Source organism: Leptopilina heterotoma, unplaced genomic scaffold (genome assembly GCF_015476425.1).
Source record: "Leptopilina heterotoma isolate Lh14 unplaced genomic scaffold, ASM1547642v1 Lhet_168, whole genome shotgun sequence".
NCBI lineage: Eukaryota > Metazoa > Arthropoda > Insecta > Hymenoptera > Figitidae > Leptopilina > Leptopilina heterotoma.
The window spans coordinates 4,622-76,710 of NW_025110884.1; the positions used below are offsets into that span (position 1 = coordinate 4,622).

Here is a 72,089-nt window from a genome sequence, read left to right on the forward strand (position 1 = left end):
GCTGCCCATCGCTGGGTGTACATTAAACAGTTGGGTCCACCTGGGCGTACTATTTTATTGTTTTCTTAAATTAATCTTATTTTGCCGAACACTATCTACTAAATATTCTAAATACGCTGCCCATCGCTGGGTGTACATTAAACAGCTGGGTCCACCTAAGCGTACTATTCTATTGTCTGCTGAATTACTCTTATTTTCCTGAACTCTATCTACGAATTACGCTAAATACGCAGCCCATAGCTCGGTGTACATTAAACAGCTGGGTCCACCTGAGTTTACTATTCTATTGTCTTCTGAATTAATCTTATTTTCAAGAACTTTATCTACGAATTACGCTAAATACGCTTCTTATCGCTGGGTGTACATCAACCGGGCCCACCTAAATATATTTTATTCTCGCCTAAATAAATTTTAACTTTGCGATATCTATTTAAGGATTACTTGCAGTACGCTTACCATCTCTGCGTGTGCATCAGCTGGTTCCAGCTGAGTTGACAGCTACCCTCACCAAATGCAACCGCGCACGCCTGACGCCTCGATAGCTATTGGCTATTTTTTCGAGGTTTATTCCTCTAGATCCGTAGTTTTCGGCAATAACAGGGGCACCTCGTGTAGGATTAAACATACTACGGTCTTAGTTGATAAGAAGCTATATTTTACGCAATTATCAACTCTGGGTCGCCTCTTGATTAATAATTGAGCGTGTCAGTGCAAGAACCAGTCGTAAGCGTAAACTTAAGTGCCAATAACAGTCAAGTGGCAATGAGCGTCTCTGGGCCTCTCACTGCTACCCGACTGGTATTTCAGCTTATGTTCACGCGCAAGACCGGTTCTTGCATTGACTCGCTCAATTATATTTAATTCAAAAAGACCCTTACCCCCATAAAAAAATAAAAAAAAATTGTTCTACACATGTTATAAACTCAATAAACCAAATTAAAGTAAAAGAATGGAAAGCAAAAACAATAAAAATTAAAGCAAAATCAAATCAAAATTTTAATTGAACAAAAATTAAGTCCAGTCAATTCGTATTAAAAAACATTTTCACAAATCAAAATTTTTATTTTAGCATTTTAAATTAAGACGCGAATTTCCGCCAAAAGCTATCAAGGCGTCAGGCGTGCGCAGTTGCGTTTAGTGAGAATACCCGGCAGCTCTGGGTTCAAACTAAATTAGTTTTATTCTTCCCTATATAAATTAAATATTTGCGAAATCTGTTTACAAATTACTTGAAGTACGTTTCTCATAGCTGGGTGTCAATCAGCTAAATCCACCTAAATTAAATTTATTTTCGCCAACAAAATACTTAATTTCGCGAAACCTGTTTAATAATTACTTGAAGTTCGTTTCTCATAGCTGGGTGTCAATCAGCTAAATCCACCTAAATTAAATTTATTCTCGCCTAAAATATATTTAATTTCGCGAAATCTGTTTAATAATTACTTGAAGTACGTTTCTCATAGCTGGGTGTCAATCAGCTAAATCCACCTAAATTAAATTTATTCTCGCCTAAAATATATTTAATTTCGCGAAATCTGTTTAATAATTACTTGAAGTACGTTTCTCATAGCTGGGTGTCAATCAGCTAAATCCACCTAAATTAAATTTATTCTCGCCTAGAATATATTTAATTTCGCGAAATCTGTTTAATAATTACTTGAAGTACGTTTCTCATAGCTGGGTGTCAATCAGCTAAATCCACCTAAATTAAATTTATTCTCGCCTAAAATATATTTAATTTCGCGAAATCTGTTTAATAATTACTTGAAGTACGTTTCTCATAGCTGGGTGTCAATCAGCTAAATCCACCTAAATTAAATTTATTCTCGCCTAAAATATATTTAATTTCGCGAAATCTGTTTAATAATTACTTGAAGTACGTTTCTCATAGCTGGGTGTCAATCAGCTAAATCCACCTAAATTAAATTTATTTTCGCCTACAAAATACTTAATTTCGCGAAACCTGTTTAATAATTACTTGAAGTACGTTTCTCATAGCTGGGTGTCAATCAGCTAAATCCACCTAAATTAAATTTATTTTCGCCTAAAATATATTTAATTTCGCGAAATCTGTTTAATAATTACTTGATGTACGTTTCTCATAGCTGGGTGTCAATCAGCTAAATCCACCTAAATTAAATTTATTCTCGCCTAAAATATATTTAATTTCGCGAAATCTGTTTAATAATTACTTGAAGTACGTTTCTCATAGCTGGGTGTCAATCAGCTAAATCCACCTAAATTAAATTTATTCTCGCCTAAAATATATTTAATTTCGCGAAATCTGTTTAATAATTACTTGAAGTTCGTTTCTCATAGCTGGGTGTCAATCAGCTAAATCCACCTAAATTAAATTTATTCTCGCCTAAAATATATTTAATTTCGCGAAATCTGTTTAATAATTACTTGAAGTACGTTTCTCATAGCTGGGTGTCAATCAGCTAAATCCACCTAAATTAAATTTATTTTCGCCTACAAAATACTTAATTTCGCGAAACCTGTTTAATAATTACTTGAAGTTCGTTTCTCATAGCTGGGTGTCAATCAGCTAAATCCACCTAAATTAAATTTATTTTCGCCTACAAAATACTTAATTTCGCGAAACCTGTTTAATAATTACTTGAAGTACGTTTCTCATAGCTGGGTGTCAATCAGCTAAATCCACCTAAATTAAATTTATTTTCGCCTACAAAATACTTAATTTCGCGAAACCTGTTTAATAATTACTTGAAGTTCGTTTCTCATAGCTGGGTGTCAATCAGCTAAATCCACCTAAATTAAATTTATTCTCTCCTAAAATATATTTAATTTCGCGAAATCTGTTTAATAATTACTTGATGTACGTTTCTCATAGCTGGGTGTCAATCAGCTAAATCCACCTAAATTAAATTTATTCTCACCTAAAATATATTTACTTTCGCGAAATTTTTGATTCTCAATTGATAATTAAAAAATAAATTATTTAATTTTATTTATCTGGCTAGTATTAAAAAATATTTACTGGAAACAAATAAATTTTATTCAATTTAATTGATTAGTATAAATAATTAAAGCAACTAACTTTTAATAAAATCAAATAAATTGCACTAGCAAATAATTAAAGCAACTAACTTTTTAATAAAATCAAATAAATTGCACTAGCAAATAGCATTTGATTTATTCTAATATAACAAATTTTTGACAACTAAATATTTTTTTATGGCACTCAAGTTATTTAAATAAAAATATTAATTTATAATATTTATTTGAATTGGAAAATTTAATTTCATGTAATGTTTTTGAAAAAATGTTGAAATAGAGAAAAAAATTATCGTTTAAATGAAGAGTAAAATTTTAGAGACATTATATTATACATAATAAATCCAATAAAGTGGATTCATATACAAATATATAGAAATAAATTTCTATGACACAATTATATCAGTTTGATATAATGACAAATAAAATGAACATCTACATAAAAAATATTCAACAGGGTGTCTAACGAGCATTGAGAAAAAAATTCTCTGAATTTTATTGACTTTTTACTTTATAAAAAAGATTTATTAATTTACAAGCAAATAATTTTTTATTAAAAACTTTATAAAAATATATGATAGTAACATATGTTAATAAAAACCATTCAAGTCTTGTTAGATTAGAATACTTTTGAATTCACAAAAAATTAAATTTTTTTGATAAATTTATATAAATTTATATAAATTCCCTGAGTTTAATGAAATCCCCTGACTTTCCTTGACTTTTCTAATCGTTAGACACCCTGTTTATTTACCGTGGATGTCCCAGTATCCATCCAACAATTTTTAAGATTTCTTTTAGAATAGTGTAAATTAATTTTTTAAAATTGTTTAATATTTTTGTCTTGAAATAAAATTATCAGTTTACAAGCAAATAATTTTTTTTATAATTTTTATTGTTAAAATAAAACTGGACGAAGACTGTGGCTTAAGTGGACTGTAACTAGAACATCCACAGCAAATAGTGAATAGATGAAAACTTAAATAGTTTTATTTAAATTCCCAACTATCTTGCGTACCCTTTACAGAATTCTTCTATACAATAATTAATTTATATAAATAAGAAAAATCGTAAGAGTTAAAAGTTTTAACAGTTGAGACTAAAGGCAAAAGAAAAACGTTACTTCAATTAAAAAAATTACAAAAACTACGAATAAAAGAAATAATTATGTAAATATATAAAAAAAATAATTCATCTAAATATTTAAAAAAAATATTGCTAACAACACTTGTCAAGAAATCTGTAAAGAGTACACGACAGTAAAAATTAAATCTTATTTTAAAAAAGGGCAGAGATTAATTGTTTTTTGTTATATATTTTACTTTTCTCTCTAAATAATTAAATATAAATTAGTAAAAATGTTTAATGAATTGAATTAGTGAATGACTTTTTGCTTTTGAGAATAAATAAATTTTACTAATTCGAAAGCAAAAAATTAGTTACTAATTCAAATTAGTAAAAATTTTTACTGATTCGAATTTGGAGAGATGCAATAATAATTATTTTGTTACAATTTGTTATAATTTTGTTATAATTATCATAATAAATTTTTGCGAAACAAAATTTCGCAAAAATGCGATTTAAGCAATTAATTAAAAAAATAAAATGTTTACAATTTAAAAAAATAAGATGTTTAATTTTAAAAAAATAAGATGTTTAATTTAAAAAAATAAGTTGTTTAATTAAAAAAAAATAATATGTTTAATTTTCAACATTTTCAATGTCAAAAATGAGTTAAAGTATAATATACAATGTCTCTAAAATAAATTATTTAATTTTATTTATCTGACTAGTATTAAAAAATATTTACTGGAAACAAATCATTTTTATTCAATTTAATTGACTAGTATAAATAATTAAAGCAACTATCTTTTTAGAAAATCAAATAAATTGCACTAGCAAATAGCATTTGATTGATTCTAATATAACAAATTTTTGATACGATTAAATATTTTTTTAAGACACTCAAGTTAATTAAATAAAAATATCAATTTATTAAATTTATTTGAATTGGAAAATTTAATTTCATGTAATTTTTTTAAAAAAAGGTTCAATTAGAGAAAAAAATTATCGTTTAAATGAAGAGTAAAATTTCAGAGACATTATATTATACATAATAAATCCAATAACATGGATTCATATACATACATAAATATATAGAAATAAATTTCTATAACACAATAAATTATATCAGTTTGATATAATGACAAATAAAATCAACATGTACATAAAAAATATTCAACAGGGTGTCTAACGAGGATTGAGAAAAAAATTCTGCGAATTTTATTGACTTTTTACTTTATAAAAAAGAATTATTAGTTTACAAGCAAATAATTTTTTAATAAAAACTTTATAAAAACTTCCTTGAATTTTATTTCTGCTTTCTTTGGACAAAAATATAGTTACTGAGATATTTAACAATTAATATTTAATGATGATAACAAATGTTATTAAAAACCATTCAAGTCTTGTTAGATTAGAAAACTTTTGAATTCACAAAAAATTAAATTTTTTTGATAAATTTATATAAATTCCCTGAGTTTAAATGAAATTCTCTGACTTTTCTTGACTTTTCTAATCGTTAGACACCCTGTTTATTTACCGTGGATGTCCCAGTATCCATCCAACAATTTTTAAGATTTCTTTTAGAATAGTGTAAATTAATTTTTTAAAATTGTTTAATATTTTTGTCTTGAAATAAAATTATCAGTTTACAAGCAAATAATTTTTTTTATAATTTTTATTGTTAAAATAAAACAGGACGAAGACTGTGGCTTAAGTGGACTGTAACTAGAACATCCACAGCAAATAGTGAATTGATGAAAACTTAAATAGTTTTATTTAAATTCCCAACTATCTTGCGTACCCTTTACAGAATTCTTCTATACAATAATTAATTTATATAAATAAGAAAAATCGTAAGAGTTAAAAGTTTTAACAGTTGAGACTAAAGGCAAAAGAAAAACGTTACTTCAATTAAAAAAATTACAAAAACTACGAATAAAAGAAATAATTATGTAAATATATAAAAAAAATAATTCATCTAAATATTTAAAAAAAATATTGCTAACAACACTTGTCAAGAAATCTGTAAAGAGTACACGACAGTAAAAATTAAATCTTATTTTATAAAAGGGCAGAGATTAATTGAGTCTTGAAAATGAAATTTAGTTTTAATTTTAAATTACCTGAACTTGTGTAAAAATAATGTTAATATAAATAATTATAAAATAAATAAGTATAAATTTTACAAAGAACGTGAAATTTAGATTTAGTTAGATATTAATTTAACAGGTACTGTCTTAAATTCAGCAGAAGGCTAATGAGTTTTGTAAATAATTGTCTTAAATTCATCACATTTAAGAGAGCTAAAAATCAACATAAAAAATTTTTATTCTAAAAATCAATAAAGACTGTCTTTAAAATATTGCAAAAAATTTAAACTGTTTAAAATGTTGCAAGACTCTTTTCTACCCTTAAAATAAGATTTCCTTTTTACAAACAACAAATATATACAATATAACATGATACACAAAATAGTCATAAAGAAACAAAACATTGTAAACAACATGGTGACTAAAATAAATTTCATGCAAAGTACTCACAATTTTACTGATAAATACAGTAAAATGTGACTCAAATTATGAGTCGAAAGGGTCCATCGATGCTGGTAAATTCCAGTAATTGCGGCTCAAATTATGAGCCGAAAGGATCAATCGGTACTGGTTACGGCCAGTAACTGTGACTCAAATTATGAGCCGAAAGGATCCATTGGTACTGGCAAATTCCAGTAATTGTGACCCAAATCATTAAGAGTCGCTGATATTCCCGATTTTCCCTGCAGAACTAGTTCTACCTACCCGATTTCTACCTTCCCGATTATTTTTCGTTTGTCTAAGCGTCTATTTATTGAAAACCTATTTCTAATTCACGAACCGCACCTGTAAAAAAAAGAACAAGCCTGCCTACCCGATTTCTACCTGCCCGATTCTTTTTTCGTTTATTTCATCGCCTATTTAATTCAAACCTATTTTTAATTAACCTAATGACGTTAAATACGAGCAAACGTCATAACAAATGGAGCCCAGGTGCAAAAGACCTAAACTAGGGATAGGCGAAACCACACAACTTTAGCATGTGGAATCACCGTAACGTCCCGGGACGCATCCGTCACCTGAGCTCATTCCAAACACTAGCAATATAAATATAAACATGCACAAATATAATACAAATGACATGAATACTACACTGGAACCTCTATCGAGTACACTTTTTTCAAAACTATAGTCTACTCGATCAAAAATAAAACAATCAGTATCGTATGTAAACTTTAGTGACCATTAAAGTTTAAATATTAATATTTTTTGTTATCTGAGTTTTTATTTTCAATAAGTGATCAAATTAAAGTTAATAAAAATTAAAAAATACTAAAATTGTAAAATAATTATACTCGTATTAAAAGGGCCGCCCCTTTGCAGAAAAAGAAAAATGAAAAAAAAGATAGAAAAAAGAAGCGATACTCGATCGAGGTACCAATGTCAAAAGATAATCATAGAAATATAAAAATAACACTGACAAAAATATTAATTTACGTAGAGTGAATTTAGTAATTTAGCAAAAGAAAATACTTCAAAAAATTACAAAAATATTAATTTATGTAGAGTAAATTTAGTAATTTGGCAAAAGAAAATACTTCAAAAAATTACAAAAATATTAATTTACGTTTAGAGTAAATTTAGTAATTAGGCGATAAAAAATACTCTCTAAATTTTAATTAGTTAAAATGTTTATTAATTTGAATTAGTGACTGAATTTTTGCTTTTGAATTAGTAAATTTTACTAATAAATAGTAATTTCTACTAATTTTTTTAGTAAAATTTACTAATTCCAAAGCAAAAACTCAGTCACTAATTCAAATTAGTAAACATTTTTACTAATTCAAATTTAGAAAGTACTACAAAATTAATATATTTTGTCAGTGGCGTCACCATGTTGTTAAAATACCTTCCCTGTTTGAAGAAAATACCAAAATTTAATTCAACTGAATTTAATTTATTTTAATTTACTTTAATTTAAGTTTTAAATCCAACAATATAAAATTTAAATTCACTTAAAAAAAATAAAAAATATTCACAAATTTTTATAACTTCAAAGCAATAATTAAAAAATTTATTTTTAATTCTCAAAATTAATTTAATCTACTAATTTTAATTGAAGAAAATAAAATGAAAAAGCTCGTCAAACAGAGAAGGTTAAATAATAAAAATTTTGCAATATTGAGCCGATTGTTTAATCGACTCACTTTTACAGTGGGATCACAGTTTGTGATTGACCACTTTTGTGATTCCCCCGGTGGATGATGAGCCCACGTTGTGGCAATGGGAAGATCCAGCGACATCGCCCGTTCTGGGCCACCCCTGAAGATCCCTGGCTCTTGATCGCACTTCTGCGCCAGGTCAGGGGCCACACGGAACCGTGAAATAAAAATTAAGAAAAAAAAGAAAAAAAATAGACTAAATTAACTAATAAAAAAATTAAAAAATAGACTAAGTAAACTACAAAAGAAAATAAAAAAAACACGGCAGTGTGCTGGGACCTCTTTTCTTCTCCACATCTTCGACAATTTTTGCATTGTCATACCCTGAAAAAGAAAATTGATTAGAAACATAAAGAACTTTAACCCTCCACCTCCTTAGTTGACCATTATCGAAAAAAAAAATTGGGAATTATATTCAAAAATATTAGAATGGGAATTAGTCAGCGTAGGCAGAGGGTTAAATTTGAACTAAAAAGATGAATTGAAATTAGAAAAAGTTCCTCATTAGCTTCTAAAAAGCTGCATTTTACTCACTCCGGGTGTCTGTTACTATAAATTCACAAGAAATAAAATGTTACAAAGTTTTTGATTAAAACTTATCAGTAATTTCAGAATTAATTTTCAAAATCTAATATTACCAAAAATAAAAAAAAAATTTCAAAATCTAATTTTACCAAAAATAAAAAAATAATTTCAAAATCTGATTTTACCAAAAATAAAAAAATATACTCACTATTAAGAAGTATGAGCGTCATAGTGGAAGAATTTTTCTTTTTCAGTAGAGAAAACTTCCTCCTTGTAGGCCATCTAAAACAAAATAAGAAAAATATTTTAATTGTCAAGAAATTTATCAATCCTCCAAGTCAAATATTTGTTTAATATTTGACTTGGAGGATTGATAAATTTCTTGACAATTAATATTATCTTTTACCGAGTGATAAATTCTACTACTTAAGAAAAATATTTGTTTGTTAATATTTCATTTTTTCGTTCCAACTATTATTAGACACTGTTGATCAAAATTTTCATAAATTTTTACCTCTACCGTACAAATACCAAACCTTTGCGAGTTTACCGCATTGTAATAAAAATACAATACCGCTTTCAAGATGATAGTATTCGTAATTAAAGAATTCACCAAAAATGACCAGTCCTTCTTCTTATGGGCCAATGATGACCAATGATGACATTCTCTTCCTTGGAAAAAAATTATCCATTGAACTGCACTCAACTATGTTCGATCTTCTCCAAAAGAGCAGCTCCGCAAGAAACTTTCATCCCTCAAGAAATTGACTCCTTTACATAGAAAAAATACAATTTATAATAATTGAATTTTTCTTGTCATGAATACTATTATTTATGAAAATAATTGAATTTTTCAATGAATTTTATTAAAATTCCTAAAAATAATTGAATTTTGTCGAGGAATTTTTCTATTCATTTATGAAAATTATTGAAATGTTAACGACAAATTTTTTAGATTTTTTAAAAATAATTGAATTTATGAGAAGAATTTCGGCTAAAAATTTTGCTATTTATAAAGATAATTAATATGTTGATAAGAATTTTTTAAAAAATATTTTGAAAATATTTAAATTTTTGGAAAGAATTTTAAATATTTATAAAGATACCTATAGTTGAATTCTTTCGACAAATTGTGTTAGAATTTTTTAAATTGAAACTAATTTCAACAGAATTGAAATTAAAAATTTTCAAAAAAAATACTTCATTAAATTTAGTATTTTTTATATAAAAATTTCACTTTGTTGCACTTTTTCCCCAGTTTGTAAAATACTTTTACAAAATTTAATAAAGATTCTCTCTCCGAAAAATTTAATTTTTTCCAGTACTTTTAATAAAAATCAAGAAATCTATTAATTATTAATTAATTTATTTATTGATTATTTTAATATAATCATACTTTCCTGACCAATTCTACTTTTCCTGACTTTTCCCTGAATATCTTGATTTCCCTGACCTGTGGCAACCCTGAATTTGGAAATTGACATTATAATTCGGAAATACAAAATAAATTACCTAAATAAATAAAATTAAAAATATATTAGAAAAATAATAAAGTAAATAAACGATTATGTAACAAAACTTGCGGTAGAAAATAGAAAATAAAAGGAACAGAAGAAATATATAGAGGTAGAAATAGAAAAAAATATTTGCATAATTAATAACTTACTATTTACAATAAAATGCCAATTGCCGTATAAATTATCTCTTGTCGTCGTGGATAGCAAAGCATGAATTTAGGGGAAATCCACCAAACCAAAAGCGAGAAAGCTGAAAAATACATTATTTCTGATTCAATTTGTCTACTTGCCACCTCACTTTCTTGTTCAATTACATACCATACACTAATAAAAATCATTGTTTAAATTTTAACCATTTTAAGGTTATGTCAATTACCTGACAATAACAATATGTAAAATTGAACAAAAATTTCAAAAATCGAACTAAAAACTCATACTCTTGAGAAGATTATCTTATGTTTCCAATATACAGCACAAAAGCTCTCTCAAATTGTGGCAAATTTCAGGAAAAAAATTATTGCTTTCATGTTTGTCAAATCCATCAACGACAAAAAAATGTAAACCACAATACACAATCAGCGAATCAAAAATACGAATTATAAAAAATAATGCTGAATTTGTCAATAATTTACATAGGTGATTTGCCGTGATTATAAAATATCTAAATAAGGCAAATAACATATGACAGCTGATGCAAAACAGCAGAGGTCATTGACCGTCGATATTTTTGTTATCGATTACCAATGAGTAAAATAATATTGATTGTCAAAAAATACTAACCTAAACTTCGAGTACTGTTCGAAAGTAAAAAATATTAATAAATAATGACAAATTTAATAATAATTTGACATAATTATTACATTTTACAACCAGAAAATGAAGATTGGCAAACAATAGAGGGCGCTGGGAATGAATCGACCTTTTGTCATAAATTAAACAATTTTTTGCAAAAGTTTCGAAAATCTATTTCTGCTAGCTCAGGCAAAAATTATATTGCAAAAAATAGTTTAGACAAAATAAAGAAAAATAACGATTTGGTTTCGAAAATAGTGTCAAAGTCGCACGGCAAGCGCATACTTCCGCTTCCTTCTGCTCGCCGTGGCGTACTGAATAAAAAATAAAGAACAAAGGGGGAAAAAAATTGTTTGCTACATGCTACCTTTAATAATAATATACCGAAATTATTACATTTTTATGAAAAACAAAGGCGGTTGCATAGCAATAGAGGGCGTTGGCAACGGTCGACATTTTGTCGAACAATTTTTGACAATATTGTTCGAAAATATTATTTCTCTTAGCTCAGTAAATAATAATATTACTGAAAATTGTTTAAAAATAAAGAAAAATTACCGATTTGGCTTAAAAATTGGCGATAATGTTGAACGACAAGCGCATACTTCTGCTCCGTGCTGCTTCCCATGGCATTCTGATCCGGGGTCCACACGACTGACAACAAGGAACAAGGGCGTTGGCCGACGCCATCTTGTTGTCGTGTGTACATGAGAATGACAAAGATTTTTGCATGAAAAATCACTACCCACAATGCAATCATCATTCAAATGTACGAAATATTAATGATAAATGGTACATTTAATAATAATTTGCAACAATTAGTGCATATATACGGAAAAAAAATGGCGATTGCAAAGCAGCAGAGGGCGTTGGCAATGAATCGACATTTTGTCATTTATTGAATTTTTTTATCAAAATTTTTCGAAAATATTATTTCCCTCATCTTAAATAACAATAATATTCCAAAAATATTTAATAAAGGAAGGAAGATTACCTATTTAGACAAAAGATCGGAGAGGATTTCACTTGGCTGGCGCTGGCATCGCATCCGCGTCCCTATGGCGTTCTGATCCGGGGTCCACAGGACTGAAAACAAGGGAAACGTGAACTGCGTTCTGATTGGCTGATAGTTTCTGCCTGTATACTGGTCAATTTTGAAACTTAGATATAATTGTAATACTAATTAATTAACAATTAGATTATTATTACTGAATTATTATTGTAATATAGAATTATATTTTATTTGTTAGTAAGCAAAGCATCTTAGTTTGCAATTTTACTTTTTAGATTTTAATAGAAATGTGATTATTCATGCTTTTGCAACTGCTTTTTTTCGAATGTCGTAGCAGTAGCTACTTCCGGTTGCGCACAAAAATAATAGTTGCGTTCTGTGGCTAAGTTCAGCTTTCTGAAAAATAACAATTTCGACAAACGACAATTTTTTGTTTTTATTCTTTGTGTGAATTATTAATAACTTTTGCAGTTCTTGTGTCATGTCTAGTGTTTTTCTCCTAATTTTTAATAAGTGAATAAATTCGGACGTAACAATATTTTTAATTCTCGTTTACGAATGATTAAAAAATCAACAGATCAACATAACCTGAAATTCTATTTACTTCAAGGAATCGTTATTCGTTCTTAATTTATTTACACTATTTTGATTTATAGGATTTATTTAATTAAATATTTATGTAAGATTAAATTTAATTATCTAATTTTTTTTCTTTACAGCTGGATTAAAAATCCAAAAAGGAATAAACGAAATCGAGGAAAAATGTGCCGCAAGTCCAGGAGGTGGTTCATTATCAAGTGGGTGTTCAATAGTGACAATTGCTTCCGTATCAAACTCTGAACCAGATCCTGATTATCCAAATGGTCCAGAGAAACATACAGAAAAAAAGCACAGTAGCCTAAATGAAAAATGGTACGAAACGACACTTCAAGTCTCGGTTCCTTTCTTTATTGCCGGCATAGGAACTATTGGCGCTGGACTTGTTCTCGCCGAAGTTCAAGTAAGTTAAAGAAAACTTTAATTAAAAAAATATTTATAAACAGAATTTTTATTTAAGGCATAATTTTATGTTTATTGTTGAATAAATTAATGAATAATTTTCAGAATTGGCCGGTGTTTAAAACAATATCACAATTATTTATCCTGGTTCCTGCCCTTTTGGGCCTGAAGGGAAATTTAGACATGTGCCTCGCGTCACGTCTTTGTACACAAGCAAATTTAGGAAATATGAATTCCTACAGAGAAATAACGAAAATGGTCATTGGAAATTTAGCTTTAGTTCAAATTCAATCAATCGTTGCTTCGACATTGGTCGCCCTTTTTGCCATTACTGTATCAGCTGCGATGGATGGTAAATATTCATGGGACCATTCTCTTCTAATGATCGCCTCTAGTGTTTGCACAGCCACAAGTTCCTGCTTCATTTTAGGTAATTTTACTAAATCCCATTATCATCGACAGCTGCCTGCTTATAACAAACGTAACAAAAATTTAAATCAATTCTAATTTTAAGGTTAAAAAAAGTCTACTTGCAGAGTTTAATAACAACTGATTACAGAAATTTCAATTATTTTCATAAATAATAAAATTTTCCTCCAGAATTTAATTGTAATTTGAAAAATTATAATAAAATTGATCATAGAATATAATTATTTTCGTAAAATATATAACACTCTTCCTATAAGTACAATTATTGTCAAAAATGTTTGTAAAAATCTTTGAAACAATTCAATTATTTTCGTAAAAAATAAAATTCTTGGAAGCAATTCAATTAGTTAAGAAATTTTAATAAAATTCTGCCCAAGAATTCAATTCTTTTCAAAAATAAAATTTTTCACAGAAATTCAATTATTTAAAAAAAAAATTTAATAAAATTCTACATTACATTTCAATTATTTTCAATTTTTAATTAAATTTCTGGATGGAATTTAATTATTTTAAAAGAGTTTTATAAATTTCAGAGAAATTCAATTATTTAAAAAAAATTTGAATAAATATCTTCACAAAAAATTACTTACTTTCATAAATTATAATATTTTTTTCCGAAATTCAATTCTTTGAAAAAGTTTTTAATAAAATTCGTTGCAAGAATTATTTTTATAAATAACAAAACTTATCGCAGAATTCAAATTATTTTTTATACAATTTTAAATAAACTGATAGAAAATTGCATTTATTCTTGAAATTACTTTTTAAATTCGCCAAAAGAATTCAATTATTTAATAAATTATTTATCTTTCTATTTAAATAATTGAATTCTCGAACATTTTTCTAATAAAAGTTGATTAAAAATATGAATTTCATTTGAAATTTTAAATTATAATTGAATATTAAAAGCATAGAGTGAATTTTTAAAAATTATTGAATTTCGAAAAGGGTTTAAATTAAAAAAAGTCAAAATTTTAACAGAAAATTAGGGAAAAGTCAGGGAAAAACAAAATTAAATTTTTGTGGCAACCCTGACTTGTAATTTTACTGTCAGTTTTAATAATTAAAAAAGAGACTATTCACACTTGTATCAGATGTAAAACAAGATAAAATTTTCAATTATTAACGTCCTGCTTTGATAGTGTATACTGTAATTTTCAAAAAAGGAAACAAGAATAATCAACTTTTTTGAATGATAGTGCGCTTTGATAAATTTACACGCGCAGTATTTTAAAAATCTCTCACGATCAACAAACACTATCTATTTGTGAAAAGAAAAATTTAAAAAAAAATATATTATGTAAACAAAATAAATGTCGATTATCTTGATTGTCGCGTTTGACGACAAAGGTTGTTTATTGTTTGTCGGGCATTCTTTCGCAAGAAATTGTGACGAATTTGAATCTCGATTTTTATCATACAATGCTTGTGACGTCCAATAAAAAAAAATTATGTATCAAATATTGTTTTCAATACGAAATTCGCGTTAATTTAACAATTTGTCAATAATTGAATTTTTTCTTCGTTATTCATAAAAAAAATAGTAATTAAAATTGTAGAAATATAAAACAATGAATTTAATGAACTGAATGAAGATTAGAAGTTTAATTTAAAGAAATTTGAAATTGAAGTAATTAAAATTAAAAATTAAATTCCTTTTTTTAAAAAAGAATCGTTTCTTTTTCTAAAATAATAATTTCTTTTTTAGATTTTGTGATGATTGCAGTCATTATGTTCTCACATCGTTGTAAAATGAATCCAGACAATTTGGCAACACCGTTGGCAGCATCAATTGGCGATGTTGTCTCAATAAGTGTATTATCCGCTATCGCCTCTTCATTTTTCCTAAAACTCGAATCGGAAATTTGGATTTTATACATAATTATCCTTATGTATTTGATTCTATTACCGTTTTGGATTTACATTGTTTTACACAATAAATATACAAGGAATGTATTAACTTCTGGATGGGTTCCAGTGATATCTGCTCTATTTATCAGTGGGTGAGTTGCTTTTTTACAATATTTCATTTAATATGTTTAAAATTACAAAAAAAATTGAAAGAATGATAAAATAATAAGAAAACTAAATACCTAGCAAAATAAAAATTATTTCATAGAGAATAGAAAATTGAAAATAAAATTTCTTTTTCAGTCTCGGTGGGCTTGTACTCGATCAAGCGGTAAATGTTCTCAATGGATTCGTAATATTCCAGCCGATTATCAATGGAATTGGGGGAAATTTAGTTTCAGTTCAAGCCTCAAGAATATCAACAATGCTACATCAAACATCCCTAATGGGCATCATTCCTCCACACACAAAATTATTCGTTTCTCCATGGACTGCTCTTGTCAAAGGAGGTAATACTTGTCAAAATCTCGTGGTTTTATTTTTTAATAAAATAATATTCGTTGCAAAATAAAATAATATTTATTGCAAAATAAAATAATATTCATTACAAAATAAAATAAAATTCATAACTAAATAAAAATAATATTCATTACGAAATAGGAATAAAATATAATTCATAATGAAATAAAAATAATATTCATTACGAAAGAAAAACAAAATAAAATTCATTACAAAAATAAATGCTAAATATTTCTAATAGAAAAAAATTGACAAAAAATGTTTATATTTCAGTACCATCAGCAAAATCTGCACGAATTCTCATTGCCATGTCGATCCCAGGTCATCTAATATTTATCTTCGCCGCTGATTATTTTAAACATGGACACTCCACCATTCACATTTCTTTTGCTGTATCTTATCTACTGGTTGCTTGCCTGCAGGTGAGATTTTTCTCTCGCATTATACAAATATTAGAATATATGAAAATTAAAAAAATTTCAATCGTCAATTATTATCAAATGACTTTCAATAATTGAATGAAATCAGCAAACATTGTCGATCTCATTAAAGATAGCAAACAAATAGAAAAATTTGAAAAGTTAAAAATAAATTTTAAATTTAATTCAAATTTAGAATTAGAAATACAATAATGCAAATAATACAAAAAAAATACAAATTTATCCATTTTCTTCTTTTCTGCATTCTTTCTTTAATAAAATTGTCATTATTTTGTGAAATACAGGTAATGCTTTTACTTTACGTGGCACACATAATTGTTCACGCAATGTGGAGCCACAAGATTGATCCGGACAATTCGGCGATACCATATCTGACAGCATTGGGCGATCTTTCTGGCTCAATTTTCCTAGGAGCAGCAATGTACTTCCTCATGTCAATTGGTAGACAATACGGTGGATGACAATAAGTGGTAAACAAAATTTTTTTCTAACTAGAAATTCAGAAATGACTTTTCTGAAACGTTTCAGAAATCATTTTTCTGGAACAATAGAATATAAACTGAGTTTTATATTTTATTCAAAATAAATTGGCACAGTGATGAAAAATTTCTGTCTCGAGATTTATAAAAAAGAAACCGAAATTCTCAAAAAGCATGTGACAAAAAAATCTTCCACATCTCATGTGCCAATAATCTAGTCCAATTTTTTCCAAAACAGAATAATACAAAAATCAATTCTGTTACTCGAAAGAAAAAGATTCATAAAAGCATTGAATTTTTAAAAACTAGATAGTTTATTTATAAAGTCAATGTAACTTTATAAAAAAATCTTTTCATAAAAGTCATATTTATAAAATTAAATCAATGAATTTACTTTACCTTCTCATTTTTTATGAGAATGTAAAAAGTTTCTAAAATATTTTTAGAAAATTACAAAAAAAGTTTTTAAAATATCTAAAAAAATAAAAAAAATTTTAAAAAAATAAAAAACTGTTAAAAAAGATATAATAAAAGAAAAAATATAGAAAAATATAAAAAGTATAGAAAAAATATGAAAAAATACCAAAAAAAGATATTTAAAAAATAGAATATCATTAAAGTAATAATTTTAATGAAAATGAAGTGAAACATTAAATTATGAAAAATAAGATTAAGATTTAATATTCCAAGAAATAATTCTTCAATTTTTTAATGAAGAATTTTTCAATGAAAAAAAATGCGTTTCAAGGTTGTAAGCGCTATAAAAGAATAAGATAGGAAATTTATTGTTGTTCTGAATATTTTGTTATGTGAAAAACAGACAACAGCTTTCTTTGTCTTTATAGTTATGTAAATTTGATCTGCATACTCTTTATTGTATAAGTAAAAAAAAATATGAAAAACAAGTCCCAGAGAGAGATTTAATTAACAGTTACCTGTCATTGTCAACTTTTCGCTTTTAATCCTCAAGCTGTTTATTTTGAAACAATTTTTAATTATAGTTCAACAGCGTTTTTAAATGACATAGACTTTAATAAATTTAAAGTATTTCAGTGAATTAATTAGTAAATTGCACCTTTTATTATAATAATTATAATTTTTATTTGCGAACTGCTATTTTCTTTATAAACTAAAAATTTTAATTTGTAATCAATTTTTATATTGAATGAATGCATTCTATTTTTCCATTATAATGAATATAATATACTTGAGAGTATTACAAAAATTTATTTATAATTCTAAAAGAATTGATAAATTAACATCGATTTTTACAGTATGGAACGAATTTTTAATTAAAAATTTTTCTGAAAATCAGAAATGTCATCTGAGACATTCTGAAAAATGTTGCAATATTTTGCATTCTTAAATTCTGTACGAATGAAATGCACAAAAATAGATAGCAATGTAAGAGGAAACGTTAGCTCAAAATATATACATTTTCTAGAAAATTAATCCAATTTTCCAATTATTTTCCAAACTTGTAATTCACTTAGTTTTAAATAATCTGATTTTTTCAATTATCTTTAAAATAATTTTCCTTAAAAGTATTTGAATATAAAAAAATAGTATTTTTATGTTTTTATACAGATTTTTGAAATTATACTCATTTACTTATGTAAATTACCCTGAAAAGTGAAACAAAGAAAGACATTTAAAAAAACCCCTTTGTATAAAAATTGAAATAAAAGAAAAGGATAAAAGAAAAAAAATTAAAATTAAAAATCTTAAAAATTTGAAGTAAGACATAAATTATTTTATTTATTTAAAAGTAAAAAAAAGTTAAGTATTAGCAAATGCGAGTGACATTTATTGTCAGAGGATGACATACATGTGCCCTTAAAGTATAAACCACGAGGCTACGTAACTCTGATGTCGAACCGCTAACAAAATTATAAAGATCAATGTCGGGTCAGCCGACAAACTGGCTGCACTCATGTTTCTTCAGTAACTATGCTTCACCGTCGCAATGGTAAGTTTTTCATCATATTTTTCTTTTCAATACGACAAAAAAATTGAAAAAAACGAGAATAGAATGTAAATAAATTTTTATTTTCAGTATTTATTGTGTTTATCTGCTGGAGCGTCATCATCAATAGTGAAGCTATTATTCGCAATGAGGATATTTGCGGAATTCAAAATGGACGAAGACTTTATTTGGAACTTGGCGAACAGGGAGTGCTTTTTGCAAAAAATGTGTCCTTCATCAAAAATTCACCACGTCTTCAGGATTCGAGAATTTATACAACCAACAGTTCACACGATCAATGTAGCCTGGAACTTGTGACATGTCCATCATGCGTCATCAACTTGACTTTCAAAAGTATTGGTCTTTCTCAAAATTGCGGGGACGGAAGTTTCATGCTCGACAGTTCCTGCAGGTCCGAAATTTTTCTGTATTTTTAATTTTTTCTATAAAGAGTATTTTTATATTTTAGAGACAATTTCCTTTGATGACGAGTATATAGTTTTCTAAGTTTAACAAAGATTGTCTTGGAATTGAAAATAATATCTACTCTTTATAGTCTAGAAAAATTGACCTTAGTCTAGAAGTTGTCCTTTTTTTCAAAAAATAAGAAAAAAAAATTCAAGACTATTGAATAGATTCAAGATTTTAATTTTTACTTCTTTTCGCAGATGTGACTACGTCTGGATATCGGAACCACCATATGAAGATGTGTCCGGAACACCTTTTTGTGGATTTTACTCGCCTATTTCTTATCGGTCAAACACTAGAACCTTATCAATCACTCTTCTATACAGTCAATCGCACAACCATGCCTTCACCTTGGAATACACGTCAGAAAGTACGTTATCAATATTTTTTTTACAAATTTCGTTCTAAGAAATCGATTTTTATTTACGGTTTTCTTTATTTTGTTCAGTTTTTTTTAATTTGGTTTACACATTTATTTTACTAACAATTTTTATTTATTTAGGAAATAGAATAAATTTGCAAGGATCAGACATTTCATCAGGAATAGGAAAATCTCGAAATAGTACAATTGGAGGCATTCTCACTTCACCTTTCTTTCCGTCTCGTTATCCTCGAGATTTAGGTATGGAGTATGTTATCACCTGTCCAACCGAGTCTCCATCGTGCCGAGTTCGAGTTCTCTTTAGTGATTTTCAACTCGCTGCTGTTTCCATAATAGAGGTATTTTGAGAAAGAAGTTAAAAAAAATTTAAAAAAGTGTATTTTAAGTTAAAAGAAATTTTAAACTAAAAGAAATTTTAAACTAAAGAAATTTTAAGCCAATAAAATTTTAAACTAATGAAATTTTAAATTAAAAAAAAATTTTGAACTAAAAGAAATTTTAAACTAAAGGAAATTTTCTAATGAAATAAAATTGTAATCTTTCAGTTTTATGATTGGAATGGACAACGACTTGATGTGAGCAGTGGAGTTCGATTTCGTCCACCAGTTATCGTGAGTTCTGGTCCCTCGCTCTTGATACGATTTTACGCTAATGGAGGCACAGGTCTTGGATACAAGGCTTTTTATTCTTTTGTACTTGGTCATCTTTATGATAAATCGGTTCAGCCAATCACCGATTGCGGTGGATATGTGGAAAATTTGGGAGGTGCCATCACCATGATGGACATGGTTGATGATGGCGTCAAGATCTACGATTGTGTTTGGCTTATCAGACCTCCCAAGACGTTTCTTCAAATGAAGACACACGTTTATTTGAAGATCATTACGTTTGATGATATGGGTGAGAAATTAATTTTTCTTCTTGTGTTCGCAATTTTTTTTTCGTTTCTTTTCGTCAAGAATCTTTAACAAAATATAATTCTTTAACAAAATTATTTTTTTCGTTAACGAAATGAATTAGTTCTTTAACGAAATGAATTTGTTCTCTTAACGAAAAGAAATTATTCTTTAACGAAATAAATTTAAGGGTTGCCACAGGTCAGGGAATTCAGGGAAAAATCAGGGATTTTTATTAAAAGTACTGGAAAAAATTGAATTTTTAAAATTCATGAGAAAACTCTGAATTTTTCTTTTTTTTTTTGTTTGCCTCATAAACTATGAAATTGAAAAGAATTCTAATACAAAACCTTCAATTTTTTCTATTTCTGACAATAATTTCTTTTTAAATAACTTAATTGTTGAAGAACTACCATAAAATTATTACTTATAAATTATTTAAAGAATAATTTTACTTAAAAATTTCAAAATTAATTGGATTTCAAAAGATTTGCGTTTACAATCTTCATAAATAGATAAATTTCAAAGGTTTTAATTTGAAATTTTTGAAAATATCAATTTTTAATGAATTTAAAATTTTAAATAGGAATTTTAAGAACAACTGATTACAGAAATTCAATTATTTACAAAAGTGATAAACTTCTTCGCTTAAATTCAATTATGTTCAAAAATTTTCAAAAATTCTCGTCAAAATTTCAATTATCTTTATAAATAATAAAATTCTTCATTGAAATTCAATTATTTTTTAAAATTTTAATAAAATTCTTGGAAAAATTTCACAGGAATTCAATTATTTAAAATACAAAATTTCATACAATTTTTCGAAAAATATAAATTATTTAAAAAGATTTTTATGAAATTCGTCGCAAGAATTAAATTATTTAAAAAACTTAAACAAAGTTCTTTTCAAGAATTCAATTAATTTTATAAATAATAAAATACTTTACCGAAATTAAATTATTTTTATAAACTTGAATATATTGAAATTCTTCACAGAAATACAGTTATTTTTTGTATACTTGAATCAAATTCGTTGGAAGAATTAAATTATTTTCAAAAGTAATAAAATTCTTTGCAGAAATTCAATTATGTTCAAAAATTTTTTAAAAATTCTCGTCAAAAATTTCAATTATCTTTATAAATAATAAAATTCTTCTCCGAAATTCAATTTTTAAAAGTTTTAATAAAATTCTTGGCAAAATTTCCCAAAAATTCAATTATTTCCAAAATTTTTAATAAATTTCTTCCAAATAATTCAATTATTTTCATAAATAATAAAATTTTCACAGGAATATAGTTATTAAAAATACAAAATTTCATACAAAATTCCTTTCAAGAATTCAATTATTTTTATAAATAATAAAATTCTTCACCGAAATTTAATTATTTTTATAAACTTGAATAAAATTCGTAGTAAGAATTCAATTATTTATAAAAATAATAAAATTTATTCTTCACAGAAATTTAGTTGTTTTTATAAACTGAAATGAAATTCGTTGGAAGAATTAAATTATTTTCAAAAGTAATACAATTTTTCGCAAAAATTCAATTATGTTCAAAAATTAAAAAAAAATTCTTATCAAAATTTCAAATATCTTTATAAATAATAAAATTTTTCTCCGAAATTCAATTATTTTAGAAAATTTTTTATAAAATTCTTGGAAAAATTTTAATTATTTTCATAAATAATAAAACTCAACGCAGGATTTTAAATATTTTTGATACAATATTTTAATTGAATTTCTCAAAAAATGTAATTATTTATAAAAATTTTATTAAAATTTGTCAAAAGAATTCAATTATTTAAAAAATTGTTGATAAAATTCTTTATGAGAATTAAAGTTTAACAAACATTCAATTATTCAATAAATTATTTATTTTTTAATTTAAATAATTGAATTCTTCTAGAATTTTCTAATAAAAATTGATTTAAAAATGAATTACCAAATAATCGATTTATCATTTATGAAAATAATTGAATTATTGGAACGAATTTTATTACATTTTTGATGTTTTCAAATAATTTTACTTTTGAAGAAATTTGTAAATAAATGCAAAAGAACATTTTTTTGAGTATCTAATAATTTTTAGAGTGAATCAGAATATTCTTTAGGGTCAGGGAAAGAGTGAAATCAGGGAAAGTCTGGAAATCAGGGAAAAGTCAGGGAAAAATAAAAATAAATATTTGTGGCAACCCTAAATTTATTTAACGAAATTTATTTGTTCGATTTACAGCTGGAAGTACTGAGTTGATAATTAAACAAGGACCAACGTCAGCTTTGTTACCTTTGGAAATTTTGAGACATCCTGCCAGTAAACTACAACCTCGAAGATTAAAGGAACATATCGCTCCAATCACCAGTGGATTTCACGTCAGTCTACGAGGAACATTTGGCCCAACTTCTCACCTTGCTATGGCGTATACAACCTTCAGTTACACCGATTGCTTCACTGGATCAGATTTTCTCTGCCAAAATCATAGATGCATTCCGAGTCATTTGAATTGTGACGGCTTTGATCATTGTGGAGACAACAGTGACGAACCATCCACTTGTGTTCAAGGTAACAATTCTCTTGGAATTACTTTCCTTTCTTTTCTTCTTTGTCACTATCATTATCTTATTTTTACCTCCCTATGTACAAATTTAAAAAATACAACATAAATAAATAATATGACATAAATTCGTATTATAACATAAATTCATATTATTAATAAAATTGATTCTTTTTCAGACTGGGAATTGGCGCCACAAGACAAGAAATGGCACACGAACAAGGCAAACTATTATTTTCCAAAAATCGATCAATATCCAGATTTAAAGACAGCAACTCTTGTTTTCGTTGCTAGTAGTTTGGGTCTAATAACACTCATCTCAGCCCTCATTGTTTTGCTCTACAGAATGGGAGCAAGAGCAAGACAACAACGTGAACTTCAGTCCCGTTTACAGACAATCAGTGAATTACTAGGTATATATCTTGGGAAAAATAGAACAAAATTCCCCACGGATTAAACATTCATTAAACATTCAGTTTTTGAAATTCCAGATGGAGCAAGAATTGAGGAAGTAACTGTCACTGATGATCCACCAGACTATGAATCACCGCCCGGCTACGAGGAAGTCGTGAAACTCAGTTTGGAAAATGAACACAAAAAGCGAAAGAAAAAAAAATCAAATTCCACTTGTCAGCTTAATAGAAATTTACCTGAAAACCCGTGAGTTTTAAAATAAAAATGAATCATTCATTCATCGTCTTTTTATATAACTGAGTAATAATAAAGTTACATAAAAAGAAAATGAAAGAAAAAAATCTTACAAGATTAGACAAAAGAGAAAATAGAATTTAATAAAATTATACTTATTTTCAAAATAGGAACGATAATGAAGCTAATGGATCGGGTAATATACCGGTTGATAATGTAGCAAGTACAAGTGATTGTGTTGTCAGTAATCAACCAACAGTTCCTGAAAGTCCACCACCACCTTATAGAACACCTCCTGGAACTATTGAAAACAGGATGAAATTTTTTGCACTCTCCGAATCATCGTGTAAGTATCTTTCGAAACAAAAAAGCAAAAAATTTCTTTTTTTGGAAAAAATTTTTTTTTAAACTCTGCAAAAATTCTTTCTTTAATTTTTAGGTTCTACGGATGGTGCCACTCCAAATGGAGAGCAATATTTGGAAGTGCCAGCAGAAGGAGAAATGAATCGAGAATCATCATCATCAACTGATGCTGAATTGCTTGGTGCGTATCTGCAAAATTATCCTGAGAATCAGACTGAAAGCTCTGCTCCACAGTTGAGCAGCTGGAAAGATGCATCGACGAACATCAATCCAGAATCCGAAGCAGGATCAAGAGATCTCGAAGTCGTCAGAGACGGGGCAGAAGATAAGAGAACGAAGAGACGATCTCATAGGAGTGACGATCTTGAAGGAGGTCCATCCACTTCGACTTCCGCTCCTTCAGAAATGGAGGCTAAGAAAACTGCGAAGCCGAGATCGAAAAGAAGGGAGAAGAATAAAGGAACGCCGGGTTCGGTAAGTCCGCTGCCTAATTCGACAACAACTACTACTTCTTCTACTTCTACATCTTCTACTTCTGCATCTACTTCTTCTACTTCTACTTTTCCATCTACTTCTTCAACAACAACTTTAGCAAATTCGCAAGTATTTCCAATAGTCACTGCTCCTGTATTAACGGAAGGTATAAATTCAACAAACCCAACTCAAACTTTAAATTCCTACCCACCAATTCCTGTGCAACCTACTCAAACTTCCCTAATTTCTTCAATTAAAGCATCTTTAAATTTTCCCACTCAAACCTTTTTAATTTCATCAATTAAAACTTCCCTGCATTCTTCAAATCAAAATTCCGTGATTTCGTCGATTAAAAATTCCCTAAATACTCTGTCTGATAGTTCAGAAAATCGTCCAACTATAATCCTTAAAAATCCCGTAATTACAAATAGAATTTCGCTAAACCCTCGAGTAAAATCTGTCATTGAAGGAGCTTCATTCTCAAACTTTTCCGATACAATTCGTGATGGGGGGAAAAATTCACCAAAATACCCAACAATCATTTCACCTCTTACTGAAGAAGTTCTCCCACCGAAAATAATTTCTTCCCCTCCTGTAGAAACTCACTCTAGAAAACTAAAGTGTGTGCTAACTTCCTGTGCGGTTGCTTCATCATCTTCGGATGTGAATCCAGTTGGTAAACTGTCACCTACCGAAGCGACTTATTCAAAACGGCTTTCGCCAAAAGTTTCGGTTTCTTCTAATTCGGGAATTCCAAGTCCATCAGGTTCTTCGAGATCTGTAGGGAAAATTCTTCCGAACTTGTCAATAAAAGATTCTGTAGAGTCTGCATCAAAAATTCACAGAAATTCTTTTTTTAAAAATTCAAGTCTATCTGTAAAAGCTTCTTCGAGTGCATCAGGAAAAACTTCGAGTACTTTAGCAAAAGCCTCTAAAAGTGTATCAGCGAAAGCTTCTTCTAGTGCATCTGCGAATGCTTCTTCATCAGAAAAAGCCCCTGCAAGTTCATCAAGTTCTTCGAATCCACCAACAAAAATTTCTAGAAACCCATTAATGAAAAATTCAAATTCTTCCACAAAAGCTTCTTCAAACTTTTCCATAAAAGATCCCTCGGGTCCAGTGTCTAAATCTTCTTTAAGTTCATCAATGAACAGTTCTACTCCATCAGAAAATTCTTCATCAAATTCTCCTTCAGTTTCATTAAAAGCCACTTCAAGTTCGGCGGCAGAAACGTCACCGTCTTCTTTAGTGAGAGCTGCATCAACATCGTATGTTGACTCTCGAAAGACAGAAAAATCAAAATTAAAAACTTCCGCTAGTCATCCTGTAAAAATGTCATCTCTATCATCATCAATTCCAACAGAAAAATCATCATTGCTCTCCATCAGTAAACCCGTTTCCTCACTAATTTCTCCAGAAAGCGCCTCTCCTGGCTCCTCATCCTTAGATACAAATACAAAAAACGGTATTATTAAACTACTAGGCAATTCAAGAATAAAATCTCCATGTAAGATAAACAGATACTATTCCACTCCTTCCTCATCACCTGTCAGTACTATTGGTAAATCCTTCATGCGCAATAATTACTCACGAAAGTATTCAATCTGTTCGCATGATAGTTATGCGACAAAAATAAGTGCTCTGAGCGCGAGCAGTAGTTACGAGAAATTAAACGATGATATTGAAATACTCTCTGAATACTCAAGTAATTATGATTTTAACAGTTCAAATAATACTCCGTTTAATACGCCAAAAATTCAAAATGTAAGACCATTATCCTTAGCAACATCTTGTTCCGAACAATGTGCAAAATGTGATCTCGATAGTCTCTACGAAGGAATAAGAAGACTCGATTCTTTCATAGCTAGACGTGAGAATAATGTAAATTGTACTGGGAATTTATCGAGGGCTACTACAACACTTTTTGGAACGCCGTGTCATTTTTCAAAAAGTGTTGATAAAACTGATTGTACAATTAGAAGGAAAAGTTTTTCAAATTCCGCAGACAATGTTGACGTTTTGTCCGAATAATAATTTCTGCGATGAGAATGTGAAAAAGTAAAAATAAGGAGATAATATGCACTGGAAATAAAATTTATTTGATTCAAATAAACGATTACTTGGCTATTAATAAATAAATATTTACTGGAATTAAAAAACTTTTATTAACGTCGAATAAATATTTACTTGGATCAAATAATTTTTTTTAAATCGAAAAAATATTTACTTGGATCAAATAATTTTTATTTCAATGGAATAAATATTTACTTGTATCGAATAATTTTTATTTAAATCAAATAAATATTTACTTTCATATAATTTTTATTTAAATCCAATAAATATTTACTTGAAAAATTTACTTAAAAAAATTTTTTGCTTAATTCAAATAATTTTTACTTGAATCAAATAAATTGTATTTGATGAGTGATAAGCGTTAAATCCTTCCATAGTTTAATTTTTAGTAGTAAAATAAATGATAAATAAAGGATCATGGGAAACGTCGCAATTTTGACGATACATTGAATTTTTCAATTCTTCACCTTCCCATGATCATTAATTTTACTACTAACAAATTGTATTTGAATCAATAAATTCAGTATTTGAAGTAAATGTAATTTAATTGGTTTAAAAAAAATTGTTTCATTCAAATAAATATTTATTTGGTAATAGTCAAGTAATCGTTTATCAAATAAATTTTTTTCCAATGTAAAATAAATAAAAATAATAAATCACATGAAATAAGTGATAAAATAAATAATATAAAATAACTAAAAAAATAAATAATATGAAACAAATAAAAAAAAATAAAATAAATGAATAAAACAATTTATTATTTAGAAGGAAAAAGTATTTTTACCATATAAAAAGAAAAATAGAATAAAATAGTAAAAAAAATAGAAGTTTATAAAGGTTGTATTATAAATTATACAAATTATTGAAACTAAAATAAAATTAAAGAAATTCACAGGGAAAAAAGTATTGAAAGCAGTGAATGAAAGAGAGTATAATATAACAATGAAATAATAATAAATTAATAATAATATAATAAATTAATAATAATATAATAAAATTTTATACTCTAAAGAAAATTGTTGTTGAGTTAATTCTCTAATCAATTCTTTCTTTTAATTACATGCCTTTTCGACACGAAAGAATTTTTTATCTTGGAAACAAGGTTAAATAATTGCTGGAAGTCATTTAATTTTATGAATCAGCTGTAATATTTATTAATTATAAGTAATTTAATTAAATTTATTAATTATAGAATATTCTGTGTACTACATTTCCGTCAGTATTTCTATAAAATTATAAAATTATAAAATCCATTTGGCTCTGAATAAAAGTTTTGTATAACTTCTCTTAGACTACATGAATTAGAAACATACGACTATTTACATTATTTATTTATTTATAACAGTCAAATTCTCACAAGATAATTATATTTTTGAATAAATAAATTGTCATTGTCAACTTAATAAATACAAACAAGGACGATTTTTGTTCTGATAACTAGCAAATGTTACGAGCAAAACGCTGTTATTCCATTTGTTATTATTTTGTAAATTACAAAATTTTAAATTTAAAAATATAATAAACCTAAATTTTTGAAAATTAATTTCATATTCAAAATTTTTAAAATTAACTTTTTAAGTACATAATTAGATATTCTTGTTTATTATTTTCAATAATTTTTACAATATTTTTCTCAAGAATTCAATTATTCTGATAAATAATATTCTTCGGAGGAATTCAATTATTTTTATAAATAATATTCTTCGGAAGAATTCAATTATTTTTATAAATACTGAAATTCTTTGCAAAAATTCAATTATTTTAAAAATATTTTAATGAAATTTCACGAAAGCACTCAATTAATTCGAAAATTTTCAATAATTTGATACATTTTTTTTTAAACAATTCAATTATTTTTATAAATAATAAAATTCTTCCAATAAATTCAATTATTTTCAATGCTATTGTAATAAAATTTTTCGAATATGTTCAATTATTTTTCATTAACATAATTTAAAAAAATTCCATTATTTTGAAAGAATTCAACTAAATTCTTCAAAACAATTGAATTATTTTCAAAAATTTTAATATAATTTTTGCCAAGAATTAATTTATGTATTTTCAAAAATTTTGATAACATTCTTTGAAAGAATTCGATTAATTTCATAAAAAATAAAATTCTTTGCGAGAATTATAATAAATTTTTTCGAAAGAATTCAATTATTATCAAAAATTTTAATAAAATTCTTTACGAAAATTTAATTATTTTTAATAGAATTTCAGTAAAATTTCTGGAAAGAATTCAATTATTTTCAAATTTTTCGGTAAACACTTGGCACGAATTCGATGATTTTCATTCAATAGTGTCTAGATTTACAAAATTTACAACTTATTGCAGTTATCACAACCGGATTTTAGATACCGATTTATAATTTAATTTAAAATTAAAATTGTTATTTATTTCATGAAATTTACAATTTAATTAAAAATTAAATGTATAATTTAATTAAAAATTAAATTTATAATTTAATTAAAAATTAAATTTATAATTTAATTAAAAATCTAATTTATAATTTAATTAAAAAAAAAATTTATAATCTATTTTATCACATTTACAATTTCAAATATTCACACAAATCACTAAATACATTGACAGAACCTCTTTTCACCATGATGGAGACATTTTGCACTCTCTTTATAAGAGTCTATTCTATTAATTTCCTCGGCATTAATACTGTAATTACCAGAACCGTAATAATGTACGGTCGCCTCAAATTTCGCCCCACCGGGTGCTAATTGAACCATATAATAATATTCCGCACTTGAATTTTTATTATCCGTGCTTAAAACTTTATAAAATCGAATAATTTTATCTAAATTCAATTTCGAACACAAACGCTCCCCTAAATTATTTTTGTAATTCTCGACAATATTTTCAATATGTTCAACAATTTTTTTAGCACCTTGAGTAACAATTTCACTGGAGGGAGAACTGTTCTTCTCAAACACTGAACAAACACACCAATGGGAAGAGATTCCAGCGTCTTCACATCCACGCTCATCGGGCACAGTCTTGAAAAGTGATTGACATTTGGAGCAACCGGTACTCGATGCAGCATCACCATCAGCTCTCATTAAAATATCACGTAGAGTTTCATAGAGATCAAAGGGAGATGTTAGACGATTTTGATTTGCTGTCAATGATCGATAAGCTTCAGGATTCTCGTCACGGAACCATTTCGGTAGCCAAATGTAAAAGAAGGGAAGTCTTTCCTCGTACCAGCCCATAAAAGTTTTTCTAAATTCACCAAATCTTATTCCATGATCGCTTAGGAAAATTATCATTGAATCGTTCATCACACCTTCACGTTCGAGGTGCTGTAATCTTGAAAGTATTCCCGGATCCAGTATCGATAGGCTACTTAGTGAATTATGAGTGACGGCATTTGTCCAAAAAAAACCAAAATATGGTGTATTTTGAAATTTTACTGCAAAATCTACGGCGGAATTTAGAATTCTCTCTGTCGCTAATTCGGGACCGGTACAATAGTAATTTACAAATCTTCTTCGAGTTTTTAGCAATTTTTCAGTTGCTACTATGTACGGTCTTAGGTAATAATCTGTCGGTGGGTGTACAAATCCCGTCTGAAAAAACAGAAAATTATTTAAAAAGAAAATCAATTAATTAATTAATTATGAATTAAAAATTATGCATATTCTAAAAATTGATAGAATTTACTTTTTTTAATCGAGATTTGAAATATCAGTTTCTTTAGTAAATAAATTAATTTTAGGACTGAAGAAAAACCTAAGAAATTAGAGGCCACAAAAAATCCCAAATTTAAGGGAATTAAGTATTTTTATTATTTTAAGTATTTTTCTAAGCAATTTTGAATCATTTTTTGCTTGGTAATAGAAAAATATTTTTCTAACCAAATTTATACAATTTTTTGCAAGCAAATTTTTATAATTTACTGCGCTTGGAATTTAAGAGAAAGAATATTTTTACAATATTTTTTAATTGAAAATTAGGAGAAAAATATTTTACTACGCAAATTTTTATAATTTTTTGTTTGATAATGAAGAGAAAAGTATTTTTTTTAACCAATTGTTATTTTTTTTTTGCTTGGTAATTAAGAGAAAAATATTTTTTCAACAAATTTATATAATTTTTTGCTTGGAAATTAGAGAGAAAAATTTTTTTAAGCAAATTTTCATAATTTATTGTTTTGAATTTAGGAGAAAGAATGTTTTTTTACAATTTTTTTATGCTTGAAAATTATGAGAAAAATATTTTTTATCCTAATTTTCAAATAAAAAATTTTTTAAATATTCTTCCTCCTAATTTTTAAGGAAACAAATTATAAAAATATACTTTTCTTTATTTCCAAAACAAAAAATTATAAAAACTGTCTTCTAAAAAATATTTTTACAATTTGTAGATTGGAAAATAAGAGAAAAAAAATTTTCGAAACGAATTTTTATAACTTGTTGCTTGGAAATTAGGAAAAAAGTATTTTTATAATTTTTTTCCTCAGAAATTAGAAGTAAAAATGTTTTTATAATTTATTGCTTGGAATTTAGGAGAAAGAATATTTTTACAATATTTTTTGATTGGAAATTAGGAAAAAAATATTTGCTATCCTAATTTCCAAAACAAAAAATATTTAAAATATTGTTTCTCTTAATTTTCAAGGGGCAAAAAATGTTTTTTCTTATTTTCGAAGCAAAAAATTATAAAAATTGTCATCTAAAAAATATTTTTACAATTTTTTGCTCGGAAATTAGGAGAAAAATATTTTTTTAACTAATTTTCAAAACAAAAAATATTAAAAATATTGTTTCTCCTAATTTCCAAGGAAAAAATTTATAAAAATATGTTTTCTTATTTTTAAAGAAAAAATTGTAAAAATTTTCTTCTAAAAAATATTTTGAAAATTTTTTGCTTTGAAAATTAGGAGAAAAAATATTTTACTACGTAAATTTTTATAAGTTTTTGTTTGATAATGAAAAGAAAAATATTTTTCTAAGCAATTTTTATTTGTTTTTTGCTTGATAATTAAGAGAAAAATATTTTTGCAACCAAATTTATATAATTTTTTGCTTTGTAATAAGAGAGAAAAATTTTTTCTAATCAAATTTTCATAATTTATGGCTTGAAATTTAGGAGAAAGAATATTTTTACAATATTTTGTTTGAAAATTATGAGAAAAATATTTTTTATCCTAATTTCTAAACGAAAAAATTCAAAAAATATTGTTTCTCCTAATTTTTAAGGAAACAGATTGTAAAAATATACTTCTTTTTATTTCCAAAGCAAAAAATTATAAAAAATGTCTTATAAAAAATATTTTTACAATTATTTTTTGATTGGAAAATAGGAAAAAAACATTTTTTGAAACAAATTTTTATAACTTGTTGCTTGAAAATTGGGGGAAAGAAATTTTTAATGATTTTTTTTCTTAGAAATTAGGTGTAAAAATATTTTTACAACATTTTGTCTAGAAAATTAGGAGGAAGAATTTATTTTTCAAAGGAAGTTTTTAATATTTTCTGTTTAAAAATTATGAAAAAAATGTTTTTTATCCTAATTTTTAAGCAAACAATTATTAAAATTTTTTTTTTTGCAAAGACTGTAAACATAAAAAAATCGTATAAACTTAGCAAAATTTTCACGCAAAAATTATATTGCATATCTTATAAAAATTTTTGAAATTACAATCTGAATTAAAATTTTATGAAAAATATTAATATTTCTTAATTGTATTTAGAAAAAATATACAGAATTTTTTAATAAGTTATTTAGTTAAATAGAAAAATGTTTTTTTCTTTGCTGAAAAAAAATTTATTTGATTCAGATAACCAACTACTTGTCTATTATGAAATAAATATTTACTTGAATCAAACAATTTTGATTTAAATCAATTAAATTAATAAAATTACATAGTTAAAAAAATATTGAAATACTGTTTAAACTTTTGTTTAAAACAAAAAATTCAGAAAACAAAATTTAGAAAAGAATTTTTAAAAATCTCACCTTTAACCAATTGAAGGTAGACCAATCAGCCTCATCTTCAGCGTAAGCAGTGACATATCCAGCATTTCTAAAATTGTACCACATCATTGGACAATTATCGAGACCAAATGGAACAGTTGGTTTACAATTTTCCGCAGCCTCCTTCTCCCCTTGACCAGTTAAAAGTGCCATTAAATTTGGAAATGTATTTTCACCCATTTTATTGTAGCCCTTCATTAACAGCCAACCTTTTTCATCAAGATAGCCCACTGTCTTTGGAAGATTTCTATAAAAATTTAATCTCGACACATTGTCTAGACCTATCAGGAGTACACTTAATTTTCTCGCTCGATCTGTTGCGTTTCCATTATTTTTTAGTTTAGAACGATTCGAAACCTTTTCAACATTTATAATTGAGTGCACATTTTGATAAATTGGTGTATTTTCTCTATTCTTTAAATCTCTCTTGTTGTCATCATTTTGGCAGGTCACTAAAATTATTTCTGTGTCTTTTGGTAGAATAGCGGAATTGTTAAAGGCAGTGCAATTTTTTACTCTGTAATTATGAAATATATAATAATTAAGACAGAAACGAAATTTATTTTCTATCTGGAAACTATTATTTTTTTTCTTTTTCTGATAATAAGAAAGAAAGAGAAAAAATTTAAATTTCTATTTCGCTGCACTGAAAAAAATTTATTTGATTCAAATAACCGATTACTTATGTCTATTGTCAAATAAATATTTATACTTGAATCAAATAATAATTATTTACCTCTAATAAATTATATCTGCACCAATAAATTTAGTATTTGAACCAATAGATTTAGTATTTAAACCAATAAATTCAGTATTTGAACCAATAATTTCAGTATTTGAAGCAAATACTATTTAATTGATTTAAATAAAAAAAATTATTCGTTCATGTAAATATTTATTTGATAATAGGCAAGTAATCGGTTATTTGAATAAAATAAATTTTTTGTCTCCAAGTGCAGGAATGAAAAAAAATAATTAAAAAAATTTTCCCACCCTTTTGTGATGGCAAAAAATAATTATTAATCATTTAATTTTACTATTAATAATCATCTTATATTTTATTATTTATTTAATTACTTACGTAACGGATGAATCAATATTTTTTTGTGGTTTTGGTTCGTGAGGAATTGGTCTTTCAACTCGAGACCAACAGCAGTTGATATTTTTGAAAATTTCTCTTTCGTTTCTCTTTAAAATTAAAATATTTTGTCCATTCTCGTCTTCAATTATTGCTGTTAGCAGCGGTAGATTTGAACAATTTTCATATTTTTCTTTATTGATAAATTTTGTTATAGACGAATCAAATGGATTTTTCGAGAGCATTCGACATTTTGAATTCCAAATTAAATATTCATCGCTAATAACTAAAAAAACGAAGATATATAAAACTAGTAAATAATAATTTATTTAAACAAATTATTAATTTATTACTTTTTAAAAAATTATGAAAGTTTTGAATTATTTTACATTTAAAACTTCTTTTAAATTCACTTATTAACTATAATTAATTATTATTCGTTATTTTCAAAAATTTTAATACAATTCTTGCTAAGAATTCAATTATTTATTATTAAATTAATTATTATTATTATTAATTATTCAATTATTATTTTACAATTATTCAATTATTTAGCACGACTTCAATTTTTCCATAAATGATAAAATTCTTCCCAGGAATTCAATTATTTTTAAAAATTTTGTTAAAATTCTTTATAATAATTTAAATACTTTTCAATACAATTTCAATTAAAATCCTTAAAAGAATAAAATTATTATTATTATTATTATTATTATTATTATTATTATTATTATTATTATTATTATTATTATTATTATTCCATTAATTATTATTATGAATTATTTATTATTCAATTATTATTTTATAATTATTCTATTATTTATCACGAATTCAATTTTTTCATAAATGATAAAATTCTTCGCGAGAATTCAATTATTTTTTATAAATAATAAAATTTTTCGCATGAATTTAATTATTTTTAAAAAATTTTGATAAAATTCTTTATAATAATTCAAATACTTTTCAATACAATTTCAATTAAAATCCTCGAAAGAATTGAATTGATTGAATTCTTTTCAAAATTTACGCAGTAATTAAATTGTGTATTAACAGATTCAAAATTATAAGTTACAAAAATTAAAATATTTTATTCTTTTCTTACCAAAGTCATCATAAATGTTGTTTTTATTAAATGTTATCCAATATTGAAAACCAATGAGAGATAAAAAAATTAGAATTAGAAAAAATATGTGAAAACGTTGCAAATGGCACACTTTACGAACAGTCAATTTAATTATTTGCATCTTGTATTACTAAGGAGAACTTTTTTTTTTCTTCCAAACACTTTTATTTTTCGGTAATTCCCAACATGAAGCAATGAGTATATTTTTTCTATAAGAAAATCTCATATTTCGCTTGCATATTCATTTTCTTTGTATACTTATCACACTTCTTCTTTAGTTTTGTCACAATTTCGTCGCTTTGAATAATATTACAAATTTAAATTTTTTATTCACTGGATTAAAATTTTTTGTGATAATAATAAATAGAAATTTAAAAAAAAATAAAATAAAGAAGACGGTTTTAGATGTTTTCAGAAAGAAATGTTAGACAGAACTGTGGTATAAGGTAGATTAGGAAAGGAAAAAAAACTAGTCATCCCTCATAATTTGGATGGAACCGGCGTCATTTGAGTAAATATTGTAGTCATAGTTGTCATTATTATCAAAAACATATTATGTTACTTTCCGTTTTTAGTAGAAACTCTAATCTCCCCTTTGAAATTCTCTATAATATAAAAAAATTTATTATCTTTTTTTGGTATACGTTAATTTTCATAGCCGCAGATAAAAAACAATTTTTAAGGTGTTGATAAGATAATATATAGACGTTACCTTTTGATGCATTAAGTTTGCTTTCATATCTCACAGTTTCATATGTTTGCTAATCTGAACAATTTTTTGTTTTAATAATTTTTTTCTCTTTATATATTAATTTTAAAGAGAGGAGAGAAATTTTAGAAAAAAATTAATTTTATTCAAATAACTGCTTACTTGTTTATTAGCATTGAATAAATATTTACATGAACTAAATAATTTTTGCTGCAGACAAACAAATTTGAACCAATAATTATTTTAATCACTATATTAATTTCAGTATTTGAATGATTTATTCAATATTTTCTCATTTTTTAATTCAATTATTGATTTTAATTGACACGAATAGAAAATATATTTTGATACAAATAAATATTTTTTTCTAAACAATAGTTTTTTTCACCTTTGGGAATGAATTTTTAATGCAATACTAGAAGAAGTTTTAGTAAAGTTTGTTATAAATAATTATCGTACTCCAATCTTTAAAAAATCATTTGCATATTTTTATTTCTTTTCATTAGAAAAATTGTCGAGTAAAATTTAATTTACATAACTTTACAGTTTAAATACTTATTCGCATTATTTACAATTTATCTTCACTTCGACTAACATAATACATTGCAACTTAACGAATAAACTTTCTAATTTCTGTTAACAATTTAAAGATATTCAAAAAAATACTACCAGTAACACGTTTTATGAAATCATCTACATTGTAAAAATGGTAAACAGTACTACATAGTAACAAAAAACGATCGGTAATAATTTACATATTTAACAATTCACGATTTTTTAGCACCTTATTATCTTAACTCTCTATGTCTTCCTATTTTATCCAGTTTTTCAAAAATGAAAACTGAACAAAAATTATTACTACTCAAATGTCATAAGTAAAAAATACATCATCTATGGATCTAATAAATTCACGAAAACAAAATTCTTCCTGAGATTTAACTTAATCTATAATTTTTTAAATTATGATCTTTTTTTCATGAAAATTATAATCGAAAAATAATGATACAATTTTTACTAGAATACAAACTGTCGTATAGTTCCAGGAGATGCGATATAATCACGTTTTGTAGAAATCATCGGATATTATCATTTCGTATAAAAAATTACTTTCGAGTGAATGGCACAACAAGTGATTTTTATACATAAAAACAGTATAAACATTCTTCCAAAAATATTAATGAATATTTTAACAATATCTTGACAAAATCAACAGACTATAAGCAAGAGGCTAAAGAAGATGTAACCTATTCCATTGGTTCTTTATTTGAAGATCATGTAAAAGATCGATGCTTCTTGAAGAAGAACCAACAGAAATAAGCTATTTCATTAATTCCTTGTTTGAAGATCGTATAAAAGATCGATGCTTCTTGAAGAATTAAGGAAAATAACCTTTTTTATTGGTTCTTTTTTTGAAGATTATAAATAATTCGGTAAAGAACCAATAAAATGGTGGGTTTTTTTTGAGAATCATTAGGTTCTACTGAGAATTAGACAATCGACAAGGATTTGAAATTTGATTAGAAAAGAATCACTTAATACAGTGACAGTACCTCTTTTGGCCATAATCGAGGCACTTTGAACCAGGTCCGTAAGAATTAATCCTACTTATTTGTTCGTCACTAACACTATAATTACCAGACCCGTAATATTTTATTGTTGCCTCAAATTTCGCCCCACCAGGTGTTACCTGTATCATATAAAAGTATTCCAATGTTGAATTATCACTACTATTAGTATTTAATTCCACAACTTTATGAATTCGATGAATTTTTTTCAATTTAAATTTAGCACACAAACGTTTACCCTCTTTTGTCTTGTAATTTTTGACTATATTCTCAATATGACTGAGTATTTTATCAACACCACGAATGACAATTTCACTCTTGGCATTGTCCTTCTCAAATGCGGTACAAACACACCAATGCTGTGGGATGCCAGCGTCTTGACATCCTCGCTCAATGGGCACTGTTTTCAATAGTGATTGACATTTGGAGCAACCGGTACTCGCTGCAGCATTACCACCAGCTCTCATTAAAATATCACGTAGAGTTTCGTAGAGATCAAAGGGAGATGTTAGACGATTTTGATTTATTGTCAATGATCGATAAGCTTCAGGATTCTCGTCACGAAACCATTTCGGCAGCCAAATGTAAAAGAATGGCAGTCTCTCCTCGTACCAGCCCATAAAAGTCATTCTATAGTCTCCAATTCTCATTCCATGATCGCTTAGGAAAATTATCATTGTATCATTCATTACTCCTTCACGTTCGAGGTGCTCCAGTCTTGATAGAATGTGTGTGTCCATTGACGAGAGGCCATTAATTGAATCATGACTCACTGAATTTGTCCAGAAGAAGCCAAAATATGGTAGACCTTTAAATTTTGTTGCAAAATCAACAGCTGAATTTAGAATTCTCTCGGCAGCAACTTCAGGACCGGTGCAATAACTTCCGCCAAATCTTCTTTGAATTTTTAATAATTTCTCTGATGCTAGCATATATGGTCTTAGATAGTAGTCTGTTGGTGGATCCACAAAGCCAACCTGAAAATTTACAAACAAAAAATTGAAGATGACTTGTGTGCTTTTTGTTTTTCTCTTGTTTTGCTTGTTTGCTCTTTTTGTTTTCTTTTTTCTTTTCTTTTACATACCATTTGTTTTAAGCCAAAAAATTTGAAACACAAAATTAAAAATGACTTGAATTATTTTCTCTTCTCTTATATTTCCCATTTGTTTTTGAGTCAAAAACAATTGAGAAGTATAGGAAAAAGAAAACTGTGAAAAAGTATTGTAGAAAAACAAAAATTACGAGAGAAAAGAATGCCAAATAATCCAATTAACAAATTTCTATTTACAAATTTTGATTAACAAATCTATATTCACAATTTTATATCATGAATTTATTTTTTTACTGATAATTAAATTATTTTAATCATTAATTATTATCTTTGGCAAGTTGATAATGTAATTGGGTTAACCAAGAGTTTACCGATAATGAGTACAAAAGAATTTAAACAGTTGTTGCATAGGAATCGGAATTTGTTATTAAATAAAGTTAGAAGAAGAAAGACTAATACAATAATAAGAAAGGAATACAATAATAAAAAAGAAAGAAATGAAATTAGAGAACATTGCACTGAAGAAAAATGTATTGGATTCAAAAAACCGATTACGTGTCTATTATTAAATAAATATTTACTTGAATTAAATAATATTTACTTGAATTAAATACTAGCTTCAAGTAATAAAATTATGGATTCAAATACAATTTGTTTCATTTAAATAAAAATAATTTCATGTAAGTAAATATTTATTTAATAATACATAGATATAAGTAAGTAATCGGTTATTTGAATCAAATAAATTTTTTTCAGTGTAGAATATTATTACATTAAAAAAAACAAAAAAACAAATTCAATTATTTTCAAAATTAATAAAATTCTTCGCAAAAATCCAATTAATTAAAAAATTTTTTTTAATTATCAACATTTCAATTATGTTTATAAATGAATAGCAAACTTCTTCGACAAAATTCAATTATTTTGAGGGATTTTAATAAAATTCATGGGAAAATTTCAATTATTTTCAAAAATTTTTCTTAATTCAAAGATTTTTGATATTTTACTATTTTAATAAAATTTCTCAAATGAATTCAATTGTTAAACAAAAATTTTGATAAAATTCTACACAAAAATTCAATTATAAAAAAAATAATAATTCACAGGAATTTAATTATTTAATATAGAATTTGCATAAATTTTTTCGAAAAAATGAAATGTTTTAAAAAATTTGCCATTAATTCAGCGCAGTAATTCAATTATTTTCATAAATTTTAAAATTCCTTTTAGGGATTTAAATATTTTCAAAAATAATAAAATAATTTTGAGGAAGTCTATTATTTTCATAAATAATAAAATAATTCGGAGAAAGTCAATTATTTAAATAAATAAAAATATTCATCACAAGAATCGAATTATCTTCAAAAGTAATAAAATTAAATTATTTTCAAAAATTTTAATAAAATTCATTGCAAAATTTTAATTATTTAAAAAAATTTCTCTTAATTCAATAATTTTTAATATTCTACTATTATAATAAAATTTCTCAAATGAATTCAATTATTTAAAATAGAATTTCTATAAATTTTTTCGAAAAAATGAAATGTTTTAAAAAGTTGGCATTAAATTCTTTGCATTAATTCAATTATTTTCATGAATTTTAGAATTCCTTTCAGGGATTTAATTATTTTCATAATAAATAAAATCATTTGGAGGAAGTCAATTATTTTTAAAATTTTTCCTTAATTTAATAATTTGTACATCATTTATTTTAATACAATTTCCCAAAGAAATTCAATTATTTAAAAACAATTTTGACAAAATTCTACACGAATATTCAATTTTTTTCTAGAATAATGAAAATTTCACAGGAATTCAATTATTAAAAATAGAATTTGCATAAATTTTTTCGAAAAAAATAAATTGTTTGCAACTTTTTTATAAAATTCTTCGCAATAATTCAATTATTTTCATAAATAATAAAACTCATTGCAGAATTTCAATTATTTTTAATAAAATTTTAATCGAATTCCTCGAAAAATGTAATTATTCTTAAAAGTTTTATTAAAATTCGCCGAAAGAATTCAATTATTTAAAAATTTGTTGATAAAATTATGTATAAGAATTGAATACATCTATGCTTGTATTTAAACAATTGAATTCTCGTAGAATTTTCTAATAATAATTTATTTAAAAATTAATTTTTCTGTATCCCTTTGCCGAAAGTACTGTCTTCCCGGTCTGATTTGGCTCCGGGAATAGCGACTTTTGTGGCCGGCTCGACAGACCCATCGAGCGCTCTGATTGGTTACAAGAATTTCAACACACGTACATGTTAGCATAGCAACCACACAGGCACGTTACTTACAGAGCTCACGTTTTAAAAACTGACAGTCATCAAAATAATGCTCGAAATTTCTTATTTTCTTTTATTATTTTTTAATTATTTAAAAATATTATAATTTAAATACGATTATTATTATTATTATTATTATTATTATTATTATTATTATTATTATTATTATTATTATTATTATTATTATTATTATTTTATCATATTAAAAATTTTGAGTTTGAACGACATTTTATAGATGTCACTTTTTTAAAGTAGGTTACTACTCTCAATAAATGAATATTTCGAACCGATGATCGTAAAGTAGGTATATTACTATTATTAAATATTTATTTGTAAAAGAAAATTTCTTGTTTACTATTTTTTAAATTTTACTTCCAATTATTTTTTACTTATAATTTTTTTTCATGCCCGCCCCGACCAGCTAAGTCTCGGCTTCGCCTCGACTTTGCAAAAGTCGGGCGGGCAACTTATTCAGCTATTTTATTATTCAAACAATAATTCGGCCTTATATATCACGCCAGCCAGGAAATCCAACTTTCTGGCCTAGTATCGTAATATACTATTAGTTAAAAAGTTTTAGATAATAATTGAATTTTGGAGAAGCTACTATAATAATTGCAGAAAATGGAAGCTGTACATACAAAACCAGCGTAGTAAAAAAATGTAATAAAAAAAAGTTAGTAAAAAGAAGTACAGTAATAGGAAGAATAGTAAAAAGTAAACAAAATATGTACAAGTAATAATTGTAGTAAAAAATATAGTAACAAATGTATGGTAAAATATATAGTAAAAAAGTATAGTAGAAAGCAACATAATAAAATAAAATGTATAGTAAAAAGAAACATAGTAATAAAGTGCAGTAAAAAGAAGCATAGTAAAAACAAGTATAGTAAAAAGAAGTAAAAAAAATAAAAATTCTAATAAAAAAAAATTTTTTTAAAAAAAAATAAAAATTTAATAAAAAAAAAATAAAAAATTTTTTTAAAAAATTTTTGTATTAGTATAGTAAAAAAGAAGTACAGTACACTTCTAATTAAAAAAAGAACAAGTGAATTACATCACCCGAGTAGAATTAAAGCACCTAATTAAAGAATAGAAGAGAAATTTCCATACCAAATGAATAAAAATGCAAATACAACACAAATGTTTCAAAAAGAAGAAAAAAGAAACCAATCCTACAATTGCCAATAAAAAAGAAAAAAGTTTCGAAAAGACAATTTTAATTAATTTCTTCAGCTAACCTTCAAGTAGTTGAATGTACTAATTTTAGCAGCATCTTCAGCGTAAGCAGTGACATAGCCAGAATTTCTAAAATTGTACCACAACATTGGACAATGATCAAGGCCAAATGGACTAGTCGGCTTACATTTACCATAGGAATCAGTTTGCGTTTGTCCAGTAAGAAGTGCCATTAAATTTGGAAATGTATTCTCACCCATTTTATCATAGCCCTTCATTATTAACCATCCCTTCTCGTCAAGATAATTTGTTGACTTTGGCAAATTTCTCTCGAGATTTAATCTCGATACATTGTCAATACCCAATAATAAGACACTTAATTTTCTCTCTCGACTCGTCACATTATTCCCATCATCAGAATTATTAAAGCGCTCAGCAACTTTATTCACATTAATAACTGAATGAACATTTTGATAAATTGTCACTGGATATTTGGAATTTTTCCTTTTTCCCTTTACTTTTGTAATCTCCTTTTTATCTTCACAGGATACCATCAGTGTATCTACTTCCTTTGGTAGAATCACTGAGATGTTAAAGTCGACGCAATTCTGCACTCTGTTGAGAATAAAAATGAGTAATGAATGAAAGAATGTTAAACAAAAATGTGTGGAAATGAAAATAATGACTGATGAGGGAAAGAATGTTAAATGAAGTGTAGAATTTCTTTTTGTTTAACATTTTCCTGATTTGTCATTTATGGAAATTTTTTTAAAGTATTTTTTAATATTAAATACTATAAATTATTCGTCAAATATAAATATAAATATAAATCATTTATGAATAAATTATTATTAAATATTTTAAATATTTTTTTTTTACATTGGAAAATAAATTAGATTTAAAATCGATAAATTTTAATCAAGTCAAATAAATTATATTTGAACTAATAATTTCAGTATTTAAAGGAAATACCATGTAATGGAATTAGATAAAAATTATCTGACTTAAGTAAATATTTATTTGATAATGGACAAGGAATTGTTCTATAGATAAAGTTTTCTCTTCCTATTACGTATATCCTATAAATTATTTAATTATATTATATTTCTATATTAAAAATATAATTATAAATAATAAACGAATATTAATAATATTTTCGTAGGCATTAATTATTTTTCGTTAAAAATGATATTTTCTTTATTCACTTACGTAATTGATGAATCGAAATTTTTCTGAGGATTAGGCTTTTTTGGAATTGGTCTAATAATTGGTGACCAACAACAAAAAACATTTTTCAAATGTTTAGTTTCGTTGGTGTTCAGTACTAATAAATTATTTCCATTGTTGTCCTGAATAATTGATGTTAAGAGCGGCGATTTTGTGCACGTTTGAAATTTCTCCTTTTTTACAAATTTCACTATGGACGGATCGAGAGGACTTTTCGAAGGCATATGACATTTTGAATTCCAAACCAAAAATCCATCGACAGTGACTGAAAACATTTGTTAATTTATAATGATAATAAATTAAAAAAAAAGAAATTTAAATTAAAAAAATTTTTTTAGTTAAAGTACTATGAAATCTCGATAAAAATCGTTGCAATTATCAAGGTTCCAGTGTACGTTGTACACATAATGTAAACAAATATTTAATTTAAAAAAAAAAAAATTTAAAAGAAGTAAAAAAGGATTAAAAAAATTTTAAATGTTAGTATTAATTAATATTAGTATAATAGTTGTTATAATATAATAAATATTAATTAATATTAATATAGTAAATATTATAATAATTAATTTTAATACTAATTAATATGTACTTAAATTAATATATTTAAATAAATAAAATATTAATTTACCAGCATCGTTGTACGATCTATAGGAGTAATATTCTAATTTATCGAATTTATTTCCATTTAATATGTACAAAAGTAAAATGCATGGCAGAATTAGCAGAACCAATCCAGGTCTATGGCAATAATTAATTTCTTTGAATCGAATCCACCTTAATTTCATCATTTTTCTTCACTTCTCTCTCTTTCTCTCACTCAATTAATCAAGATCTGCATAAATCGACAAATAATTTTACAAATTTTCTTTTCACATTGATATTTTCCAATTGTCTCGTTATTTTTTTATACACATATTCACTATGTATTATTTCACCATTATTATTTTTGTTCACATTCATTTTTGACAGTCTTCTTTATTCTTTCTGTATATACGTCTTTTGTTTTTTTTTTTAATTAAAAATTTTCCATTTATTACTTTGTCATCATTTTTTCTTTTGTTCATTTGGAGAAAAATTCTGTAAATAAAATAACAGTGAAAAAATTTATAATTTAAAGAAAAAAATTGAAAATCAAAAAATTTAAAAAAGCTGAAAATAACAAAATTAAATATAAAAAAATTGAGAATAAAAAAATTAAATTTAGAGAGAATTGAAAATAAAAAAAGTGAAAAATATATTCTAAAAATGTAGGGATATGTATTTAATGACAATATTAAAAAAAATAATTTTACAAATATATTAGAATAAAACAATTATTATAAATAACAATTATTAATAACAATTGTTAGTGATAAAATTGTGTCATTTACTTAAAAAGTTGAAGCAATTATACGCAATTGAAGAATAAATTATTTTTATAAGAGAGAAATTATTTTATTATTTATGTGAAAAGTAGAAATATTGACATTTGACGAGGCTATAAATAAAACAGCATTCTTACGACTATACTTTTTTCTATATAATAAGAAATATTTCTTATTGGTATAGAAAAAAAGGAGCTGAAAGAATTCTATTGTATATATATAATATGAAAATGAAGCTTATAGTTTCTCTTTATAGGTCACTGATGAAAATATTATTTCTACTCAATCGAACTATTATATTCAAATTTTATTTATATTTCTATTAGCATTCAATTAAATTTGATTTTATAGAAAATTTTTCCCTGTACTGTGCTATCATTATAAACCTTTTAATTAATTTATTTAAAAAAAAACTTAAAAAGTATTTGCTTTTTAATTAAGTACACTATTTTTTCAAATAAAACACAGTTCGATAGATTTAATCAAGAAATTTTAAAATAAAAAATAAAATATTTTTTTTTAAATATATAAATATTAATATTAAATTAATAATTAAATGAATATTGAATTTAATTCTGTCAATTTTTATTACAACTCTTTAATTAATTATACTTATAATAAATGATACAACAACAAAAATAATTATTATCTATAAAGAAGAGAAAAATATACAATATTAAATTGACAATTAAATGAATATTAAATTTTGGTTTTCTAACCAAAATTTAATTACTAGTAAATAATAATTTATTGGTGAATAAATATTTATTTCTTATTTGAATTTTCTTATAATAAATTACAAAACAAGAAAAATAATTATATATAAAAAAGAAGAAAGGAAATAATATTAAATTAATATTTAAATGAATATTAAATTTTAGTTTGCTAATTTTTATTAAATTATTTATTAGTAAATAAATAATTATTTATTTGTTAAATTTTCTTCTAATAAATTACAAAACAAAAAGAATTATCTAAAAAAAAGAAAAGAACTATTTATTTCATACACTAGAAAATATATACATTTTCTCTTAGAAATAATAAATTGTTATTAACTAAATATTAAAATTTAAATTTTTAATAAAAACATTGTAGAATATTAGTAAAGAGAGTCAGAATGTACAATGTGAATTGTATATAAATACACAAAATTATATAAATACATATACTGAGAGTAAGTTACATAAAATTGAAAGTGTCTCAAGAGAAATTATACTGAATCGTGAAGTAGAAAAATATTTTCGAAATTTAAACTAAAAATTTGAAATAAACAATTACCTAATTGTTAAATTGATGATATATCCAGAAAAATAGTATAATTATATTATGCTTGTAACTTGACACATGAAAAACAATGTCACACTATTACTTCTTGAAATTATAAATGCTCTCGCTAGGCAGCACAAACTCAGACTAAGCCAACCATTTTTGAATTGCGCAAGACTAGCTCCCCTCCGACAAGTGCACGCCTGTCATTGAAGGGTAGTTTTCAATAATAGGGGTTTAATAATTGCTCTTTACTTGAAAAGGTTATTATCATTTTTATATACGTCGTTTTTTTAAAAATATTTTTTACATCAATTTTTGCAAATAAACTATTATCTGAATTTTATTTTATTTCAAATAAATATTATTATTATTATTATTATTATTATTATTATTATTATTATTATTATTATTATTATTATTATTATTATTATTATTATTATTATTATTATTATTATTATTATTATTATTATTATTATTATTATTATTATTATTATTATCATTATTATTTTGTATATTTATTATTTTTTACTATATATTTATTTATATATATTTTATTATACAGTGTGTGGCAAAAGAATGGAATGCCTTATAAATATTTCTCAAAATATGTATTTTGGAGCAAAATTTTTAAGACAAAAGTTGTTAGGCTTTAAACAATGCATTAAAATTAATACATTTTTTGAAGTCGAATAATTTTTGTTCCAAACATTTTGCCTCAAAATACAAATTTTAAGAAATATTTAAGGGGTTCTATTCTATTGTCACACTTTGTATATAAATATATTATATTTTTAAATATTGTATGCTATTCATTACATTTATTTACTTAAAATAAAACTATTAAAATATTACTTTAACGAGCAGACACGAATCCCTTGATTTCGACCATTTGTAATTTTTCCACTTGACAGAAAAATTAGATTTATTATTAATTTTATAGCTAGAGAAAAAAGAATTAGTTAATTATTTATTATTAATTAATTATAACAAAACAGAATTTGCTTACGTATATTTTTACTTTTTTTCTTATAAATTTTCATAATAATTTAAAAATAAAGTTGACAGAAATTTTTGAAAGGAAACTAAATTATTTCGGAATACCTTACATCGTTATTATTATATTAAATAAACATTAAGTAGGACAATCGCATTTAATGCTAATATTAGTTAATTATTTTATCATTAACAGGGTGGCCGCAAGTCAGGGAAAAACTGGAAATCAGGGAAAAGTCAGGGAATTTTGTTAGTCAGGGAAAAATCAGGGAAAAGTCAGGGAATTTTTAAAAATTCTTTAAAAGTCAGGGAATTTTGATCGAAAGAAACCACAAATTAAAAAACTTTGATACTTAAATTTCAATTAATTTTTTTATTTAGCCGTTTTTGTAATATAGCTCATTATAATGGTGCCGTCACATTTTTTATAAGTTTGGACCTTCTTACGGATATTTTAATGTAGAATATTAAATAATTCAAAAATTTTTTAGTCAGGGAAAATCAAAAATTAGTCAGGGAAAAATCAGGGAAAAGTCAGGGAATTTTGAAAATAAAATTTTGCGGCCACCCTGATTAAATTTTGATAATGTCAAGTATGAGTAATTGGGAAGAAAATTCCTCGTATTCACCAAAAATATCAGTTTTTTAATTCAGAAAAGTAGTTGTTTTTCTGACTTGTTGCGTCAGTAACTTGAAGAAATAGATAATTTCTTTATCCGTGTTGTAGTTTTTATTTCAGTAATAGTGATTTTTTCGGAAATTAACATAGAATTTAACACGTATATCAAATATCAGAATGAATGTAATCTAGTGAGATAAGAATTGGAGCCATTTTGAATAAATGACTGATTTTTTGCATTTGAAATAATACCTTTTTTTAATAAATAATAAATTCTACTAATTTATTATTAAAATTCACTGATTCAAAAGCGAAAAGTCAGTTACAAATTCAAATTAGTTTTTTCGAATTCAAATTTAGGGAATAGATATAATTATTTTTCTTAAATAATAAATATTTTTTACTATTTTTAAAGGAATACTAATTTATTTGGAAATACATTAAAGTAGCATATTATTTTACATAAACATTAAGAGTGTAAATCGCATGTAATAAACATAAAATATAATCAATTATTTTATCATTAAATTAGATTTATTTCAAATATAAAGTGCATGATGAAATAACATAAAATGATATAAATATGTTTAGGAGATCTACTTACAGTACATTATTTTCTTATCGATAATATAGTTTTTATTCTACGTATAATAGTGGATTTTTCGGAAATTATAATTTAAATTACCGTTTTTATTAAAAGAATACAGTTATCTTTTTTTCATTTTTATTAAAAACGGTTTTATAAATTGTTTGTAAAAATAAACAATAATCCAATAGAAAATAGCTTAGAAACTATGAATTATTTAAAAGTAGTAAAAACTATTAAATATTAATATACAAAAATTGCTTAATGCCCGACGAATACAAAGAGTGTAAATAACCACATATTGTTATTATATATATTACTAATAATGTAAACATGTATATAAATGAAGATATTACATGGCTTACAATGTACACAGACATAAAAAATAAATACACATTTCAATGAATATTGTATCAACTACTAAAACATATTTATCCAAAAAAAACAACTACATTTTACTCAGTCTTAAAAAAATATGTCTCATTTTCAAGAGAAAAAAGAAAGTTATAATTTTTAATTTGTTCTTTGGCTATTTGTAGCGACCGTTATTTTTTTCAATTATCCATTTTTAAATATTTGTCAAATGAAAATTTTTTTTCTCCTTATGATAATAATTATTGTAGATTTAAATTTACAATTGTAAAAATTACATAGTGTTTTTTCGCAAAAATTTATACACCCAGAGAATAGTTTTATTTGAACCAAATATGATTTATTTGAGTCAAATAAAAGTATATTTGTCCCTATTAAATTTTTTATTTGCTTTGAATAGAAATTTTATTTGTCAGAAAATGAATTTTGAACCAAATTAAATTTTTAATAAAGCTAAATTTTGTACCAAATTAAGTTTTGACCAAAATTAAGTTTTGACCCAAATTAAATTTTGTACCAAATTAAATTTTGACCCAAATTAAATTTTGAACCAAATTAAATTTTGTACCAAATTAAATTTTGAACCGAATTAAATTTCGTACCAAATTGAATTTTTACCCAAATTAAATTTTGAATCAAATTAAATTTCGTACCTAATTAAATTTTGAACCAAATTGAATTTCGTACCAAATTTAATTTTAAACCAAATTAACTTTGTTACCAAATTAAATTTTAAACCAAATAAAAAATTCAGTATGTTCTGAATTAAATACATTTCTTCTGGGCGTTTGACATTAATTTATAAATTCGTTAATTTATTATAAAAGAAAGTCGAATATTTCTTCCAACATATGATGAATGTAATTTGCTTCACGGCAAGTTGTTATAAAAGAACTGGTTCCTTAAGCAGCGCATCCTGTAATGATTGGACAATTAACTTCCTGTGCAATGTCTCACAACGTGCAGTGATATAATTTTAATGCCCATGAGAAAAGATCTCACGCCCAATTGCGACTGCATTTACAGCTTTTGTATAATCGTATGTGTTTTAAGCTTTAACTATACAATAATGCGCAAAAGCATTTAAGCGCACGTCGACTCTGAGTGGGGATAATGTGAGTGAGAGAGAAAATTCGAAACTTCTCTCTCAGACTCATTGCCCCCACTCCGGTACTTCTCTTGTATTTCTTCTCTTTTTCTTTACGTATTTAAACTAAATTTTTAATAATGCTTGAATTTTAAAATTATAGATACTATAATGTATATTAATAATCGTTGTATTTCGAGTTTAATTATAATTGACAATAATTTAGTTATGATTGAATAATTTAATTATGATTGATAGTAATTTAATTATGGTTAATAATAACACTATTTTTGAATGAACAGGGCTCGAACCAGTGAAAGTATTTAAAAATACGAACTTTACTATTTGATACCTACTATGAAGTTGAGAGTGGATTTAATTATTAGTTAATTATGATTTTTCTCTTAATTACTTATTTTTTTGTAATGTATTGCGGTAAATTTTTAATACTCACTGCAGACTGAGCAATTTATTTCATCGGAATTATCACCACAGCCATCTCTTCCACTGCAAGCAATCGCATCTGATCGGCATCTTCCATTTTTGCATTTAAATGGACAAAATTTAGGAGCCACTCGACCTTTATTTCTCGTTCGGCATGCATCGTGAGGCTCGTCACTTCCATCACGGCACGAAACAACAGCATTGCAAAATTCATAAGCCGGGAGACATTGTCCATTGTTACAACGAAAAGCACCCTCCGGGCATCCTAGAAAAAAAAATTCTTAATATTCTTCCGATTCTATCATCTTATCATATTCTTACAATTCTTATTATTTTTGTTATATTTTTTTTTTTTTTTAAGAAAAATGATGAGAATAATGGAAAATTACTTCTTCGACTGCGACAGCTTTCTTCATCTTCGCCATTCGGACAATCGCGGTTACCATCGCATAGTAGTGCCATGGAAATGCACATACCACTTCTGTGGCAAATGAAAGCCTGCGCCGGACACTGTGTGGTCGAGCATACCTCATCTGAACCGTCCTTACAGTCTTGTTTACCATCACAAACAAAAAACCAGCTGATACAAAATCCGGTACTTCGGCATTGAAAAGTTCCAGGCTCGCAGCCTTTTTTTCGTGCACTACAAGTAGCGTTTCCTTTTCCGTACGACTTACAATCACAGATACCATTTATGCATCGCGAATTAGAATCTGCCATTTGACATTCAATGTTCGCTGTACATGGCAAACCAAGACTGATTACAGAAAAGGCATTTCCGCCCTCGTGTCGTTCTGTCTTCATTGGAACTGGAAATTTTCATTTAATTCTCGATTAGAAAAAAAAATTATTCTCCACTGTTTCTCGTATTATCATTTTTTTTAACATCAATTCGTTATTTAATTATTAATTCACTACAATTAATTTTTATTAATTATTGGTTAGTTCATTGTTGGATAGTTCGAAAATAAAAATAAATTGAAGAAATAGAATAAAATTTATTGAATCTACAATTAGCTTCAGTTAGTGATCGTTTAGACTCCTAGCTGCAATTCCTACGATTGTTTGTATTGTTCTAATTCTTGAAAATCTTTACTGAAAATTAATACTTCTGTGAAGTAACTTCAATGGTTATTAAATTTGAGACTACCATAAATAACGAAAATATTTATTAAAACCATGTTTTCGTTTATTTTAATTTACAACGAGCGTTAACGAAAACAAAATTAATTTTCAACCTAATCATCAACTGAAGCTATAAACAATTGAATTGAAAGCATTGTTCTCTGCAATTTTTAACCATAAATCTTTTTGACAACTATGAAATCATTGGTCTTCAATTGTTAACCATACTTTTAAACATTTACAAACTACCAATTACTATTTATCAACTACCTTATTAAAATTACCAATTTTTAAGCAAAGTTTTTCTGATGATATCAAATTGAGATAAAAAACGAATCAAAACGTTGCTTGGCAACATTTTTTATTCATTTTTTGTCTCAATTTGATATTCTTAGCCAAACTGTGAAAATATTAATGCTACAATTACATAGGTACTATAGGTGTAAATTGCAAATAAATAAAACTACTGAAACTATACTTAACCACTGTTTTAAATTCCCAGAAGTAGAAACTATCATTAAATAAAACTACAATTTAGCTAAAAGTATATTATTAAATGCAAATAGCAATGTAATTGAAAATTACAATAACATTATCATAAAGTAAAACTTACTTAGGTTTCAATTAAAATTGTTCGAAACTACCATTAACTGAAGCTATCAATTATCATTAATTGTAATTATAATATTGCGTGAAAACTACAATTAATTATGAATAATTAAATTATTATATGATTGCGACTATAATAATAATAACAACAATAATAATGATAATAATGAAAAGAAGAAAGACCAATTTTAAGTGAAAATATTACTTCTAAGACTCTAAAAAAAATTTGAGTGAATAAAAATATCGAAAAGTAGAGGAAATTAAAAATTGAAATCAGTTTATATTAATTGTCTCCACCTGCGAACGCCAAGGTCACCGCCAGATGTCAGTTCAGTTGATAAAATCAGATTCCTCGCCACCTGGTGGCAATCTTGGCGTTCTCAAGTGGAAAAATTCATTTTATATTGCATTAAAACTACAATTATTTATAAAAATTAAATTATTATAATTGTAATTATAATAATAATTATGACAATAATAATTATAATAAAATTGCAACTAAAATTGATGGAAACTACCACTAACTGAAGCTATTAATTACCATTAATTTTTAATTGAAGCATTGGGTGAAACCAACAATTTATTATTTATAATATAATTATTATTAATAATTACTCTCGAAATTTCAATTATTAAAAATGTTTACTAATTTGAATTAGTGACATTAAATTAGTAAACATTAAACATGTTGACTAATTTGAATTAGTGACTGACTTTTTGCTTTTGAATTAGTAAATTTTACTAATTCAAAAACAAAAAGTCAGTCACTAATTCAAATTAGTAAATATTTTTACTACTTCAAATTTAGAGAGTAAGAATTATAAAACTACTATATAAACAATTTATTACATATTTTTCGAAATGAATTTTAAAAATAAAAAAGTTTCTCTTATTAAAAAACGTAATAGAAAATAATAAATTAAAATTAATAGTAAATTAATGAATTGATTTTATATAAAGGTTTATCAATTAAATATTTTCGTAGTTTATCTACATACCAGAAACAGTGACAGGAACAGAAGTCGTTTGAATAAGTTCAGTAATCATCGCGTCTACAATAACAGCATCATTTTCTTCGGGAATATCATTATTTCGATTATGAATTGGTTTTGAGTGACTTGGCGATGATCGAGTCACAATTAAAATTGATTCTGAATCTACTGTCGGCGTTGTAGAAAGAAGTAAACTTGCATTTTTCAACCACGATAATTGAACACCTGAAAATTTATCATCAACACTTTAAATATAAAGATAATTAGTATGAATGAATAATTAATACAAACAATTAATTAATATATATTCACGGAAAAAAATTTACCTAGAACAACGATAAGTTTCTCGAAAATACACTGAGAATTTTTTTTTCAAACCAAAAATACAAAACCAACCAAAAAAATAGGTTTGAATGAAAGATATTTTATAATTGAAGTGAACGTAATTTTTATTGAATACAATAAGTTTGATGCAATAAAAAATTTGATTCAGTACATAGTAAGCTATGTACTGAATCAAAATTATTATGTTTAATTCAAAAATAATTTTTCTTACTCTGTATAACAAAGATAATTATGTTTGATTCAAATATATTGTTTTCTCAGTGTAGCGATAATTTTAACTAAAACAACTAAAAATTTTCCTAACATAGTGGAAATTTGCAACTGTTTGAGGTAAAAAAAATTGTTTCGTGTTGTATATATAAAATATTAATGGATTAATTATATTATTAATATATGAATTGTGTATTAAGGAATATATATTAATATAATATTAATATATTAATTAATTTCTGTAATAATTTGTTTCATTATTAATAATTTATTAATTATTATAATGTAGATGATGATAATTAATTTTTATGAATTCATACAGCAGAAGAGGAGGGGAATTATTTATCATATTATATTTCTTTTGATATTTTATATTATAATAATATCCTAGGCTCTCTCACCAGTTTCCGCTTCCTGATTGATGAATTCATCGTTGTTAAGATAGTTTTGCTGTGTCACATCGTCATTTGGTTTCTGCAGGACAGATTGCTGTTGTAAATCAAAAGCCGGCCTAACAAGACGATCGGGACGGCAAACATTACCATCGCGACGCATTGGCGACGTGCATTCACAACGACCAAATAAATTTGGAATCAAATAATCGCAATGTGTATCGCTGTCCCATAATCTACAATGATCATTACTGTAGCAAACTTGTCCCAATTGTGCGGCTGAAATTATTCGGGGAAAATCAATTTTTTTTCTAAAAACTATTTCAATTCAACAATATTTCAATTGAAATTATTTCAACCAAAAATATATTTCAATTGAAATTATTTCAACTAAAAATATATTTCAATTGAAATTATTTCAACTAAAAATATATTTCAATTGAAATTATTTCAACTAAAAATATTTCAATTAAAATTAATTCAACTATAAATATTTGAATTGAAAGTATTTCAACTAAAAATATATTTCAATTGGAATTATTTTAACTAAAAATATTTCAATTGGTATTATTTCAACTAAAAATATTCCAATTGAAATTATTTCAACTAAAAATATTTCAATTATAAAATTCTTCCAATCAAAAGCATTCTAATTAAACGTATTTCCATTAAAATATTATTTTAGTTACAATTACTTCAATTAAAAATATTTTAATTAAAAAGTTTCTAAAAAAATATTTTTAATTTAAAAATTTTTAAATTGAAATTTTAATTAATAATTTAATTGTTTCATTTGTTTGTTTAGTTTTTAATTTTAGTTTCTTTTTAATTGAAGAATATTTTTAACAGATTTTTTTTTAATCTAAAATTTGTCAGTACATAATAATATTTTTTTAAATCATTTTTATTTCTATTTAATTTTTATTTCACATATTCTGTTGTAAAACCACAAAATTACCCGTGACCAGTAAATATCGATATCTTGAATTGGCAATTTAACGCACCACAGAAACCATTTTTGATTTTACGCTCAATGTAAGTTTTGACCGCAAGAATTTATATTACTATTTTCAGAAAAATTATATCCACACGTTATTATAATGAATACTAATTTAAAAAAAAAATACATAGCATAATTGTTTTTATTATACGGAATTATATTATATTTTATTTGAAAACAAAAAAATATTCTTACGTCCTAAACAAGTGTGTTTTCGATACTGCAAAAATCCATCTTCACACCTGCAAAGGCCAGTCTGGCAAGTGCTGTTGGCTACCTTTAATGAGCATTGCTCTTTAATGAGGCAATCTTGTCCAAGAAGATTTGCTGTAATAAAGAAAACAAAATTTTTCCTATAAATAAACAAGTCCTCTATTTGCGTTAAGAGGAAAATTTCTCTATAATATTTACAGTAAGGTAAAAAAGAAAATGGAATTTTTTTTCCTAATTATCTTCACTTTTGATTTTAAATTACAAATCCCCCTCCAAAACAAAAAAAAAAGAATAGAAAAAAAAATAATTAAACAATTTAATGATTGGAATTTTTCAAAGATGCTGTGAATTATTTCTTCTTTTTCTTGCTCTATACTCTTTTGCATAGTTTTCTTGAGAGTATCAATTCTTTTTAAAAAAAACTATTCGTTCTAAAAAAAAAAGAAAAAACAAAAAAAATTGTCTAAAAAACGTTTTAAGAAGGCTTTTGGAACGAACATAATTTTCTGCCCAGAGGAAAATTAATTTAATAATAGATTAAAATTAAACTAATAAATTTTACCCGAATATAAAAAAAGAAAAAAAAATTTTTTGTTATGAAGAAAAAATTTTTCTAATAAGAATTATGAATAGAGAATATGCTAAATTTGTAGTTACGAAGAACATTAAGTTGAGCCTAATATGGAACAATGGTATAAAGGAGATGAGGCAAAGGAAGAAAAGTAACTATAGACTTGTCATTTTATTTATGAACGTTTCTTTTTCCTCTCTTTCTTCCTTTAATATCTATTAACTCCAACTTACATTCTAAGCAGTGGGTGCTATTATATTCAGCAAAAAAGGGTAGGCATCGGCAATAGCCCAAGTAACATCGACTGTTCATGATGCTGCCTTCACACTCTCGATCTCTACTGCATTCTTCTCCTAATAAGAATGTTCTCTCTGTCGGTGAGGCACTTGCCATTATCTGCAAGACCAACAGAATTTTCATTCCTCTTTCAATCGCTTTTAAATACTTACCTGATTAATAATAACAATAAATAGCAAATCATAACACTAGTCAAATATTAATATTAATAATAATAATAATAATAATAAAATAATCAACTTTAAAACCAAATTTTTTTATTATTTTTAATTTACAAATATATTTAAAAATAAATAAAATTTATTCTTTCGTCAGTTCGAAGTTAGTTGTTGTTTGCTTTTTTGTTATCTAACTTCTTTAATAATTTTTGTTTTTAAATAAATAAATTTTAGATTTAAATATTTTCAATTTAAAAATTTAATGTATTGAAAATCATTGAATTCTTGCAAAAAAAATTTTTAAAATAATTTAATTTTATAAACAATAAATTAAAATAATCGTGTTTCTTAATAATTGAAATTAAACATTTCAATAATTGAATTTTATTAACATTTTTAGAAAATAATTAAATTTATCTCAGAATTTTTCTCAAATAATATAATTCATTCAAGGAATTTTATTAAAATATAGAAAATAATTCAATTCCTTCAAAACATTTTTTTAATTTATTATATATAATCAATAAAATAGTAAATATTGAATATTAAAATAAATAATAGGTAGTAAAATTAATAATTTTACTATTAAAATTAAAAAAAAATTTATTTATTTAAACTATAGGGGAGAGTCTCCAGTTGTGAGACACCTCCAGTTGTGAGACAGTCAATTTTTTTTAACATGCAATATTAAAAAGCCGATTGGTTTATATAAAAACATTTCTTTTTATATGAGCCAACTTTTTCGTGTACGCCGAAGCGGATATATAAACTGTTTTTGTTAAATACCAACACTGTGTGTGATAATCGACTAAAAAGCGTTTTTTCAATAAATGCAAAGTACTTTTTTTCCAAGTTAATTAATTGGAAAAGGTAAATGTAATGCATTTTCTTTTAGTGTTTTCTTTATATTTTGTGATGCAATATTGCATTGTTCCAATCTACGGTTGAAAATAATTTAATTTTCCTTTTTCAAAATAGCGCCAATTTCTGGGTGTGAGACACAGCATATCACCAGTTGTGAGACGGTGTCAACACCCATCTGGGCAGCATAAAAAATACGACTTTGCAGGCATACTATTTAAATGTTGTTTTCATTTTTTTTCTAGTATTTTTGGGCATGTCAAGTGGAAAAAAGTCAATTGATTCAGAAGAAATCAATTTTAATGCTCTTGTTCAAGCTATTAAATTGTGTTTATTTGATAGTCATATTTTAGCGAATAAATATTATTATTTAGTATATAATAATATATATTATTAATATATTTAATTATTTATACTAAACATAACGTTTTATGTCAAACTTATTAAATTTTAGCAATTTTTAATGAGTGTCTCACAACTGGAGACATTTTTTTTTTTGACAAAAGCGATGTGCTCGGAAAATGTATCGTAAAATTTTTTGAGTTCATCGAAACACTACACTTTCTTTTAATAAAAGTTGCGTATTTCTGTTACCTTTCGAACGGTGTATTTTATTAACAATTTCGTTTACCTGTTTACAATTTACGGGTCAAAAATGAAACCCGTCTCACAACTGGAGACTCTCCCCTACCTATACGGGATTACAATAAAAAAAATAATTGCATAAAAATTATAATAATAAATTAATAATTTTACTATTATTTATTTTAAATTATTCATAGAAAATTAAACTCTTTTAAACAATTTTATTAGAGTTTTTGTAAATAATTGAATTATTTTGAAGAATTTTTTTAAGTTCTTTTTAAATAATTTTGATTTTAAAATAATTTTAATTGAAAATTTTAAAAATAACTGAATTAAACAAAGAATTTTTTTTAACTTTTTAAAATAACTTATCAAAATAATTGAATTGTTTCAAAAGATTTATAAAAATTTTAGTAAATAGTTGAATTGTTTCAAAAATTTTGTAATGAATTAAGAAAAAATTGAATTCTTTCGTGATATTTTATTGAAAATAATTTAATTTTTGTAAAGATTTTACTAGGTATTTAAAGTAATAATTGAATTGTTTTGAAGGATTTATGAAAATTTTATAAAATAATTGAATATTCTTCCGAAGAATGTTATTATTTTTTAAAATAATTGAATTCTGTTCTTTAGTAAAAATTATTATAGTATTAATAATAAAATAATATTAACAAAAAATAGTAACAAGTGTGATAGCTCTGTGGCTTTAATGCTGTATTCGTAACAGCAAGGTTTAGGGTTCGATTCTTCGCGACTGCAGATTTTTATTAACAACTAGCTGTCGTACCCGTCTTCGACGGGTTTTATTTTCTACCAATACATTTAAGTGTGTCTACTAATCTGGAAAATCAGAAAATAGCAAGGGAATTTAATTTGACCGGAAAAAAATAATAATTAGTTACCATTATAGCTATTTTAGTAGGAAAATATTACTATTTGAATCAGCTTAAATTTTGACTCGGGTCTGTTTTCATAAATATTATACATCAATAAAAATTAAAGTAAAAAGCAATTTTTTAAAAGCGAATTAATATAATGAAACTTTTTCTTAATTTCATAGGAAAATTCCCGGTTCGGCATATTCCCAGCTTTTTACAGTGTTTCCCGTTTGGTAGATACCCAGTTAAATGTATTAGTATAGAAATAGAAAACTGTACGACAGCATACTAATATAATCTATATTTATAATTATGAACTTAAGAAACAGTATTTTCATAAAATATGTAAATTTTTATAGCCATTTGTAGATTTATTTATGGATAAAATCAAGTAAATTTAAATTTGACAAAAAAGAGATAAACCGTGAAAAATTTGGACAAAGCAGGAAATTTTGTTAAACAAAAATAGACACCGTGTTAACTTTTGTCCTTACATTGCTCAAAACATCTCTTAAAGTTAAATCTAGAGTTAAAATGAAAAAACGTTTTAACATATAAGTTTTTGCCTGGTGGCATAATATGCTTGTATAGTATCACAGGTGACTTACAATTCTTGACATCCTGCAAAATCATTTTAATCATAAAAAATTTGCATTTTCAATATTTCTGAACTTCTTGAAAATATTAGATTGATTTGATAAATAATTTTGAATTGCACTATTTTGACGTCAAAATATTAATCAGAGACTCCAAAAATACTACTGAATTAAACTTCATATAGTAATTAGTATCGATTTTTTGATATTGAAAATATTTTTATATTTCTTGTAGGATAGTATTTTTTGCAAAATTATGATAAAATCTGACTAAATAACATATAATATTCAATTTTAAAAAGTTTAAAAGCTATTCATTAAAAATTGCGAAATTTGGAAATTTTCCATTTTTGAAGTTTTTGAAAATATTTTTATATTTATATCTTAGTTGTAGAATAGTATTTTTTGCAAAATTATGCTAAAATGTGACAAAATAACATGTAAAAACTCAAATATAGAAAGTTTAAAAGCAATCCATAAGAAATGTAAAATTTTGAAATTTTCGATTTTTTGAAAACATTTTTATACTTACATATTAGTTATAGGACTTTATTTTTTGCTAAGTTATGCTATAATGTGACTAAATAACATGTAATACTCAAGTATAGAAACTTTAAAAGCAATCCATGAAAAATAAAAAATTTTGAAATTTTCGATTTTTTGAATTTTTTGAAAAAATTGAATATCTGCCGTTCTAATTAATATTTTTTAAATCTGTAAATTTATAAACCTTCCTTGGGTCAATACCTAATAACCTACCAAGTTTGACTTAAATCGATTCACATGTTTTTGTGTGATTGGGGTACAAAGTTTTTGTGACAGACAGACATACATGCATACATACATACATACATACATACATACATACATACATACATTAAATTTTTTAAGAATATTTTTGGAATCTCTGATGTCCATAATAACTAATCATGTTAACATTTTTAAGTTTCAAGCAATGTACAGACAGACATCTGATTTTATTAATAAGGATGACATTAACAACAATCACAGTAATATTAAAGAAATAATAATAATATTAGAAAAAATATTAAGAAAAGGTAGAAAATGAAGAAAAAAAAATTAAAAGAAGAAAATAAGGAAAAAATAGAAGTAAAGAATAAAATAAAAAGAAGAGAATAATAGAAGAAGTAGTGGAAGAAAAATTATAGAAAATAATAAAGAAAAAATACAAGAAAATTAATAGAAACTAACGAAAAAAAATAGAAGAAAAATGATTGAAAATAATAAAGAAATAGTAGAAGAAGAAATAAATATAAAAAAGAAAAAAATAATCTACAATCTCTTGCGGCAGAATAAAATAAAAGTTTCCTGAACAATTGTAAAGGCGAAATTCGGTCATGAAGAAAAGTAGGCAACGGTCTATTTGGCCATTTTTGATTTCGTTTTTTTCTGTGTTCTCAATTTTTTTTTATTTTCTTTTATAACCCTTATTGTCGATTCTCCTATATGTCTTGAAATTGCATTCGCACTCACATTTACGACTATGTGGTGGTCTTTCTTCGTAACTAATCGCTTCCCGGTTTCCCACGATCTGCAAACAATGTGAACGGAACATTGCGCCTAAAGGAAAAGAATTTTACAAAGTATACAAGTTTTACAGAAAACTAACCCGATTTACTTTTATTCAATAGATGTATATTTATAGACTCAGATATATAGAAATGTGTGTCTGATTATGCGATGATTTTGCATTTACTTTGAGAATTATATACATTATTAAATATAAATTATATTATAATGACTGCGTAGTCGGTATATTAAATTATAGCTTCAATACATTTTCAAGAATACGAGTTTCTATTTTGAAGAAAGAATAATTAATAATAATTTTAAATCTATTTGAATCGTACTTGCAATATATGACTGTTTGCAATAATGATTTGCAATTTTTAGTAATTTTATTTATATCTTCATTTTTTATTAGGTCTTGGACTAAATTTAGAAATAAAAAATAGTATCAAAAGTGACATTTCATTAATTATAAAAATGTTTTTGAAAAAAAAAACTATTTTGAAAAGAATGGTGGTTCAATTTCTCCACTTGAGAACGCCAAGGTCGCCATCAGGTGGCGAGGAGTCTAATTTTATCAATTGAACTGCCATCTAGTGGTGACCTTGGCGTTCTCAGGTGGAGAGTAGCGTTTCCATATTTAATCTCAAGATATTCGTAAATAATCGTAATTCTATAATTATTTATATTGATAATCAAATTTAGAGAGTTTGACAATTAATATAATCGGATTTAAATTTTTAATTTACTTTCCTTTTAGATATTTTTATCCTCTCCAATTTTTCAAGAGTCTTGGGAGTAATTTGTGGGTTTTTTTGTACCAAAATAAGTGTAATTAGAAAATTATTTATAAAAATAGTTGTATTCAGAAAGTATCAATAGTCGCATGAGTGCATTACATCTTCAATAATTTTAAATTTACAAAAATTATTTTGCAGTGCATTTTTTAACTATTTATACAATTAAACATAAAACGAAATTTATTATTTAGAATTAATAAATAATGTGTGCGTTAATAATTGATATACTAGAGATATAATCAACTTTTCTTTTACAATAACTTTATTATCTCTTTTAGTTGTTATTGGGAAAAAAAAATTTTTTTTTTTGTCAATCTAAAGAAATTGTATTTGGAATTTATTTTCAAACTGGTTTATTCGTTGTAAAAAGTTGAAAAAGAATGGAATCCTTATTCTCTTCTCCATCATTTCTTCACTTTTTCATAATTAACTTTCTTCTTTTGTTTTTCTTTTACTTCACCATTTTCTTTATAACATGGTATTTTCATGCAAGAACTTGTACTGACAAGTCTCTATATGTGCACTATATTATACATATATACATATAGGCATTAAACCAACTTGGATAATTGAGCCGTTTATATGAAAAGTGCAATGCAAAAAATAATTTTTAATTATAGATATGTCAACTCTTCACTTGTCAACTACTGTGTTTATTAAAAAAAAGGTGTCAATTTTTTTTTCTGCGAGAATTTTTTATTTTAAAAGATGAATAAGAGTAAAAATAATAATAAATAAATAAAATAATAATAAGATAATAATAAATAAATAGAATAATTAAAATTTTTCTATTAACAGTAAATAAATTGAATATTAAGAAAATAATAAATAAGTTAAACAATAATAATAATAATAATAATAATAATAATTTTTAAATTATGACAGATGCTTGAAAGTGATTTACTTTGATGTTGAATATTTTTCCCTGTCCACTCAATTAGACTACATAATATGTAATTACCCAATGGGAAATTTACAACTGGCGTAGTACTGCGCCAGCACTGGCAGCACTGGCGGCAAGGCTGAGAGCCAGCACTGGCATGGCACTGGGATGATAACGCCGTCTGGCGCTGCCGAAGTACTGTCTGTCAGTGCTGCCAGACAGCGCTGGCGCAGCACTGGACCAGTGCTGGCTGAGAATATTGCCGCAATAAATGCCGTATTGCTATTAATGAGTCGTAAATTCATAATTATAAATAATTTAACAACAAAATGGTAAATAATATTAATAAATAGTTATTATTCATAAAATATTTCTCTTCTTAAAGAAATTGTATTAAAGATGGAGACTAACAATGGATATAGTAAATGTAGTAGAAAAAAATTGTTTATAACATTTAAAAATTAAATAATAAACAATTACAGTAAGTGTGCATTAGATTTTCATATTTTAGTACCTAACGATTGGAATCTAGAAATATCGCAAACCTATGAAAATAAACAAAATTGCTGACGAGGGGAATCGAACCTACGACCTACGGACTAACAGACTAACGCTCTAACCACTATGCTAACGACACATGTGTACAGTAAAGTATTAATATCTCAGTATCATTCAGACATACAATATTATTGAGTCAAAGATGAGAAAAAAATAGGGATACGTTAGAAATAATAAATTGAAATAAAATAAATTAAACTAAATTTTTAATAATTAAATTAAATTACTTTACTTATTGCATTTAACATTTTACGTAATTCTTAAATTACGTGGTAATTTTTTAATAATTTTTTATTCATAGTAAGAAGTATAATAGTATTTTAATAGGAACCAAATTATTATTGAAATTAAAGTTTAAATTTTGTTTATAATTTTAATTTGTTTAAATAATTTATTATTTACAAAATTAGACAATTATGTTAAATTGTTATTATTAAATTTAATAAAAATAAAAAATGAACAACTGAAAAGTAAAATATTAATTTTTTTCAATAAATTTATATTTATAAACATTCATAAACTTTTTTTATAATTTTTTTCAAGTTTATGTCAAAAAAGCAATGTTGGCAAAGAGCGTTGTGAACAATTTTTCTATACTCAGCCAGCACTTGCCGCCGTGGCTTGTCCAAGCTTTGGCGAAACAAAAATTCTGTACTGCGCCAGCACTAGTTGTCGAGGCTCGGCTAGACTACGCCGAACAATCGTCTGAGTACTAAGCCAGTGGTGAACATCGGCACTACACTGGCATTTCCCATTGGGTATTATAATTGACCATCTCAAAGTATAGAGAAATCTAAATGTTTCTTAAAGGTACCCAACAATAAAAATTTTCGATTATACACTATTCTTGTATATTAATTCCTTCTTATGACTACCATTGCCTTTTTCTTATAAATTTAATTACCATAATTATATTATTCTTCAAAATATTATTACTTTTTAATTACTGTTTAATTACTATTTTGAAATATAATTTCACTATATATACGGTTTAGATGCAAAAAAAATATTATTCATTCAAAAAATTCTTGGGTAAATTATCATTATTATTTTTTAGTTACTATTTTTATTGTTTAATTTTTTTAGTTATTGTTGTATTATTATATTAATTTTGCTTATTATTTTAAACAAAAAATATTTGGTTTTTAGACCCAGAAAAAAGATATATTTTACTCTGAGACAATTAGACTTTTTATTTGCTTCAAATAAATTTTATTTGGTTCAAATACAATTTTATTTGGTTTTAATAAATTTTATTTGGTTTAAATAAACTTTTATTTGGTTCAAATAAAATAAAATTTGCTTCAAATAAATTTTATTTGGTTCAAATACAATTTTATTTGGTTCCAATAAATTTTATTTGGTTCAAATAAGCTTTTATTTGGTTCAAATAAACTTTTATTTGGTTCAAATAAAATAAAATTTGGTTCAAATAAACTTTATTTGGTTCAAATAAAATTTTATTTAGTTCAAATAAATTTTATTTGTGTCTAAGGGGCTGTCCATAAATTACGTAACACGTTTAGGGGGGAGGGGGGGTTCGAGAAAATGTTATCATATGTTACATGGGAGGGGGGGGGTCAATCATCATTGTTACGTAATATTTATAAGGAACTTAATCTCTTTATAATGGATAAATTTTTGAAAAGCTGTCCCTTGCCGCCACTTCAATATAAGTAAAAATCGAATCATTTCGCGAACCGATTCTTGGGAATAATATAGGTACAATTTTTATTGTTAAAAAATCAATGTTATATTTTTGGTTGTTCAGTATGATTAATAAAATTATTCCTCTAAATGTTTTTTATATTTAACTTAATTTTGTATTGCTATTGTACGATATAAATACTAAAAATAGCAGTAATAAACAAATTTGTTTCGAAAAACGTTAGTAAAAAAATATTTTTAAAAATTACGTAACATTGATAAGGAGGGGGGGGGGGGTGTAAAACGATTTTGTTACAACTTGTTACATAGGGGGAGGGGGGGTTCAAAATTTCACTAAAAACGTGTTACGTAATTTATGGACGGTCCCTAAATAAAAATATAAACATTTTGACGAATACAATTTTTACCTATTTAAAGAAAATAAATAATTTAATAGGATCGACAATTTTATTTGGTTCATATAAATTTTATTTGTGCCAAAATAGTAATTTAATTTTTGTCGAATAAAATTTTTGTTTAAAGCAAATAAATAATTTTAATTAGCCAATAGGGCAGGAGTATAAACAATAAAAAATAAAAAAAAATATATATAGGTATCAATTATATTAATTATTTCGTTAATTAAAACTTATTGATTCTATTACTCGTTCGTAGTCGAAAGGAACGAACTATAAATACAATAAATATTACAATAATATTTAGAACAATAAATATTAATTAATTAATTAATTAATTATATCAATACCTAATACAAAGCTATTATTTAATTATTATCGTACAAAAAATTTTCGAATTGATTTTTACAAAATAATTAAATTATTATTATTATTATTATTATTATTGGAATTAATAAAATCGACCGAATAAGATATTAACAAAAAAAAATTAAGATTAATAAATATTGAGATAAATATTAAGAGATTAAATAAATCATGCGAAGAAGAATTTTCTTTTTTTTAAGGGGGGGAAAATAAATCTTTGATTGCAACTATGTTTTTAAATAAAAAAAAAATCCAATGCCAAGAAAACCTGGTTGTCGTTGTACGATCGCTGCCACAGAAAATGCATATACATGTGCCCTCCTGGTCCATTGTAGTCTGCATTTTATTGTTCAGTTTGGACCCCTTGACATGTAGGTACAACGAATCGAGAACGAGAACCTTTAATAATGCCCCTTTCTTGAAATAAGGTCAACTCTTCTTTGCATAAAATTGTACGACTATAATATATATACTCTAACAACGAAGACGCGTAGAAATTATACTTCAAAGAAGAAAAGCAATTTCAATTTAACAATTTTTGTATTGTTATTATTATTTTTATTATTTTTCATCATTTTTGTTATTGTTATTATTTTTATTATTTTCTATATCATTATTATTTCTCTTTATATTTTAATATTGCAATTTTGTAAAAATTATTTTTAAATTTGTTTTCAAATTATTATGTCCCTACACCCAGAGAAAAATTTTATTTAAATACATAAAATACAATTTATTTCAGTTAAATAAAAGTATATTTGTCTCAACGAGCCAACTGGGTTATTTATTTGTCTAAATAAAACTTTTATTTTAACCAAACAAAATTTTATTTAATTCAAATAAAATATTTATTTAATTAAAAAAAAAATGTCCAGTTGGCTCTGAGTCAAATATATCTTTCTTCTGGGTGTAAAGATTCGAACGATCAAATGACTGTCGATTTTTTAAATATTTCGTTCAAATTTGAATTTTGCTAAAAATAATTTTTGTTTTGTTAATTTAAAAAATTATTTCCTCTCTATGAATGTTTAATTTATTTTATTTTTCAATTGATTCTAGTAATTTTGGAAAATGTTTAAATATAGAAAAAAATATTCGCTCATATGAACGGTGAAAAATTTAGAAAAATTAATTAATAATTATTGTTGTATAAAAATTACTTTCATAATAAATCAACCCTATTAGGAAAAAAAAATTCCCCCTTCTTTTGAAATTCTATAAAACTATGTTTCATTTTTTCACCATATATTAGAAACAAAAGGTGATAATTATTATTAGATAACAACGATGTGAAATATTATAAAGTATTTTCTACACATTTTTTTTTCTTCTTTTTTCCCCTCTTTTTAAGTTATTCCACTTTGAAAATGCACTTAGAAGCGGAAGTACTTGCCACGCCAATAGTAATTAAAAATAATTTTTCACAAGTTGTTTGCAAACAAATGATGAAAATACATATATATAACAATTAAAAGAGAAATAATTGAGTGTGACTGGCGAAAAACTGTTAGTTGAAACAATGATTTTGTATTGATTTTCCGAGAGTATTAATTAGACACGAATTTGTTTTTTTCTTTTTTTTTAAAGTGGAATTTTTTTTGTAATTGTATAGAATAGGTAATAATAAGAATATTATATGAAATTACAATGAAGAATGCAGCTATCTTAACTGGAAATAATTAAGATTAGCATCCTAGATATTTTAGTCATTTGTTGCAGTTATTCTGCTATTGTTTTCGTTCCTCTTTTTTTTGCTTTTTTGTTTTTTTTTCTTTTATTATTTCTTTCTATTTCTATTATCACTTTCCTATTATCACTTTTCTTATGATCAGTTTTGTATAATTGTTCTCCTTTTTTTATTGCTTTTCTTCTTGTTAACACTTTTGCAGTTCTTCTTTTCTTTTCTCGGTTGGTGATTTTTATTTTTCATGCTGTTTTTTTCTTGCACTTGTTATTTTGATTTAATTACTATTTTAGTATTTTTGCAAATCTTTATTTTTCTCTTTATTTCTTTTTTCGGTTTCTTAATTTTTCATTTTTCTATTTGTTGTATAGTTACTATTTTAATATTTTTCCTTTTTTTTCTGTTTATTTTTTTTTTTATTTTTGTATTTGATATATTTCTTCTATTCTTGTTTAATTATAGGTATATAAACTTTTGTTCGTATTTTTCTTCTCTTTACAAAAAAATACGAACTCTTCATAAACGATTTTCCGAAAAATTTGTTTCCAAAATCTTGTTTTCTGGAAAATTGTTCCTAAAAAATTCTAAAAATCAAGATTTAAAAAAATTTGTCTTGTTTTTCTTCTGTATTTTTTCTTTTTTCTTATAATTTTTGCTGTTGTTCTTCTAACTATAATTCCTGTTATTGTTTGTTATTCTTCTTCTTGTATTTTCTTTTTATTTTTTCTACTTTCTTAGTTCTCTTCTGTTTTTCATTTTCTTGTAATTTTTAACTGCTGTTTTCGTTTTTCTTCTTTTAATTAATATTTTTGTTATTTTTGTTATTCTTCTTTTGATTAATATTTTTGTTATTTCTGTTATTCTTCTTTTTATTAATATTTTTGTTATTCTTCTTTCACTTGTTAATATAATCTTTTTCTTCTGCTTGTTGATGTTGTTTCTTCTTCTTTTTCATATATTTTTTTTTGTTATTTTGTTATTCTTCTTCTTTTTCTTCCTTTTCTTGTTCTTGTATTTTCTTTTTATTTTTTCCATTTTTGTATATTTTTATTAAAAATTCTTGTTTTTTTTTCTTCCAGATTCTGGAAAACAAGTTACCGAAAAATTGTTCTTATTTTTCTTTTGTTTCTTCTTTTTTTTATAATTTTATAATTTTTGCTGTTCTTATTGTTCTTCTTTTTTATGTTATTTTGTTATTTTTACTCCATTTCTTCATTTTCTTCTGCTTGTTCTACTTCTTCTTTTTTTTACTTGTTTTTTATCTAATTGTTGAGGTTGTTTCTTCTCATCATAATTCTTGTTATTATTTTTGTTTTTCTTCTTCTCGTTCTTTCTTTTCTTCTTCTGCTTGTATTTTATTTTTTTCTATTTCTTTTATTCTTGTTTTATTATAATTAATAATTAATTATAATAGTTTCAATGTCAATTTTCCAAATTGTTTTGAAAAATTTCAAAGCACCAATTTTCAGGAAAATTATTCTTGTCTTTCTTCTGATCCTTTCTTTTTCTTATAATTTTTCCTGATGCCTCTTGTTCTTCAAGATACCGGAGAACAAGATTCAGGAAGATTATTCATGTTTTTCTTCTGTTTCTTTCTTTTTCTAATAATTTTTCCTGATTGTTCTTGTTCTTCAAGATTCAGGAAAACAAGTTTCGGGAAAATTATTCTTGTTTTTCTTATAATTTTTGCTTTTCTTGTGCTTCAAGGTTCAGGACAACAATTTTCAGGAAAATTGTTCTTGTTTTTCTTCTTATTCCTTTTATTGTTTGCCATACCTTTTTTTTACCTACTATTGCTCTTATTCTTATTATTCTTCAGTTTGTGGTTCTATGTCTTCTTTTTGTTCTTGTTCTCTTTTTCTTTTTTGCTGTTGTTTCTTCTCCTTGTCATTGTTTTTGTTATTGTTGTTGTTATTCTTCTTCTCTTTCTTCCTTTTATTTTTCTTGTTCTTGCATTTTCTTTCTATTTAAAATTTTTTATTTTTTTAATTCTTGTGTATTTATATTCCGAAAAATTTTCGAAGATCAAGATTCTGAAAAATTATTCTTGTTTTTCTTCTTCTTCTTCTTTCTTTTGCTAATAATTTTTATTAAATTGTTCTTGCTCTTCAAAATTCCAAAAATTTTCTTTGATTCTTTTGAATATTTTTTGCTGCTCTTGTTCTTTATGATTAGGGAAAACAATTTTTTGGCAAATTATTCTGGGTTTTCTTCTTATTCTTGTAATTTTTGTTATTCTTCCTTTACTTGTTAATGCTCCATATCTTCTTATTCTTCAGCTTGTGGTTCTATTTCTTCTTTTTGTACTTGTTCTCTTTTTCTTCGTTGCTTTTGTTTCTTCTTCTTCTTCTTCTTATCATCATTATTCTTATTATTGTTGTTATTCTTCTTCTCTCTTCCTGTTTCTTCTTCTTCATTCTGTATTTGTTGCTTTTCTGATAGCGTGATAAATAACATTTATCACACCAACCATTAATAATTACATATTACTTTCGACAGTTAATGCAGCAAACATTCATTAACATCTAAAAATTCAATTCCTCATAACTCTTTTATTAAATTAGCATAAATTATCCAAAGATTTCAAAATATATTTTAAAGAGTTTTTTGATCTAGCTTCTAGATTGAAGGTATGAACAGATTATATAAAAGTCTTCTATATATATATATAAATGCGGCAAGGAAGTACACAAGGAAGGGTTATAAGAATCGAGTCGTTGAACGATCTAATTAAAAGCAAGAGAGGCACAATATTACGGAAGCTCCGAAGGTACCTATATATAATTACTCCCTGAATCCGAACCGGTATATATACACAATATTATGTTACAATGCCTATATATGAGATAATGTACACATATATCCCGCATATAACCGCGTCATCATATTATGTATACAAAACACGCGTGCAGCGAAATTATATTATGCATAATTATTAATTTTGATATCAAAAACGATATACATACACGAGAAGGAAAAAGTGCGCTCGCAAATTATATGAATCAATGCGTGAAGCTATTAGCATTTAATTTAATTACCATTATAATTTTATGCAAACTCACTTATATACATATATACTCCATGTCTTTTTTAAGAAAGGATTATAAATATTATACATTTTATACATTTCATACATTTCTCATCCTACATGTGTGTTTAACGTTCATCTCTTTCAATTTCAACCCTTTTATCATAGCCATTAAACTGTTATGATATAAATTTTTATTTTATACCAAATAAAACACGCACTGCGGGGAATATTTCCGAAATGCTTTTTTTTGTGTCGTAAATTTTTTTCTTTCTGCGAAAAGAAGTATATTTAATTTATTACAGTCGTTATATTGAAACAATTTTTTGTTTGCGATATTGCGATAAAGAATATTCTTTTTATCGCAAAGAAAAAAATGCAGTTTTCGTAGATATAAATAATAATGGTGAATGAGGTTTTGAATTAAAAATACTGCATTCGCATAAGTACTGAGGTAATTTAAGCTAAATTGTACCTTTTATTTAAATTACAGAGCCGCATTATTAAAATTAAGTCGTACATTAAAAGCCGTGAATAATTTTAAGTTATTCAAGGTTGAAACAAAAGAATTGTTTTTTCATGACTTTTCCGATTTTTAAAGAGAATTTTTAAAGAGAAAAGGGTTTTTTTAAATTAAAAATCGTTATATGGAAAAAGTTAAAACTTTTTCCATATAACGATTTTTAATTTAAAAAAACCCTTTTTTCATAAACTTGTAAAGTGTATCGAAAAAGTACCGAAGAATACGAAACTTCACTACGCAGTTTTCTTGAAAGTAGCCAATTGATACCAAAGTCGATCGAACTGATACCAAAAATTTTGATCAATTTTTAATTTAATTAGTATCAATTTGTTGCAATTTACGATATACTTTAAAGTTAAGAGTATTCAGAGTTTTTCTAAGGATATTAAATAGAGACCAAAACAGTGTTGTCACAAAAATATAATTTTCTTTCTTCCTGCGACAAAATTTTGACTTTTCCCTGACTCAAAAAAATATTCTGATTGACTTTAAAAATGATTAGATAGTCAAAAAAATATTCTATTACATTTATTTATAAATTATTTATTATTATTTTTTCATAGGAATTAAGATTTTCAAAAATTTCAAATTCAAACCTTTTTAAATCATTTTTTATTTTTAAATAAATTTTAATTAGAAAAGTCTACAAGAATTCGATTATTTAACTACAAAAATAAGTAATTTATTGAATAATTGAATTATTGCGAAGAACTTTATAAAAAATTTGGCAATATAATTGCATTTCAGTAAAATTGTTATTATTTACAAAAATAATTAAATGTTACCTTAAAATTTTTATTAAATTTGTTTTTAAATAAGTAATTGATTTAAAAAAAATTTTTTTTTAAAATTAAATTTGAGAAAATAATTTTATTATTTACAAAAATAATTGAAATTTTAACTAGAATTGAACTAAATTTTTGAACATAATTGTATTTCTGGGAAGAATTGTATTACTTTTGAAAATAATTGAATTCCTAAAAAGAATTTAATTATTTATGAAAATAATAAATGTTTGCGTAGAATTTTATGTATTAAATTCTTTTTGAAAATTTTATTGGAATAGTTGATATCGAAAATCATTGAAATGAGGAAAATATTTTGAAATAATTGAAATGTTACCAAGAATTTTATTAAAGTTTTCAAAAATAATTGAATTTGGAGAAGAATTTTCTTATTTATAAAGATAATTGAAATTTTGACGAGAATTTTATAAAATTTTTTAACATAATTGAATTCAGGTAAAATTTGTATTATTTATGAAAATAATTCAATATTTACGTAGAATTTTATTAAAATGTGTTTTAAATAATTATTGCAAGGAATTTTTTAAAATTTTTCAAAAATAATTGAATTCCTACGAAGAAAATTTATATATTTATAAAAATAATTGAATTCCTATGATTTTATTAAATTTTTTTTAAAATAATTGAATTCCTAGAAGGAATTTTATTCAATTTTATAAAAATAATTGTATTCCTGGTATTTTATAAAAATTTTTTAAGAATATAAAAATTCCTCGTAGGAATTTCATAATTTTTGAAAATAATTTAATTCCTACAAGGAATTTTTATATATTTATAAAAATAATTGAATTCCTGCGAGGAATTTTTATATTTATAAAAATAATTGAATTTCTACGAGGAATTTTTATATTTATAACAATAATTGAATTCCTAGGATTTTATTAAATTTTTTAAAATTAATTGAATTCCTGGGATTTAATTAAATTTTTTTTAAGAACAATTGAATTCCTAGGAGGAATTTTATAATTTTTGAAAATAATTGAATTCTTTCATGGAGTTTTTATCGAAAATTTTAAAATACTTGAATTTCTGGAAGGAATTTTATTACTTATGAAAATAATTAAATTCTTGACATGAATTTTATTAAAATTTGTTAAAATAATTAATTTTCGAAGAAGATTATTATTATTATTTATAAAGATAATATAGGAATTTTTACGAGAACTTCATAAAATGTTTGAACATAATTGAATTTCAGAGAAGAATTTTATTACTTTTGGAAATAATTGAATTCCTAAAAATAACTTTATTATTTATGAAAATAATCGAATTGTTGCGAAGAAATTTAAAAAAAATTTGTAAATAATTTTTTAAATAATTGAATTATGTTCGAA

The 72,089-nt window shown here is 25.0% G+C and overlaps 5 protein-coding genes across 9 annotated transcripts in view; 2 read left to right on the plus strand and 3 right to left on the minus strand.

Moving 5' to 3' along the window:
• Nucleotides 1–12,724: 12,724 nt before the first annotated feature.
• LOC122499483 (solute carrier family 41 member 1) lies at nucleotides 12,725–17,291 on the plus strand. The gene is made up of 7 exons (XM_043607866.1): nucleotides 12,725–12,791; nucleotides 12,901–13,181; nucleotides 13,286–13,610; nucleotides 15,318–15,612; nucleotides 15,764–15,969; nucleotides 16,253–16,401; nucleotides 16,704–17,291. Exons 1-7 carry the CDS (start codon nucleotides 12,740–12,742, stop codon nucleotides 16,878–16,880), a joined length of 1,485 nt encoding a protein of 494 aa, XP_043463801.1. The 5' UTR covers nucleotides 12,725–12,739; the 3' UTR covers nucleotides 16,881–17,291.
• A 1,344-nt stretch (nucleotides 17,292–18,635) lies between these two features.
• Nucleotides 18,636–26,824, plus strand: LOC122499479 (serine-rich adhesin for platelets). 2 transcript variants are annotated; one of them, XM_043607858.1, is made up of 10 exons: nucleotides 18,636–18,867; nucleotides 18,955–19,276; nucleotides 19,533–19,702; nucleotides 19,835–20,052; nucleotides 20,260–20,614; nucleotides 22,846–23,172; nucleotides 23,344–23,577; nucleotides 23,641–23,824; nucleotides 23,983–24,158; nucleotides 24,252–26,824. In XM_043607858.1, exons 1-10 carry the CDS (start codon nucleotides 18,849–18,851, stop codon nucleotides 26,678–26,680), a joined length of 4,434 nt encoding a protein of 1,477 aa, XP_043463793.1. In that variant the 5' UTR covers nucleotides 18,636–18,848; the 3' UTR covers nucleotides 26,681–26,824. The 2 variants fall into 2 exon arrangements, with proteins under 2 accessions (XP_043463793.1, XP_043463794.1); XM_043607859.1 differs by having other exon boundaries at nucleotides 18,638–18,867; nucleotides 23,656–23,824.
• A 2,378-nt stretch (nucleotides 26,825–29,202) lies between these two features.
• On the minus strand, nucleotides 29,203–35,509 carry LOC122499454. Its single transcript, XM_043607821.1, has 4 exons — nucleotides 34,898–35,509; nucleotides 33,799–34,081; nucleotides 32,700–33,234; nucleotides 29,203–30,307 (listed from the first exon to the last, which is right to left on the minus strand). The coding sequence occupies exons 1-4, from the start codon at nucleotides 35,037–35,039 to the stop codon at nucleotides 29,303–29,305; spliced, it is 1,965 nt and encodes a 654-aa protein (XP_043463756.1). The 5' UTR covers nucleotides 35,040–35,509; the 3' UTR covers nucleotides 29,203–29,302.
• Nucleotides 35,510–36,093: 584 nt separating this feature from the next.
• LOC122499480 lies at nucleotides 36,094–45,739 on the minus strand. The gene is made up of 5 exons (XM_043607860.1): nucleotides 45,588–45,739; nucleotides 43,574–44,022; nucleotides 42,928–43,210; nucleotides 41,781–42,333; nucleotides 36,094–38,169 (listed from the first exon to the last, which is right to left on the minus strand). Exons 2-5 carry the CDS (start codon nucleotides 43,731–43,733, stop codon nucleotides 37,156–37,158), a joined length of 2,010 nt encoding a protein of 669 aa, XP_043463795.1. The 5' UTR covers nucleotides 43,734–44,022; nucleotides 45,588–45,739; the 3' UTR covers nucleotides 36,094–37,155.
• A 3,108-nt stretch (nucleotides 45,740–48,847) lies between these two features.
• The window catches only part of LOC122499481 (vitellogenin receptor), a 40,703-nt gene continuing 17,461 nt past the window's right edge, over nucleotides 48,848–72,089 (minus strand). For 3 of the 4 annotated variants that reach the window (XM_043607863.1, XM_043607862.1, XM_043607861.1), the window contains 7 exons: nucleotides 55,370–55,532; nucleotides 54,548–54,679; nucleotides 53,362–53,631; nucleotides 52,412–52,630; nucleotides 50,069–50,488; nucleotides 49,690–49,944; nucleotides 48,849–49,064 (listed from right to left, as the gene is read on the minus strand). In XM_043607863.1, coding sequence (XP_043463798.1) covers nucleotides 49,051–49,064; nucleotides 49,690–49,944; nucleotides 50,069–50,488; nucleotides 52,412–52,630; nucleotides 53,362–53,631; nucleotides 54,548–54,679; nucleotides 55,370–55,532 — 1,473 coding nt within the window. In that variant the 3' untranslated portion in view covers nucleotides 48,849–49,050. Of the gene's footprint in view, nucleotides 49,065–49,689; nucleotides 49,945–50,068; nucleotides 50,489–52,411; nucleotides 52,631–53,361; nucleotides 53,632–54,547; nucleotides 54,680–55,369; nucleotides 55,533–72,089 lie in introns of all 4 variants that reach the window. The other variant, XM_043607864.1, reaches the window with a different exon arrangement.

Bases quoted from the DNA above. Each gene is read 5' to 3' on its own strand.
- LOC122499479 (XM_043607858.1), top strand. The intron at 20,615-22,845 runs GTGAGAAATTAA...TTCGATTTACAG, and splicing joins CATTACGTTTGATGATATGG to CTGGAAGTACTGAGTTGATA. The intron at 23,825-23,982 runs GTGAGTTTTAAA...TTTTCAAAATAG, and splicing joins AGAAATTTACCTGAAAACCC to GAACGATAATGAAGCTAATG.
- LOC122499483 (XM_043607866.1), top strand. From the start codon at position 12,740: ATGATTAAAAAATCAACAGATCAACATAACCTGAAATTCTATTTACTT. The intron at 13,611-15,317 runs GTAATTTTACTA...TTTCTTTTTTAG, and splicing joins AAGTTCCTGCTTCATTTTAG to ATTTTGTGATGATTGCAGTC. The intron at 15,613-15,763 runs GTGAGTTGCTTT...TTTCTTTTTCAG, and splicing joins TCTGCTCTATTTATCAGTGG to TCTCGGTGGGCTTGTACTCG.
- LOC122499480 (XM_043607860.1), bottom strand. From the start codon at position 43,733: ATGATGAAATTAAGGTGGATTCGATTCAAAGAAATTAATTATTGCCAT. The intron at 43,211-43,573 runs GTAAATTAATAT...AAATGTTTTCAG, and splicing joins TAGATCGTACAACGATGCTG to TCACTGTCGATGGATTTTTG. The intron at 42,334-42,927 runs GTAAGTGAATAA...TATTCTCAACAG, and splicing joins AATTTCGATTCATCAATTAC to AGTGCAGAATTGCGTCGACT.
- LOC122499454 (XM_043607821.1), bottom strand. From the start codon at position 35,039: ATGCAAATAATTAAATTGACTGTTCGTAAAGTGTGCCATTTGCAACGT. The intron at 34,082-34,897 runs GTAAGAAAAGAA...TCGTTTTTTTAG, and splicing joins CAACATTTATGATGACTTTG to TTATTAGCGATGAATATTTA. The intron at 30,308-32,699 runs GTGAGATTTTTA...CTGTTTTTTCAG, and splicing joins CTACCTTCAATTGGTTAAAG to ACGGGATTTGTACACCCACC.